This window comes from Schistocerca americana, chromosome 2 (assembly GCF_021461395.2).
Source record: "Schistocerca americana isolate TAMUIC-IGC-003095 chromosome 2, iqSchAmer2.1, whole genome shotgun sequence".
Taxonomy (NCBI): domain Eukaryota; kingdom Metazoa; phylum Arthropoda; class Insecta; order Orthoptera; family Acrididae; genus Schistocerca; species Schistocerca americana.
In genome coordinates, this window is record NC_060120.1 from 372382547 (window position 1) to 372454635 (window position 72089).

The 72089-nt window shown below is 44.2% G+C and overlaps 1 pseudogene; it reads right to left on the reverse strand.

Moving 5' to 3' along the window:
- Positions 1-13448: 13448 nt before the first annotated feature.
- LOC124597695 lies at positions 13449-13566 on the reverse strand (annotated as a pseudogene).
- Between the last annotated feature and the right edge of the window lie 58523 nt (positions 13567-72089).

Sequence of the window (72089 nt, forward strand, 5' to 3'; positions counted from 1 at the left end):
TTAACAAAAAGACATATGGATGAAAAAGAAAAAAAAAACGTTTTTTCGTGTTATGTAATTACAGATTAAGAATTTTCGGATGTCTACGTTTACTTTTACTGTGAAACCTTACTTCTTGGTAAATTTCGTTATTGTAGGTCCATGAGAAGTACCGTATAGGTTTTGATGAGTGAGTTTTCGATTATCAAAATATGTGTCATAAATGACCGAATCTTTCGACTGAATTGCCTTAGAAGCTTAAACGTTTTACTGTAAGAGGATGCTATGCCTTAATATATGACATATATTTGAACTGGATACGTCCACTCGTTCTTGAGAAAAAGGGGTCTTAACAGTCGTGACAGACAGACAAGCACACACACACACACACACACACACACACACACACACACACACACACACACACACGGACAGACGGACAACAAAGCGATCTTAAAAGGGTTCTGTTATTACATATTGAAGCACGGAACCCTTATAAAAATTACGTTCTGCTCAGACCTGTACGCGTTGGTACATTAGAGGTAACTCCTATTCTTTATGTTTAAATTAAGTGCTTCTTTGAACAGTGGGTTTACACCTTTCCTATACAGACTGCATAATTTTAGTTTTAGATCTCTTCACGATCATTTACCATGGTAGCTAAGGCAATCTCTTGTTATTTCTCTTTTCCTTTTTATGTTTAACTTTGATACATAAGTGTGTATCACAAGATGCTGTCTTGGATGAAAATGTCATGATTAAGCACGGTTTAACTTTTTTCTTTGAAAAATCTAGTTATTAACCCATTTTATTTTCCCTGACGTTCTTACAACTATCCCGAGATTAAGTGCTCAAAACATTTGAAAAAAATTGCTGATAACCTTTTGTTTCAGAACAATCATTGGATTAATTTGTATTGATTACAAAGTTGTTATTCGACAGTAAGCATTATATTACTTACTTCTAACGTGAATACCATGTTGCTTAATTCCTGCGATTTATTTGAAGTATTAATATGAATAACTAAATAACTCGCGGATAATTTGCTACGTATAATGCTGTTTAAATTATTGGTAAAGATCTAGGCAAAGTGAAAGTATCCACTCGGATGTAGATTTTTATTTATTATTTATATTTTAGCATTTTTATGTCCATATGTTTCAAGTTCTACACAATTGGGGTTTGTGTTTGTGTCGGCGTATTACATTCACCGATAATAGTATCCTTTAGACGACCACGTTAATCGAACTATACATTTGTAGTACGCTTGTGTTACTGTTGATTTGGCAAGTGGTGTTTTATTATTTCTTAGTTTCGACTACCGCGTAGTCCTATACTTACGACAATTCTCGGCATCATGACCTCACCTGAATAAACGAAATATTTCGCTTATCAAGTTGCCACTTTTTTGTAATTTCTCTCTGACGGCACAAATTTGCTCAGAAACTCTAGCTGTTTAGTTGACGAGATATTTGTTAATTCCATCTCAAAATCTTGGAAAAGAACAGGATAGATACTAATCTGAATAGCATTCCAAGCACACAGACAAACCATTTTTGTGCTATAGAAGCAAAGAAGTAGGACAATGTAATCTAGTCCTTCAGGTCTATTGGCCGAAGAGGAACACTAATTTTCTGTGACTTCGGTAACTGCTACATCTGTAACCAGCTGGTGAATGCTTGAATGCTGCCATAATGTACGTGCTTGCTGTCGTAGAAGTCGAGTGTGATGCGAACCACAACTTGATGGAAAGACATAATGCGGAAGGTGGTACGTGAATAGTGCACGTTTTATGGTACTTTAGCACCGGACTGTGCCATTACGGTTTAGTTTTCTATGAATGTAATATGTACCAGAGTCACCATAAATTATCTCCCCTGTTTTACCCAACAGAGACGAGTAATCCTTATACGTTATTTTAGAAGTTTATTTCTGAGCTGCAAGAAGAATTCTACTCCAGACATATTTATCTATTTATGTAAGTGACTACCCGATATTTTCTTTGTACTAGAGGGAAGCTATAAAACGATGGTACCACTCAGCCACTATCTTGTAAAGATACTACACTGAGGTAACAAAAGTCATGGGATAGCGATATGCACATATATAGATGACGGTAGTATCACGAACATGAGGTATAAAAGGACGGTGCATTGGCAGAGCTGTAATTGGTGCTCAGGTGGTTCATGTGAAGAGATTTCCGACGTGGTTGTGGCCGCACGGTGGAAATTAACAGCCTCTAAACGCGCAATGCTAGTTGGAGCTAGACGCATGGAACATTTCGTTTCGGAAATCGTTAGGGAATTCAATATTTCAACATCCACTCTATCAATAGTGTGCCGACAATACAAATTTCAGACATTACCTCTCACCGCGGACAACCCAGTGTCTGATGGTTTTCACTTAACGACCGAGAGCAGCGATGTCTACATAAAGTTGTCAGTGCTAACAGACAAGCAGTACTGACTGAAACAACAGCAGTAATCAGTGTGGGACGTAAGAACGAACGTATCTCTTAGGACAGTGCGGCGAAATTTGGCGTTTATGGGTTACGGTAGCAGACGACGGACGCAAGTGGTTTTTCTAACAGCGTGGCATCGCCCGATGCACCTCTTCTGAGGTCGTGACCATATCGGTTGGACCCTAGACAACTGGAAACCCGTGGCCTGTTCGGATGAGTCCCGATTCCATTTGGTAAAAGCTTATGGTAGGGTTCGAGTTTGGCGCAGACCCCATGAAGTCATGAACTCAGGTTGTCGACAAGGCACTGTGCAAGTTGTTGGTGGCTCCACAACAGAGTGGACAGTGTTGACAGGAAATGGTCTGGCTCGTGCTCCTCAACAACGACGGTGTTTTTATAAATGACAATGCGCCATGTCACCGGGCCACAATTATTCGCTACTGCTTTGAAGAACAAATGGCTCTGAGCACTATGCGACTTAACTTCTGAGGTCATCAGTCGTCTAGAACTTAGAACTAATTAAACCTAACTAACCTAAGGACAGTACACACATCCATGCCCGAGGCAGGATTCGAACCTGCGACCGTAGCGGGCGCTCGACTCCAGACTGCAGCGCCCAGAACCGCACGGCCACTCCGGCCGGCTTTGAAGAACATTCTGGAATATTAGAAGGTATACCAAGACTTTTGTTACCCCAGTATATAATGAAGAAAAATAGCTTTATATCAGTTTAAAAAGTCAGTAAATTTGACAACGGAAATTAAGTGCCACAGGGCGACGGATAGTAATTAAATAAGGGAATATCATGAGTAAAAGTAGAGGATGTTTTTATGTTAAAAAGAATGATTGTTTTTGCACTCGTACGCAACAAACTATTTCGTAATGGTTAAACTGAAAATTTTCTGTTTGCGTGTCAAATTCCTTTATTTATGACGTAATTACGAAAAAAGTAACGTTACTGAAACTTTTGGAAATAACTGATATAAAATTGTCACGTTATTTAGATACACAACTGAGGGCTATGCTGAGCTGAAGAACCTGGACAGGTGAGGAATTGGTTGGGTCCACATCAACACAATCGGGTGACTTGTGACGCCAAGAGAACAACAGTTTCCCTTGTTATAAAGATGTGATAAAATATGTGAACTGAAATTTCCCAGCAATTTAAGCGCATGCCACTTGCTTCTTAGGAAAATTTGATTGTGCGGCGGTAGGTCTTGGGACTATACCGCTTTTGCTGCTCGATTCGTACAAATTAATTAAGAAACTGTCACCTGTCGAAAGTGAAGAGGCTGTAGTAGGAGATTTGTATCTTACTTGATATGAAGTCACTCTTCGGCTATTTTTTAAGATAGCAAGTAGGGTAATGCGTTCACTAATGATATTCGGAAGTTAGAGTGCTTGGTATAGTGCGTTACACGGTCTTCAGGAGGCGCAGTGCTGTCAGTGACGTAAATTAGAGGTGTAGGAACGTGGTAATACAGTAGAGAACAGACACAGACCTCAAAGAAGCGGTGCTAGCCGTCGCAAACTCTGTTACCAGAGGAGAAAGAGAAATAAAAAGGCAGAGTGGAAATTCCCCGGGGGAAAGGTGAGTGAGAAGGGGAACAGCATCAAGTACGGGAAGAATGTTAGCACAGAGGGAGGCCCAGGAAAAGAAATGCAGACGAGGGGGCGGCGGCCGGCGCAAAGGAATCCGCCGAAGTGCCATCCCTGCCCCGCGCCGGCCGCGCTGAAGCCCCTGCGAAGGAGCCAGCCCAACTGGCATTACCGCTGCGCTCGTCGGCCTAACTCGGCGCGAGGGCGGCTGCAGTCGCTGCTGTGGGTAAATACAGCAAGTGGCGCCAGCAAGCTCGGGGCGTTCTCAATTCCCTCACATCTCCATTAACTCAATTGCATCAAATGACGAGGTGTACACGTACGAGGTCGCTAAGGCGTTTAAATTGTACGACGAGCTCAGCTCGAAAATGTGCCCTTCGGCACAAAAATGCGGGTAGTTCACTTTCTAGCTAATCCAGAGATTTAAGTCCAGGTATTTAACCCATCCACGTCTGCTCGATAAATTGAATTAGGCGTGACACAGTGCAATTACTAGGCAATAATTCGACAGGAAACATAACGAAACATCCATTTATTACTTAAGCACAATTGTTTGTATTAATACTTAAGCATTATGTGTTGACGTTACTCCAAGACAAAAAAGGAGTCCAGCTACTGTACGTGCACTACTGTAGTGAAGCATTACAACAGCGGCTGGATGTGGCCGCCACCTATTTTTTACAGAAACTGTATCTACGAAGCATGTTCTGGTACACACTCTCCATCCCACCGGATGTCTCTTCACTTTCTAGTGCAGCGGCCAGAACTCGAGCCAGCAGATCTTCCTCTGTCTCTATAGCAGTCTCGTAAATTAAACGGTACATACAACCCCACACGAAGTAGTACGTAGGAGATAAATCCGGCGATCACTGCAGCCATGCGGTAGGACAGTATCGGCCTATCCATGTTTCACCATTTCGTCTGTTGAGATTTCTGCGAACCGCACGTGAGAAGTAAGGTAGTGCACTATCAAGCTGAAACCACATTCTCTGACTAAAATTCAATGTCACAGCTTCCAAGAACTGACCAAATATATTTTGTAGTAAGATAAAGTATGCTGGGTCAATTAGCTCGAGTGGGAGGAGGTGTGGTCCAATCACACGACGGTCCAGAGTACGTGAACACACGGTAATACCAAACCAGTGTTGAACTCCCTTGTGGCAGCGGGTTTTCATTTGCCCAGACGAGGCTGTTTCGCGAATTCAGAACACAGTCCCTAGTGAACGTAAGTTCATCTGTGAAGAGAACTGGACGTGGTAACAGGGGTGTGCCGACTCACTGATGCAGGAACCACGTGAATGCACTGTGAAAAATCGGCTGGGCCCATAATGTGTGCCCTTTTTAGGTGGTACGGATGTAATTGCTGCTCATGTAGAACGTCCCAAACGATACTGTGACTAACACACACTGCATGCGCAATTGTTAGAGTACTCGTTGACAGGTTCTCTTCATCACGATGCAGTACATCTTCAGATTCGGGCGTGCGGCATTGCCGTGGAGCACCACAGTCCTGCCTCCTCAACGGTGAAGGTACCTGTTTCTCGGGGCGGCTGCAGAATTTGAGCAAAAGGTCTGTGCAATGGAGTGCTGTGTTGTGGAATACGTTCGTGATTCAGCAGACTAGCAGCTCTTCTGTTACCTCGAGCTTCGCCAAGCACAAGGAGCATGTCTGTGTATTCTGAAAACGTATACTGAACCATGTTTACTGTATCGGAGACGCACAGGCATTGAATAGGCCTCGCAGCAAGGCAGACGTTAAGTGACATCACTTGACCACCTGACGTAGTACACGTCATCCTACCTACCCCATTGCTTAGCAGGATTAGCAAGTCTGAGACTTTTCACCTTCCGTCAGTAGACGTGGACGCGTTGCACTCTTAACTGAAACGGTAGGTTCTCCAACATGAGTCCCTATGCGAAATATTATGTACTCAACCAACTCTACAAGTCCTAGAACTCTATAAGGGGAATTTTCGAACACCTTATAATGGCTCTTATTTCTAAAACGTCCGCAGCTCGTGGTCGTGCGGTAGCGTTCTCGCTTCCCGCGCCCGGGTTCGATTCCCGGCAGGGTCAGGGATTTTCTCTGCCTCGTGATGACTTGGTGTTGTGTGATGTCCTTAGGTTAGTTAGGTTTAAGTAGTTCTAAGTTCTAGGGGACTGATCACCATAGCTGTTAAGTCCCATAGTGCTCAGAGCCATATGAACCATTTAAGCCATTTCTAAAACGAAACGCAGGCCATTTATGTCACTTGGTAGATGTCATTAGTAAACAAAGTGAAAAAGAAGACGGGCGGCGTAGACTTTCAAGACCAGATGGCACCTCTCTTCCCAACCGTGCGACTCACAGTGAAAGAATATAAAAATGTTACGGCACGTAATAGTAGGGGGTAGAAATTAGAAAAGAATTATTAAAACTCATTCAGACTGCTATAGGGAAATTCAAGTTATGCCAGAGACAGAGGCGGAATCGGAAAACGAGCTAATATGTCGAAAGAGCGTCAGGTCGACTGCACAGTCTGCCGAGTAAGCATATGCATTCAGCAGGAAACCGACTGCAACAGGAAAGTGAAGGAACCGAGACATGGGTAACAGTTAGCTACTGAGCATGTTCAAAATGGCTCTGAGCACTATCGGACTCAACATCTGAGGTCATCAGTCCCCTAGAACTTAGAACTACTTAAACCTAACTAACCTAAGCCCGAGGCAGGAATCGAACCTGCGACCGTGGCAGCAGCGCGGTTCCGGTCTGAGGCGCCTAGAACCGCCCGGCCACAGCGGCCGGCATTCTCAGCCTCGCACTAGCGCCCTTTAAATACTCTAGATCTCCAGCTCTCACAGTGAGTTGATTATTGGGATCGACAGCATTCACAGTAATAGAACCTACGTCCTAGACGCTCCAGCATGGTCTATGAGCTAGCCGAGGATCTACTCAAGATAATGGTCTTCAGCTGATGGAACATAATGCTGCTCGCCGCCTACCATCTACTGATGGAGGATCTCTCTGTCTTCCAACAACGACACATCGTAGAGTGCTGCCAGTACTGGACTTCCACAGTGAAGCCAGCAACACGACCTCTTGGGGCCACGTTGCTTTCCAACATTCAGGCGCCTTCGGGTGCTGACTCCTTCCAAGGCTAGGGAGGAGATCAACAGACCACATGACTGCCGATACCAGGTACATTGTGGATGGGTCATAAAGGGTTATGTAGAATTCAGAGTGGGACGAAGTACACTCCAGCTACCAGCCGAAATGGCCGCACATGCTTGCAGGGTGTTTGCCGCGGCGCATAGGCCGCTGACATCTCCTGGGCGCGCAACCGCTGTGCTGATTCGATGAACGTCACCAGAAGGCCAACAAGTGGCTGAATGAGCAACATTCGAGGCTGGTACAAAAGAACGACGACTTACGTACATTGTGAATAAGTAACTGATCTCTAATAATATTTTACTAGTGTCGTAGACAATTCACAGGTTCCCAGCAGCTATCCTGACTTCGCGCTCAGGTGTCTGCACTTGGCCTTCTGTAGAATTTTTTTTTTATTTTACTGGCACACGTATTTTCAATTTCTTGACTGTGTATCACAACATCAGACGAAATAAAAAAAAAAATTGCTACACTGACGTTACGTAACAACCGGTAGCACGCGCACAGCCACGTGTGTTCTCTGTTCTCGTGCGACCACCGGCGAGTACGAACATTGTGAGAGTTCAGGAAAGCCGTGCGGGGTAGTTGCGCGTTCTAAGGCGCCTTGTCGAGGTCCGTGCATCTTCCCCCGTCGGAGGTTCGAGTCCTCCCTCGGGCATGGGTGTATGTGTTGTCCTTAGCGTAAGTTAGTTTAAGTTAGATTTATGTAGTGTGTAATCTTAGCAACCGATGGCCTTAGCAGTTTGGTCCTATAAGACCTTACCACAAATTTCCAAATTTCCTATTTCAAGCAAAGGCATGCGCTCTTTTCCTGATGTACATATCATCAAGTGAGAAAAAAGTATCATAAATAGGTGTGTTGTGCACTGCTGAAGAGTGAAAAGAGATAAAAGTGCATGCAGAATAAAAAGTGCGCTGTTGTTATGCGCTTAGAAGACTGTTTTGAGGCCCACCATACTCAACATCGTACTAGCTGACACGCAAAATAATTAAATTAGCCGATATGTATTAAATTTGACTTCACGGCAATCAGTACGCTATTGAAATACTGTCTCATTGGGTTAAAGGGGTCAATGGTGTTCGCAGAATCAGCTGTAGAGCTGTAACGTATATCAGATGGCTATGAATTACACTATTGTGGCCGTGCGGTTCTAGGCGCTGCAGTCTGAAACCGCGAGACCGCTACGGTAGCAGGTTCGAATCCTGCCGCGGGCATGGATGTGTGTGATGTCCTTAGGTTAGTTAGGTTTAACTAGTTCTAAGTTCTAGGGGACTAATGACCTCAGAAGTTGAGCCCCATAATGCTCAGAGCTATTTGAACCAACACTGTTGTTGCTGTTGTGACCTTACGTTCGACGCCTTTACTTTCTATGCATCATTAGGCCATACTACTTCGAGTGCAGCTGCGTACACAATGTGAGTAGCTCCCAGGTGCCACTACCTGTCTCTAAACTGTATGAATTCTTGACTGAAACCGATAAGCGAAATCGTGTCTGAGAGAAGTTACCATTGTCGAAGTGTCGTCTGGAGAAACGTCCACAACCCTCATCTACAGTAAGATTAGAGTGGTTCCTCGTTGTAAAATTCCGACAAACGACGAACTGAGCAAAATTAATGTGTACCTCACATCAGTACGCGAGATTTGTAAGCCGGTGGGTAGTCTCATTAACATACCTCGAGAAGGTTCGATATCCGCCATCAATCAAGCAACATGGATTACAGGATACGCACTGACTTACGTAATACGGATGTGCTAAGCCAGCTACAAGGTCTGTTGGTGTTACGAACATCACAATGTAAGAACCGAGTCAAAATGTCAAGAAACATACGGTAGCCTACTACAAATTATTATTAACTTGTAATGATGCCACTATACTAAACAAAAGGAAGTTTTCAGAAGGCGCATCGAGGGGGGAGCACTTTAACGCTGTTCAGACTATGGCCGACACACTCCGTAAGCTGCGGATGGTAACTGACCCATCATCGTGATTCACTCGAGAAGCACCAACTGAATATGCGACTAATTCGTTCTCCAGGGACTACTGCCCATCTCTGCCTACAGACTGCAGGCTCTCAATGAATCCAAACCTTCTCTAGTCAGTGGTGTGTAGTGCAGAAGTAGCTCTTACAACACACCTGCGCACATTTGACGAATAATTCTTGTGCAGCTAAAAAAGGAAATCAGATTTCCCTCATACAATAAATGTTGATTATCTGGCAAAAATAAAAGGAATAAAAAGCGCATTGATGCAGCTTTTTCCACATGCCGTGCAAATCTCTTCATCTCTATCTAACTACAGAAGCCCACATTTACTTGACTCTAATTAACTTATACAGGTACAACGTACGTGCCATTGAAACTGTTTGCCATATTAGTGGCTTGATCTCTCTCTACAATTTTTGACGCCGACATTTCCCTCCCTCCCCCCTCCCCTTATATCTCTCTGCCCTAGCGTTTAGCCGGCCGTTGTGGACGAGCTGTTCTAGGCGTTTCAGTCTGGAACCGCGTGACCGCAACGGTCGCAGGTTCGAATCCTGCCTCGGGCATGGTTGTATGTGATGTCCTTAGGTTAGTTAGGTTTAAGTAGTTCTAAGTTCTAGGGGCCTGATAACCTCAGTTGTTAAGTCCCATAGTGCTCAGAGCCATTTGAACCTAACGTTTATCCTGTCATACGGCGTCCTATGTTTCTCATGATTTGGCAAACTGGTTTTTGTTTTAACTTGGCCCCCACTTACCTTAAGCGAGGGAAGTTGCTTGCCCCCACCTGTCTGCGAATCGTGTAAAACTTGTTCTGTCAGTTATCGTACTTTGTTTGTGCATCATATTTTATGAAGCGGGAAATACGGATCTGAATTTGCCTCTACGAGCGTGGAAAACTGCCTAAAATCATACTGAGCCTTGTTGGCGTACCAGACCTGCGGTCGTTATCTTGCCTGCATTACAGATCTATGTATTCCTTCAAGCTTCGGGGGATGTCCTACTAACCCATCCTTTCTATTAGAGAAATTGTGCCATAAATATCATCTCTTCCCGAATCGATTCCAGCATTTTTCTCTTCTTTTCTTTATAGATACAGTTACATATTAGGTTAGACTCCAGACTGATACTTCATAGACGAGTTTCTAATATTTAATTTATGGTCGATTTTTAGAAACGCTTCTCTTGCTATTTCATTTTGCATCCTGCTGCATCAGCCATCGTCAGTTACTTTGATGCTCAAATAATAAGACTCTCCTAACACATTTCGTGTTTAATTTTTTAACCCAAATCCCAGAGAATTAAGTGATTTAATACTCCACACCATTAAGTCTGTTTTACTTTTGTTGATGTTCGATCATATTTGGAGGACATTATCCAGTACGTTGAACTTACGTTCCAAAATCCCTTGTGTCCCTGACATGATCTGAAGCTCACTATAAAACGTTAAATTTTTAATTTTCTTTCATCTAACAATAATTCCTTTCCCAAATTTCTTCATGATTTCCCTTATTGATTTCTCTGTGCAGATTCGCTCACAGTTTAGCTTTCATGTGCTTCTATTGTTAGAACCGCTTCCTGGTTTCTGTAGACGTTTTAGATAACATTTCGGTCCCTACACTTTATTCCTGATAACGTAGGAACACAGAGTACTGTACTCCAGTGTATTCCAGGCTAAACTGTCAATTTATTTTTCTGAATCTTCAAATGCTACTTAGGTTTGTAAAGTAATTCGTGCGGTCAGTACGACTTTGAGTGCACCAACATGACTCCAGTCGTTTAGTTCTTTTCGAGATAATTTATCTTAATATTTTGCAAGCTTGGCTTATTAAATTGATGCTTCCCATATACTCACACCCGTCAGCACATATCTACTTTGGTACTGGGATTATTGCACTAGCCGACAAAATTTAACCTTTTCTTTGCATCATTGGCAAAATAACTAATTAGATGCGAGGTAGCCCTCTTTTTTGTTGTTGAACAGATGTTCCAATCCTTCCAAGCGGCTTTGACAACGTATGACTATCATTTAAATAAGTATATATATTTAATTTTCCTAATACGTTTACATTACCGGAATACGTAGATCATGAAACAATGCTCTAGCTCGTGGACATTATTTCTGTACTTGGAATACATTTATGATATCACAAGAGTTTTAAAACTCACGTAAGAGTTTGGTATCACGGAAAGGTTTAATGTGTTTGCCTGTTTCTTACATGACAAGTAAGTCATAGTGTACTCGTATATTGATCTATTTAAAGAAAATAAAATTAAACTCCCAAACTCCCAAAGTAATTTGTGCTTCTTTCCTATTATGCTTTCAAATTCCGAATTTTTAATCCAGATTTTTATGTCAATAAATAGCTCAAATTAAGTTTTTCTGCATCTTAATCCAAGGCGAACAAGAGCAAACAGGGTTTTCCGATGTACACTCCTGGAAATTGAAATAAGAACACCGTGAATTCATTGTCCCAGGAAGGGGAAACTTTATTGACACATTCCTGGGGTCAGATACATCACATGATCACACTGGCAGAACCACAGGCACATAGACACAGGCAACAGAGCATGCACAATGTCGGCACTAGTACAGTGTATATCCACCTTTCGCAGCAATGCAGGCTGCTATTCTCCCATGGAGACGATCGTAGAGATGCTGGATGTAGTCCTGTGGAACGGCTTGCCATGCCATTTCCACCTGGCGCCTCAGTTGGACCAGCGTTCGTGCTGGACGTGCAGACCGCGTGAGACGACGCTTCATCCAGTCCCAAACATGCTCAATGGGGGACAGATCCGGAGATCTTGCTGGCCAGGGTAGTTGACTTACACCTTCTAGAGCACGTTGGGTGGCACGGGATACATGCGGACGTGCATTGTCCTGTTGGAACAGCAAGTTCCCTTGCCGGTCTAGGAATGGTAGAACGATGGGTTCGATGACGGTTTGGATGTACCGTGCACTATTCAGTGTCCCCTCGACGATCACCAGTGGTGTACGGCCAGTGTAGGAGATCGCTCCTCACACCATGATGCCGGGTGTTGGCCCTGTGTGCCTCGGTCGTATGCAGTCCTGATTGTGGCGCTCACCTGCACGGCGCCAAACACGCTTACGACCATCATTGGCACCAAGGCAGAAGCGACTCTCATCGCTGAAGACGACACGTCTCCATTCGTCCCTCCATTCACACCTGTCGCGACACCACTGGAGGCGGGCTGCACGATGTTGGGGCGTGAGCGGAAGACTGCCTAACGGTGTGCGGGACCGTAGCCCAGCTTCATGGAGACGGTTGCGAATGGTCCTCGCCGATACCCCAGGAGCAACAGTGTCCATAATTTGCTGGGAAGTGGCGGTGCGGTCCCCTACGGCACTGCGTAGGATCCTACGGTCTTGGCGTGCATCCGTGCGTCGCTGCTGTCCGGTCCCAGGTCGACGGGCACGTGCACCTTCCGCCGACCACTGGCGACAACATCGATGTACTGTGGAGACCTGACGCCCCACGTGTTGAGCAATTCGGCGGTACGTCCACCCGGCCTCCCGCATGCCCACTATACGCCCTCGCTCAAAGTCCGTCAACTGCACATACGGTTCACGTCCACGCTGTCGCGGCATGCTACCAGTGTTAAAGACTGCGATGGAGCTCCGTATGCCACGGCAAACTGGCTGACACTGACGGCGGCGGTGCACAAATGCTGCGCAGCTAGCGCCATTCGACGGCCAACACCGCGGTTCCTGGTGTGTCCGCTGTGCCGTGCGTGTGATCATTGCTTGTACAGCCCTCTCGCAGTGTTCGGAGCAAGTATGGTGGGTCTGACACACCGGTGTCAATGTGTTCTTTTTTCCATTTCCAGGAGTGTATTTGAATCTGATGGCCAAATTTTAAGGTGAACATGAGCTATCTTACGAATACTACAATACGGACTCATATTCAGTGTGTTTCAAGTCAGCAGCTGACATACAGTAGGATCATTTTGTTTTCCTATTATAAACGGCTATACCTAAAAATCAGAAATCTTCTGCGGCACACTAACCATAATGCTGCTGCATTTCAGCTCGTTTCTAGCTTTGTTAAAATAGATGCCCTGAATAGTCATCTTGTTTAAGGGATGATAGTCCTCCTCCTCCTCCTCCTGTCCTCCCGAACAGGCCATGAAAGCCCAAAGGTACCGACCGGCCGCCATGTCATCCTCAGACCACAGGCATCACTGCATGCGGATATGGAGGGGCATGTGGTCAGTACACCGCTCTCCCGGCCGTATGCCACAAGAGCTGAGTACACCCCACTTGCCAACAGCTCCCGGCAGACCGGATGGTCACCCATCTAAGTGCTAGTCCAGCCCGACAGCGCTTAACTTCGGTGATCCGACGGGAACCGGTGATACCACTGCGGCAAGGCCGTTGGCAAGGGATGGTATTAGATTCCGTGTTATTTAATTTATACATGAAATAAGATACAGGAAATGAGGCAATGTCAGAATTCTGACACGACTTTGTTTCAAATAAAGAGACAGAGACTCCTGTCTTTTTTCACGTCATCCATCCTTGCTAGGAGGAAGGATAGGACGATAGCTGTTTTATGTATATATACAGCAATAAATAAACCAACAGCTGCAGTTTCATCTTTGATTTACTGCAGGGCAACCGGTTTCGGCACTCCATTGAGCCATCATCAGGCCCTCTATGTTAACATGGTGGCTGAGGTTATATTGCCAGACAAAATTTCATTCAAAAGCGAACCAATATCCGATCCAGGGTATGTAATACACCTCCAACTGTTTGCGAGCGTACAGTCGTGTTACGTACGCTGGTGTGGATATTGGTTCGTTTTCGCATAGTATTTTGTCTCGGAGTATAAGTTCAGCAACCATGTTACCATACAGGGCCTGATGATGGCATAATGGAATGTGGAAACGGGTTGTCTCTGGAATAAATGAGAGATGAAAATACAATTCCCGGGTTATTTACACTCCTGGAAATTGAAATAAGAACACCGTGAATGCATTGTCCCAGGAAGGGGAAACTTTATTGACACATTCCTGGGGTCAGATACATCACATGATCACACTGACAGAACCACAGGCACATAGACACAGGCAACAGAGCATGCACAATGTCGGCACTAGTACAGTGTATATCCACCTTTCGCAGCAATGCAGGCTGCTATTCTCCCATGGAGACGATCGTAGAGATGCTGGATGTAGTCCTGTGGAACGGTTTGCCATGCCATTTCCACCTGGCGCCTCAGTTGGACCAGCGTTCGTGCTGGACGTGCAGACCGCGTGAGACGACGCTTCATCCAGTCCCAAACATGCTCAATGGGGGACAGATCCGGAGATCTTGCTGGACAGGGTAGTTGACGTACACCTTCCAGAGCACGTTGGGTGGCACGGGATACATGCGGACGTGCATTGTCCTGTTGGAACAGCAAGTTCCCTGCCGGTCTAGGAATGGTAGAACGATGGGTTCGATGACGGTTTGGATGTACCGTGCACTATTCAGTGTCCCCTCGACGATCACCAGTGGTGTACGGCCAGTGTAGGAGATCGCTCCCCACACCATGATGCCGGGTGTTGGCCCTGTGTGCCTCGCTCGTATGCAGTCCTGATTGTGGCGCTCACCTGCACGGCGCCAAACACGCATACGACCATCATTGGCACCAAGGCAGAAGCGACTCTCATCGCTGAAGACGACACGTCTCCATTCGTCCCTCCATTCACGCCTGTCGCGACACCACTGGAGGCGGGCTGCACGATGTTGGGGCGTGAGCGGATGACTGCCTAACGGTGTGCGGGACCGTAGCCCAGCTTCATGGAGACGGTTGCGAATGGTCCTCGCCAATACCCCAGGAGCAACAGTGTCCCTAATTTGCTGGGAAGTGGCGGTGCGGTCCCCTACGGCACTGCGTAGGATCCTAGGGTCTTGGCGTGCATCCGTGCGTCGCTGCGGTCCGGTCCCAGGTCGACGGGCACGTGCACCTTCCGCCGACCACTGGCGACAACATCGATGTACTGTGGAGACCTCACGCCCCACGTGTTGAGCAATTCGGCGGTACGTCCACCCGGCCTCCCGCATGCCCACTATACGCCCTCGCTCAAAGTCCGTCAACTGCACATACGGTTCACGTCCACGCTGTCGCGGCATGCTACCAGTGTTAAAGACTGCGATGGAGCTCCGTATGCCACGGCAAACTGGCTGACACTGACGGCGGCGGTGCACAAATGCTGCGCAGCTAGCGCCATTCGACGGCCAACACCGCGGTTCCTGGTGTGTCCGCTGTGCCGTGCGTGTGATCATTGCTTGTACAGCCCTCTCGCAGTGTCCGGAGCAAGTATGGTGGGTCTGACACACCGGTGTCAATGTGTTCTTTTTTCCATTTCCAGGAGTGTATTTCTGGTTATGCTACTGTCTTTGGCTAAAAGATGGAGAAGACGTAGAAGGTGGGTGGAGGGATTGTAGGAAGTGCCAAAGGTCAGTGAATATAACTCCGGAGCTCCATGTCTCACGCGTATTACTGATCAGTGATTTACGATGTAGTCAGACCGAAGTGTGTCGAGAACTCTACGTAGAGAGATGGACAGGAGCCGAGAGGAGGAGGTTCTGCGAGAGCAGTGCGGCGGATACCGTCGCGGGAGCCGAGGTGCCGGTGACTTTTACGCGGCAGCGCAGCCGTCATATCCCGGGACTACTCGGCACCTCGTAAAGGCCCGCCCCTGGCGGAGATTTATGGCAACCCGCCCGCCTCCCGGCAGCAGTAACTCGCCGAGGCGGACGCAGGGAGCGAGCTTCTCATCCGGTACGTCTTCCACTTGTCCTCAGTATTGCCTCAGCAAGAGCCCAGTTCACGAGACAACTGGTTTCGTTAATTGGCGGCTGAAAGACTGCTACTATATGACACAGTAGTAATTGTGAATCAAGGAATTGTTTGTCATAATACAGTGAATGGGAACCTAGACATAGCAACCGACAAACAGAACATCGTGCCATTTAGATGTTATACCGTGACGTCCGTTGTGTTGTTGTATTGTAAGGCGCCACGTATACCGTTTCTATACGTATACGTGTATGTCGTCGTTGTTGTCTCTTTTTTCCCTCGTCGATATCAGACCATGAGAAATGTTTATGTTTGTGTTTACCCATTTGTTGTCGACAATACACAACCACACGGCCACGGTATCACCTAATAGCTAGCTTAATATAGTATAAAGATAGTGGGTTTCGATGCAGCGTTATTTAAGTGTGATATTATTCTTCACTTAACCTTTGAGACTTTAAGAACCATCTACTATTAATCAGGTCCAAAACTCGACTTGCAACTAGAGCACAGACGATCAGTCTGTCACAATATTAATAATACGTAAGGCTCTATAGCACTATAAGACACCGAGCGAGGTGGCGTAGTGGTTAAACACTGGACTCGCATTCGGGAGGACGACGGTTCAATCCCGCGTCCGGCCATCCTGATTTAGGTTTTCCGTGATTTCCCTAAATCGCTCCAGGCAAATGCCGGGAAGGTTCCTTTGAAAGGGCACGGCCGACTTCCTTCCTAGTCCTTCTCTTATCCGATGAGACCGATGACCTCGCTGTCTGGTCTCCTTCCCAAAACAACCCAACTCCCACTATAAGAAAATATCACTGTTCATGAACTAACAAAATATACGAATAAACTTCTTTATATTTTTCCTTTCCTTTAATCAAATGCTCTCAAATGTTTATTTCACGCCCACAAATCATACACTCTTCGATGTAGAGTGTAAACGCGTGTATGAAAAATGATACACTGTTTCTGCTGATAACCACGTATGAACTTTTGGGTTGCCAAGCTACTTCGATCAACAGGATTTATATTGGATTTTGAAAATGATCTTTCTATCCAAACTTACGTCCTCCACAATGGCTCATCAAATATTCTGCCCTTTTGCTATAATTAAGAATTCGCGTAAATTGTATTTTTGCGAGTTTAAAGCAAACCATCGGCGGTGCTAAAGCAGTCTTGATACCGCGACACACTCGCGACACTTATTAGCCTGTCACGAAATTGACCTGCATACATTTACAACCAATTTCAAGGTCATAATTCGCCCTACACGATTGTGTGCAATTGAACTTCGTCCAAACAATTATTTCTGGAATCGCTATCACTGATCGCGACACTGAACGTCCATAAACGCACAATTAACACACTCTTTTTTTTCTGAGAGTAAACGAATGATGTCACGTCATCTATATAGTTATTATTCCAAAAGATGGTTCAAATGGCTCTGAGCATTATGGGACTTAACATATGAGGTCATCAGTCCCCTAGAACTTAGAACTACTTAAACCTAACTAATCTAAGGACATCACACATATCCATGCCTTAGTCAGGATTCGAACCTGCGACCGTAGCGGTCACGCGGTTGCAGATTGAAGTGCCTAGAACCGCACGGCCACACCGGCCGGCCCAAAACGATGTCAAACATTTATCGTCATTATGTTTTAACGGTAATCAGAAAAAAAAGATTTATTATCGGAAAGTAACACGTAACAGATCGCAAATCGCACTAACTAAATGACAGGTTTGCATAGCGTCGAGACTTAATCACGCAAAACTGTATAAAGAAATCCCCCAAATCTCAATTTCTCCATACCAATTGACAGATACAAGTAAGATATTCAAGACCTCATTCATCAATCCCGACCTGTAATGTTATAGCGTTACCGGTTGAAAGCATCCCAATAGGTCTGAAAACCTTTCAGTCATTCTTTTTCCTGTCACATAACGTCTTTGACTGTAACATTACATCTGCATCTGTGAACGCAGAATGATCTACAGCTGAGATGTCTCCTTCTGAGCTTTGGTTGTCTGTTTATGGTCCATCATAGCCTGCGCAGCTCATCTTAGGCTATTTTCTGTGGGTTTACACGCAAAGACGCACCGGATCTCACACGACGATGTCTGCCCAATCAAACTGCTGATATATGCAGAAGTTTGTGACGTCAGTGCCGCCAAGCGGAAGACTGGTTTTTCCGTGCGTGAGTGAAGACAGCTGGAGGAATATAGATGCGTTTGTTGGTCTGGAAATCTCTCCGGATATGGCGAATGGAGCCACTGTTTCAGGAAATAAAAAATTAAATAATTCTTTTCCGTGGTTTGCATTATATGACGGTTCAGTCCTCTTAACTGAGGGCTCAGCGCATGTGACTGCCACGCAGCGGAGCCGTTTTCTATTTCCATCCGAGTCGGAGATTTTCTCGGCTCGAGGACAAGGTGTTGTGTTGTCCTCATCACCATTTGGTCATCATCAACATGCAAGCCACCCTATGTGGCGTCAACTGAAAAGACTTGCAACTCGACGGCGGCCATCATTGTCATATGGCCGTTTCTTTTCATTTATCACAGCTTTCTCCACGTGGGTGTCGATAATATTCCCGGGTACATTACCTGTTCCTGTCTCTCGACATATGAGGACACGTCTAGAATTGTCGAACATGATGGTTTTGGTTGTCCAGGTTTTATGGCTTCTGCGTAATGACCTCCAAATCTTTGAACACGGCACACTCACTCTCTCCGACTTACACATTTGTACAAACTTTCCAGTACCCTCGCCACAAAAGCTGACGCCTGTGCTTTCCACCAATTATTTATGCTGGTTTACCTTTCGTTGTTTGTGCCAAATTATTGTATTCATAGCCAGGGTTCATTTGAGCAGAGATGAACAACGGAGGGAGCCAATTAAGAGCTGTATTTTGGGTGATGAAACACTTCCCATCGAAAACGCTGCAGGAGCGTCTTCATTGCACCCTGCAGAATGCGGCTGAAAATTATCTTGAAGCAAGAAATGCACGACATATATGTTATGTGGGCTGCATAGCTGTAGGCGAAGTCTCTCACCAGATCCACATACTTGGCGGGGGAACTGTTGTTTTAGGCACTTCTACGTGATTTCGCTCTGAACTGCAAAGAGCGACGTGAAGCGAACGACAGACACATCAAAGACACTGCTCAATACATCTGTGCACAGTTCCATACGATTTTCACAGTAGTGTCCATTTCGTACCTAATCGAACCTTATTTTCCGAATACGCCTCTTACAATATCTGTCTGTGCTAGTGCTAGTTTGAAAGATGCTTAGGTCGGAAATAAACAAGTAAGATGTCTGAATTTGAGCCTGGCAACGATGACCCGAGGGAGCTGTTTGCCGAGACCAGGGAAAGTCGACACGTGCCCATTCTGTCGGAATACACGCGAAACTCTCCTTCCCCTTCTACGTCCCTACGTCGGAGACATCATTAGAGGCGGAGTACACAAAGCGAGCGGTGCTGGCTGGGTTCGTGCAGTGGCCTGGCTGCCTCATTAACCGCTTGTTTTCCACGCGGTTTGCCTTTCGGCCAGCAGGAACAACTCGTCTCTGCGTCGCAATTCGAATTTCTCGTTTCAACGGCTTCTGAATATCAACGTAGAATATACGTACGTGTTTTGGATCGTCCGGTTGGTTTGATTTTTAGCAGGAGACTGAATTCTCTTTTTTTACCGTGAGGGGCTGTGTGACTCAACTTCCACTGTATCAAGTATGAAATTTCGAGAAGATTTCTGATAAAGGATCCAAAATTATACTAATGAAGTTTATGAAAAAATCTGGTTCCCCACTTCGTTGCTCACTTTTGTAAATAACCTACAGTACCTGCAGGATTCCGTTTCATTCTTAGAAACTATTTGTAAACCATTTCTCTCGTATCTGGGACATTATTGTAAAGGCATCAGGAATACACTACTCTATTTATGAAATGGAAAAAAATAATGCCGAATGAAATAGTGGCATACTGACGAAGGCAGGCTGCCTCCTTTGTGACAACGCTATTCCACAGCCCACTCGAGAAACGCAAGAATTGTTGGCCTCATTTCTTTGGCATCTTGTAAACGACTCCTCTCACAGTACCGATGTCGCACCTAGCGACTATTATTTATTTCCTAAGTTAAAGGAATGTGTGGCTGAAGAAACAGTTTTCCGACGATGAGGAGGTGATAATCGAAGTGGAGAAGTGTTTTAAAGAGTTGGCGGGAGAGTTCTACGACGCAAGTATTAAAAACACGTCCCACGGTTGACAAAATGCAATGAGGTAAATGGCGATTATGTGGAAAAATTATGTAATACCTATGCTATTTGTTCTGGTATATTTCACTGAAATTTATCCATTTGTGTTTGCGTAAGAGAATCTTGTAGTCTTACTTTCCTGATATACTTCATACCTAGGAACCGCATTACTGATGTCCCTAGTTTTGTAAACTGTAATCAAGAATACTTGTTTTTCATGGGCGAGAACGTCTTAAATTTCGATATTTTCCATTACATTATTTTTTATATGCACATTGTTACAACTGGGGAGAAGAAGTAGAAACCTGCAATGTCTACAGATAATGAGATGACCTTAATTTTACGGTGTTACAATCGTAAATATTATAAAGTAGAAAACTGGCTAAAACAGAGCCGCTGTAACGCTCCAAAACGCGACGTGTCCTGGGGCATTCAGGAGAGCGGCTTGTCTTGTGTGAATAGTGAATAGCAGACGCTGCCATTCTGACCAGCCGTAATTCACGATATTTCTCATCCTTATCTAGATAAACATTGACAGAATCGTAGTTCTACGACTTTACTTATTGTTCAAAACATTTCGATGAACAATCTTAACCGACGATTTACGTTACACACGATAATGGTGCTACGTTATAGCAGTTCTTGTAGATACACTGAAGATATAAGTGTAACATTATTGTTACTCATTTATCACTGACCAAACTGAAAAGTGATCAGCGATGTAGATTACGGCAGGAAAGTCTTATAACTCCGAATTCGACGAATAACTCGATATTAGACCTGTTCACGTTGGCATTTACAGGAATCCGATAGGCATTTGGAGTGTTCTTCAGTTTCGCGTTTCTAGTTAGAGCGAATTTCTGAATCTGAGTGATTTATCCGTCAGACTGGAGGCATCTGATCACTCCAATAACAATGGTTTGCCTACTTTTCGTAGATGTACGTGTCAATAACAATTCTAATTACGTATCATCTGTTTTACAAATGGATCTTAAACTAAACCTGTTTCAAAGAAGAGTCGGAAAAAATACACGAATTTTTCAGCTTCCAGTTTTTCGATTATTCATAAACGCTGCAAGATTTATTACCAGTAGCTTCTATCAACGCGATAGTATTACGGGAATGATTCATGAACTTAAATGGAAATGCCTGGAGGGAAGAAGGTGTTCTTTTCGTGACACAATATTTAGAAAGTTTAGAGAACCAGCATTTGTGATAGACTGAAGAACCATTTTACTTCCAACAAAGTAAGGATCAAATGTCTAGGTGACGCAGGGCTCGTTCGCCAGTATGAAGACAGTCGTTTTTTCCTCATTCCATTTGCGAGAGAAGCAGGAAAGGGAAAGACTAGAAATGGTGCGAACTTTCCGCCGTACACCTTGTGATTTCTTGCGGAGCATGTAAGTATATTAGATAAACATGACACACGGATTGAGAGATATACTCACTGACCTCACTCACTGCCGACATAATAGGGGCTGGAATCATAAGAATGGTTATCAAGATAAGGAGATTGGAACAGAAACTGTTTATTTAAGAGCCGAAGATTGCACCTTAGGCGATACAAATAAAATCAAGATTCTTGAAAAAGTTTATTAGCAAAACCCAAGAAACAGTATGCGTCTACTCCGACGAATAATACTACATATTTGCTTGTGAACGTCAGTGGCTGAAGGCTATAGTTTAGAAACTAACAAGTTTTTCACACAAAACGGAAAAACCAAGGTCTCGTTGAGACTACCTTGAAGCAAGTTATAACTACACCTTCGGTTTTCCCATCTAGACACGAAGTTCCCTTGGAAAATTCTACAATTAGTGTATTACTAAAATAATCTGAGCCAATTTCTACTACATCCACAACCAAGAACACAAATCTATCAGCGACGTCGCGGCGACCCAGACCGTTGTTCGTAGCGGCGGCGGTGGCTAGTTGGCGGTGGAGACGTTGGCGTCGGGGTGGGCTGGTGTCCGAACTGAAGTCCTTGCTCGGAATAAGTTGCCGATGGATGGCTGTGCGCCAGCCTGAGTACTGCCTGGCGGTAGAATATCTTGAGATCCATTTTCAGTCACGTGTCTTACGGAAACAGCTAGGCCCCACTGATCCGCGACCTCTGGCGGCGATGCTAGGGCCGCCTAATAGAAAAACAGGCAGTACGTCGTTGCCTGGAATGCAGGCAACCCCTGACACTGCGATGTATAACGTGTTATCTACCTTGCAGGCGTAATTTCTCGATATACCCACCTAAAAAGTTTTGAATCATCTCAGTTCCAAGAACTCCTGAAGACAGACGTTGATTGTGATATTGTATCACAGACACAGTCCCTTTGACTGTTCAGAGATGTCACTAAACCCGCCCAAAGGTGTAAACAACCATGCATGAGCAGGGCCTATTAGACGGAAGCGGTCCGACAGCCCGTCAGTTCCAGTCATCCCATCAAGAAGGAGGTACGCGGCTCGAGAGTCTGTAGTTCAACCATGCCTAGACCGTCAAAACCGCGGTTCGATCGCGTCCGCATTGTTACTTTGTGCCAGGAAGGGCTCTCAACAAGGGAAGTGTCCAGGCGTCTCGGAGTGAACAAAAGCAATGTTGTTCGGACATGGAGGAGGTACAGAGAGACAGGAACTGTCGATGCAATGTCTCGCTCAGACCGCTCAAGGGCTACTACTGCAGTGGATGACCGCTACCTACGGATTATGACTCGGAGGAACCCTGACAGCAACGTCCCGATGTTGAATAATGCCTTTCGTGCAGCCACAGGACGTCGTGTTCCGGTTCAAACTATGCGCAATAGGCTGCTTGATGCGCAACTTCACTCCTGACGTCCATGGCGACGTCCGTCTTCGCATCCACGACACCATGCAGCGCGGTACAGACGGGTCCAACAATATGCCGAATGGACCGCTCAGGATTGGCATCACGTTCTCTTCACCGATGAGTGTCGCATATGCCTTCAACCAGACAATCGTCGGACACGTGTTTGGAGGCAACCCGATCAGGCAGGGCGCCTTAGACACACAGTCCATCGAGTGCAGCAAGGTGGAGGTTCACTTCTGTTTTGGTGTGGCTTTATGTGGTGCCGATGTACGCCACTGGTGGTCAGGGAAGGCGCCGTAACGGCTGTAAGTGAACCCCATCCTCCGACCGATAGTGCAACCATATCGGCAGCATATTGGCGAGGCATTCATCTTCATGGACGACAATTCGCGCCCCCATCGTGCACACCTTGTGAATGACTTCCTTCAGGATAACGATGTCGCTCGACTAGAGTGTCCAGCATGTTTTCCAGACATAAACCCTATCGAACACGCCTCGGATAGATTGAAAAGGGCTGTTTATGAATGACGTGACCCACCAACCACTCAGATGGATCTACGCCGAATTGCCGTTGAGGAGTGGGACAATCTGGGCCAACAGTGCCTTCATGAACTTGTGGATAGTATGCCACGACGAATACAGGCATGCATCAATGCAACAGGACGTGCTACTGGGTATTAGATGTACAGATGTGTACAGCAGTCTGGTCCACCACCTCTGAAGGTCTTGCTGTATGGTGGTACAACATGCAATATGTGGTTTTCATGAGCAATAAAGAGGTCGGAAATGATGTTTATGTTGATCTCTATTCCAGTTTCCTGTACAGGTTCCAGAACTCTCGGAACCGAGGTGATGGAAAACATTTTTTAACGTGGATATCTAAAGCGTTTGGTGAAAATCGCTTAGTGATCTTAGTTATCGATCTCGAGATATTTCCATTTTAATTAAATGCTGAAATGAGAATTTGTTGCAGTACATGGAGACGACATTCATTGTCACGAGGTGGGGCTACAGGGCGTCCAATGACGCTAACTCATCATGATTGGGATGGGGGGGGGGGGGGGGGGGGGAGTTACTGTGTGCGGCTTTGGGACGTTTTCAGGAGTTCGTGTAAGAATACGAAGGAATTAGACGCAATTTATGGGAGCGGACGCCTCTCGGCAACAAGCAGGTGGACGAGTCCAGTGAATGGACGGCTAGGGAAAGAAAAACAGTCCATAAAAAGAACTCATTTTATAAGTTTAAGAATTAAGGGAGGATTGTTTCAGCTAGTGTTTCGGTACACTTTCCTCTGGAGGAAACGATGTAGGACACTACAATTTTTGTAGGAAAACTGTTAGTAAAGTGGCTTGTCTCACGTCAAAGAAGTCCGAAAAATCATAGGTAAGCGTAACAGACAATTGTGTAGAGGCACGACCTGTGTCAGATGACTGTTACCTTAGTTACATTATAAGCTTTGTATAAATTCACTTGACGTTGACTAAGTCTGAATGCCTACAGTCACATAGGTAGCGCTCCAAATAGAAATATATTTTGGTCCTGACAATATAGACAGACTTAGAAGGAGATAGGTTAATTGAGCAAATCTTATGGAGCGTCATACATGACTGAATCAAATGTTGGTACGTTGGATGATGTTGATTATCTAGTTATGTACTGTCTCAGTGTCGCGACAGAGTGACACTGAAAAGCATATGGTCTCGACTGTGGCATCTGTTTTGCCTTGAAGAAACCGTGTGATACTGCTCGCAGATCCAAAGTTGTTCTAGCGTTTCGAGTCTAAATCCCACTCGGCAAAGGAACAAAGTGATTGTAACGCTACGAACAAGTAGCAAATCCATTTGGGCAGAATTGTTTTCTCAGTCGGAATTAAAACAGTCGCTCAATCTCCTTGAATTCAGATGACTACTATGGTCATTCTTGGATAAATGTCGTAACGTATTTACTTGAACTTAAGTGGAGGACGAAAGACCTCAGTAACATATTTTACGTTACTAGACTAGTTTATTCTTTCTTTAATGGTGTACTCCTCTCGAGTGTTGTTTTATTCATGCGAAGTTAACTCAGGTCTCACATAAGGAAGGTCACCGTAAAAACAACGACGTCACAGGTAAAGGAAGGTAGGTTAAGAAGTGGAGTATGTGCTGTTGAAATTCAAGTACGCAGTATCAGAAGGCAGGTCTGTACTATAATAAAGTCACTCACCTTTGTTTGTCCTGCACTTACTACGCCAGGTAGCTTGTTCTACATTACACTGCAGAAGTGAGTTTTGGCCTGGTTCTTTCTCTTGGTATAAAAGATGTATGTACAGGCTGAATAATTTATCTGTGCAGATTTGTGTATGGTAAGTTTTATTCTAATTAACATCAAATTGTTAAACCGTTATCTTTTCATAACTGAGGGGAAGAAAGCCATGTTCCCAACGAATTCTCCCGGAACTTCAATAAAACAATTTCTCCATGTAGCTTCTGCCGCTTGAACTTGTTGAGTATAATGCTCTCTCCCAACTAATCGATCCCATGAGGTAACGGGCAGCTCTTCGTTGGATCGTATCTCTTCTATTAATCCAACTGAGTAATGGTTCCGGTATGATGAGCAGTAATAAAGAATCGACCGAGCAATGTTTTCTAAGACACGCCCTTCGTGGATGAATTACATTTCCCTAAGCTCCTTCCAGCGATCATAAATTATGAATTCTTCTAGCGAATCTCAGTCATTTTGTATATGTGTATCGCACTTTAGGGTCGCTCCTGATATATTTTATGGTAGCAAATGTTTATAGTGGTTTTTCTACCAACAATATAAATGGACTGTAGTGATTTTGTGATGATAGTTATTGCTTTAGAACGCCTATTCACCACTGAATAAAACAATTTTTTCTGGCCATAATCCTTTCGCCTTTATTTTTTGCAAGGCATCTTCAGTAGCCTGAATACATACATATTTGTGTTAAAACTAATTTGCTTTACATTTTGGACAGGTTATTCTGAGGTAAAAAACAGTTCTGACACTTCCTGCTTACCTATGATGAGGCAATAGTATAAATTTCTACATACAAATTTCGTAGGTGATGTCCACATTTGTTCTACGAAATTTGTAAATAGAAATTTATACTATCGCTATATCATAGATAAGTAGAAAGTGTCACGTATGTTTGTAACCTCAGTATATGAGGAGCAGTCAAGAAGTAAGTAAAATGTTTGTTATTTCAAAAGCAGCCGACATAACCATTAATATATTAGTCCACTGTGATCTCAGATGGCCCGTGCCTACAGGGAAAAATGTTTTCAGTAACCTGCGGGACCATGATTCCACCCAGCCATGCATTTCTTCATCAGAAGCAAATCGACGGCCACCTATGTCTTTCTTCAGGAATCCAAAAATACAGAAACAGCATGAGAACAGATCGGGCATCAGGGTGTGTGTGTAAGGGCTTCTCAGCAAAACTTTAGCGGCGTACTCGAAACAACCCTCGCAACATGTGGGTGGGCCCCCATTTTTCCATGAAGGCACTGGTCGTCTTGTCTCACAGCGGGATAAATGTATCAACAGTAAAGGCAAAAAATTTTTTAAATAATAAACAGTTTACTTCCTGTGCATCTTCATATTTTCGTGGCACTATGATTTTTCCATAAAATTTCGGCCGTGCAGCTGCATAAATTTCACTTCTTCGAATATTTTGTCTGTATACCGTCCAGTCATCTTCAGAGTGAGCCGAGGTGACTGACGCTACAGTACTTGCTCCGTCCTTTGAAACCCGCGGACTGCGTCACTGCGCATGCGACCATAGATAAACAAGGCATCAGAGCGTTGATCGGTGACAAAGAGGTGTAACGTACGCATGAGATTAGATTTATGGCTGCGCAATCGATCGACGCGGTGATATCGATGTACCACTATGAGCTGCACCGTCGCGACGTCTTTGTGAGTTTATTGCAGAAAGTTCCGGATTAAGTGATTTGTCCAAACTGAAGCCGCTCTCTCTGTTAACTAAATTCGTCGCCAACCGAATTTCAATAGCTTCTTTCACTACTGAGGCCCAGAAAGATGAAGTCGAGGCTAAAATTTAGATGTTATCGTACAACGTAGAGTCCTGAGTGTCAATATAGTGCTCTGCCACCGCCGATGTTTCTAAGAGCCGGGTGTACCTGTGGCGCTCTGTGAGTCTCTCATGCACGTGAGATATGTGCACAAACACATTATAAACATATGCATGTATATATGTTCAACATCTCCTTCTGAACCACTAGACCGACTTCAGCCAAACTTAGCACACATATCGCTTCCCGTAGGGAAAGAATCGCTGTGCTTGTAAGAACTGAAACTTCTTTGTTTAATAGTTTTTTATTTTTTATTTATTTTTTATTCATTTCAGAGCAAACAATGTATTTTGCAGATTTTACCTTAATCATGTGACAACCAGTTCGAAAAATTATATAATCGTCAGTAATTCCATTATCATTTTACACTCCATTTCCATGACGGACACACGTCCAGAGCGTCCGCTCGCGCTAATACTGCAAACCTCCAACAATGCTAACCGTTAACTTCCAACGTCCATCACTGTTGACTATTAACTTCTAACTTCCATCACTGCTGGCTGTTAACTTCCAACTGCGAGTCCGACCAACCACAGAGTCTCTTAGAGAGGGCGCATAGCGCTGTCAGAGATTTTAATATAGTCTATAGCGCTGCAAACACATAAACAGGCTACTTACAGAACGATCAATCTATAAAAGGGATGGGGGTGGGGAGGAGAAAGAAGTGTCGCTAATGGCGTATGCATGCCTAGACTTCATTCATACAGTATTTCAGTATGAGAACATTTAGTGTCCTCCAACAGACATTGCACGTAATTTCGAATCTTTACAAAATTGTTTGTCGCTGACAATCCTCACAATGTGAGGCATGGCGTTCGAAATTATTACTTCTTTAGTGCTAACAGTATTTGCGGCACATTTTACACACAGTATTCCCATACACCACTGAATGTGGCAACAAAATTATACCGTTGTACATCACATAGCTCACGAGATATGATGCCATACGCACTGAAATGCGTGGAAAACTGTCACAACATGCATGACATTTTAATTTGTTACTTCTTAAGTACTGACAAAATTCGCAATACATTTTGCAAACAATATACAAATATGCCACTGGATGTACCTGCAAAGTTATATCATTCTACAACACGTACTTCAGGAGATATGAGCTGCTTGAAAGTGAGACTGCAGGGTGAAATTCGGTAGAGATAAAAGTGGAAAATATGTGCAAATACGTATGAAATATATGTGATGTGCGTGTGTGTGGGAAAAACCGAGGGACAAACGCTCCTCCTAAACATGTGGATCGATTTCAACAAAATTTGGTACACATATTACTTACTATCTGGAAAGAAAGAATCGGCAGTCTCCTATTAAGGTGGGAGTAATAATGTGGAGAGAGGAAGGTGAAGAAGAGATAGACGGGCAGAGAGGGGGAAGGACGAATCCGAACAGATAGTGAGAAGGAGGAGTTGGGCAAATCGAGTGAGAGGGGAAATGGAGAGAGAAAGGGTGGGGGGGGGGGGGGAGATGGACAGAGAGAGGGTAGAGGAGGAGATGGACGGAGAAAGGAAAGAGGAGGAGACAGGTAGGAGGAAGGAAGAGATGGGAAGAGTGAGGGGGTAGGAGGAGATGAAGAGGTGGGCTGGAGGAGACGAAGAGAGAGGGGGCAGGAGGAGATGGATAGAGAGAGTTTGTTGGACGAGATGGACAGAGAGAAGGAGGAGGTAGAGGTGGACACAGAGGATGTAGGGAAGCAGCCTACTCACGCCATATACAATTCATATGCATTCCATTGTGTTCCAGCCTAGTCCGCTGTAACTAGGTATGACATCACGAATGTTGCACAATACCTTAAAAATAAAGTAAATAATCTGAAAAGTTGATAGGATGTCAGGAATGATGTTAAAATGATAACGTGTTAAGTTTCAGTTTGGTAACTTAAACAGTTTTAGAAATTTGGACATTTTACATAAAAATCATCGGCACAACAGGAAGGAGCTAGAAACTTCAAAAATCATATTCGGATTCCTTTTTCATTGTAATTTAATGAAAACAGCATGCTGGATCTCACAAAGTAATATTTTGGTTGAAATTCATGATTTTCTGTTTTTGTGTCCTAAAAGTTCGGAAGCAAGATAGATTAAGTATGTGATTAAATAAAGCTAGGATGTTTAGATTTAGGTAGAATGGAGATACGCTATAATAACAAAGATGTGAGAAGTTTCAAAAAGGTAGCTATAAAACTATAGCTGTAGCGTCTCTCCAAAGGACAAGTTCAGAGATCATTTATTGCGTGCAGTACAACTAAAATAATTGCCTCGCCAAAAGTATTTAACCTAGCCACATTAGAATTTTATTATAGATACTTACCTGTGTGCTGATAGCACAATTAAATTGCGAGCTTCATTGGCCTTCAGCGAATGAAGCAATTCATTATTTAGTAAATTAAAGTGGTGTTTTGCTAGCCCAGCAGCTAGTCAGTAAGCAAATGTTGTCAGCTGCGTCTTCGGCGGTCCGCGCCGCGGATATATAAATAAGAGCGTGCGAGCTAGAGTAAGGCCCCAGTTCTCTTCCAGATTCGTGTCAGCGTGCACTCCGTGTTGGAAGCCGCGTCTCATTTGTGCAGTTGCCAGGAGCAGCCTTGGATATGCACTTAACAATGAGTTCGCATTGTGGTAAAGAGTTAATTGCAGAACGACTTCAGTGATTTATTCTCAGCTTGCGTATGTCGTATTTTCACATGTCGCCGCAGGACAGACCTTCTACTATTACTAGAGTGGCGTTTGTTGAGAATTAACATCAAATTTTTGCGAGCATTCACTTTGAACATTTACATCGATAACGATTATTGAACAGTTTCGTTATCTAGGGGTAATAGGATCCACGCAATAGACTCTGAACAGCTCTGATAGTACAATAGCTGATATGGGTAATAATTTGTCTCGAAATTTATGCCTTATCGTTTCCAGAATATAGTGCAAAATTGTTATAGTAACTTAATTTTATCCATTGTTTTCCACTGTTCCGTCCGCGACTGTTTTACTTTCGTAAAATGAAGAACAAACCGCCTTCAGTCACAAGTTGTGCGAAAAACTGTGTGACTATGTATGTACTACAAAATTAAAGATATGTATTGTGTATACCAACTGCACAACAGAAGCAGACATCATACAATGTTAAACTGCAAACAACTAAAACAAAAAAAACATGATGTAAATCACTAAAAAGCACCTGAAGATGAGCCTCCAGGGCTCGAAATGCATAGTGCAGTAAATAAACACAACTTGTGACTGAATGCGGTTTGTTATAGTAAGCTGCATTTTCTATGAATCCCAGACATCATCCTAAATCCTCAGAGTAATGAACTTCAATAATCAATAACTTTCTTTCTCCATCAGAGTGGGCACGGTGAACTTTAATTGCAGGCATCACGTTTTGCTAATCACTTTCTGGTTGCCAACATTGTAGTTAGAGAGCCTGTGTTGAGAACGGCAATAAAAATAGAAAATATAATAATTTTTAAAATTTTCCACCCACCGCCCCACAAAGGGTGATGGAGGAGGTGGACAGAGAGTGGGTGGTGGAGGAGGTGGACAGAGAGAGATAGGAGGAGGAGGTGGATAGAGAGAGGTGATGAAGGACGTGGACAGAGAGTAGGTCGTGGAGGAGGGGGATAGAAAGAGAGGGGGGAAGAAGAGATGGACAGAAGGGAGTTGGGGCACTTGTGAGGAGCGACAGTTGTGAGGAGCGACAGTTGTGAGGAGGCCCGGCCGAGGAGATAGCGGGCGGTCTGCAGGGACACCAAACAAGTAGCACACCGCAGAACAGTACTGCTGTGGACATCAGACAGGTAGCGCACCACAGCTCAGTACTGCTGTTGTAAAGATGGAATTCACCACAACAACGAAAGGGAAGCCTCCAGTGATGACGGTTACCAGTATATAGTGGAATGTACCAACAATGAAGGTATAAGTTATTGGTGATGCGCAGGAAGGCGGAGGATAAATACATTAATTTCGAAGGTCATCCAAATTTTTACTCTTTAGTAAAAATTCGCAGAGAGGACGCAGAATATCATGGGCACCATTTGACCTACTAGTTTTAAATCTAGGTAGGAAAAGAAGAAAGAAGTCCGAAATTAAGACAGATGAGAAAGTTTCTAAGGCCCTTACAAGACTCCTAGTTGACGCTAATATAATACAATTTCTTACTTGCATGGCCTGAGCACAGACATTACAATGAAAAGGAAATGGCTGAAGGTACAGCACACTAGTACATATTGAAAAGGGTTTCAGCTCACGCCGATCGTTCTACTGTAAAAATTGTAAATAAATAATCGTCCTGTAAATATTGTAAATAAGTATAATGGTGGACGAAGAGAAACTCCCTACTCGTGGTGTTCCCTGGAAACGACACGAAGTCGGCCAAATGTCTCTTGCAAATTGTAAAAAATTCACTAATGAAGTCCGAAAAGTCATAGCTTTTCTAACAATCACAATCAGCATTTCTGTGTAGAGAATTTTAGAAACGATGTCTGTTTGAGTGGATGATGAATACATATTTTTTCGATACATTGAAACGTCCCCTTAGAAAACTTAATGAATTACTGTGCTGATAAACCTCTTACATTATTTGATTTTCAAACAACTGAGCATAAGTGAACGTACTCAGACATTACTCTCTTCACTTATTCTGATCAACATTAAACTGACACACAATATTTTTAGCTCAACGCAATCAGATTTTCAATAATCCCTACAAGAGAATTGCCCTGACTAAATTAACCTATGCGTTTCACAAATCACTTACCTCACAAAAATCTTCGTTACTCGAACTACTGCAATGCAGCGAGCCCCACTATTGCCAGCTAAATAAAAGATTCAAACTACTGAAGGCACTAACTACTGATAGGCACAGTTAGCAAATGAAAGATTTTAATAGAGAACAAACAATGTATTTACCTTAATAGTGTTCAAAGGTCATAGTATATACAGCAGTTCATGACATCCAATAATACAAATTTACTCTTTCTGATGGACACACGTCCAGATCGTCCGCTCTCAAAATTCTGCCATCTCTCTCCCCACATCCACCACTGCTGGCGGCTCACCTCCAACTGCGCAACGCTACGCGCTGTTCACATGTAGCTGCCCAACACTACAATGGCAGACAACAATGCAAACTAGCCACAGACTGCACACAGCACAGCCAGTGATTTTCATACAGAGCGCTACGTGGCCTTACCAATAAGAAAACCTAAACAGCCAACTTACAACATAAATTGCATTCCTTAACGCTAATCGCTAGCAGGACTCACATTAGACCTCAGTAAGCTTCCCTGCGTGGTACGGGAAAGTTGATATTTATTTCGAAATAATTGAAGATAAAAGTTTCTACCGAGAAACAAATTCTTTAGCTGGCTCCTCTTAATATATGGTAAAAGGTTGCCACTCCTATCGTATCAAATTTTGTGTGAGGGGTTGAAAGATGGAAAACATTTTCGGTTTCTATAGTTTCTGTAAAATACATCATTAAGTATTGGGTTGAGCGAAAATTATGCCCAGTGTAAGATTATCCAGAACAAAAATTCCAATGAAAAAGGTCTTAAGCATAACTGTGCTGCAACTAATGGTTGACATGACATCGTGGGGGCAAAATCAGCTCCGATTTCTAATTTGACCAAGGCCACTCTTCCTTGTCCAAAAAAATTCTGCAGTAATGTAACCTGGCTGCACTGGAGGAGTGCCAATGTCCCTCGGCAGCTGCCCGTGCCGGCACAAGCCGAGCGCTCAGTCACACCAAGCGGCAGCAGGTAGTCGCCGAGCAGGTAGTGGCGCAGCATTTGCGACACACCCTGTGCCGGTCCCTAAGCATGCCGGATTTCTCACAAGTGTCCCCACATTCAAGTTTCTCACAAGTATCGCTTCTCACAAGTGTCTACAACTCGGACAGAACTTGGTGGCGGAGGAGGTGGACAGAGAGGGTTGTGGAGAAGATGGGTAGTTAGGGGGGAAGAAAGGGATAGTGAGAAGGAAGGATGAGATGAACTAACAGAAGATTGAAATGAATACATACAATGGCAACGCCAGCTACTCAGATAGTTTACGTTCATAAAGTGTTGGCACTAACCGTACAGTATAGTGTGTACAAAATGGACACTAAAGTTGCAAAGTAAAACCTTCTGACAATCATTTCCATTTCATAGCAGTATTGGTGTGCAGGGTAGGGCCAGGGCTGAGAGAGCACCGGCAGCAGAGCTCGGCCAGCGGCTCAGCACCCCGCCACTCGCTGCAATTACCGCTGTAATTGGCCGGTGGCGCCATTGTGGTGGCAGCTAATCCCGGCGGCGGGCCCCGCGTGCTGCCGCGCCGCTATCGCTCAGAGCAGCAACAATGGCGGCCACACGCGACACCGGGTGCAAGTTTACCGTCCTGGCCAGAGCCGCAACGACAACAAAGTGCCGGGCTATGAAGTCACAACACCGGCACTGTTCCCCTAGCGCTTCGTGTACCAACAGAGATAGTGTAGCGGCTACCGTATAGGTAAGAACGCAGCTAATGACGTTTAAATTTTTTGTAACAATGGCATGAGTGCGCAGAAGGAACGTACACCATTGGCTATTGTAACTGCAAGGTGTAAGGGGTCCGTAGGCCCTTACTATAACTTTGCACTCGGCACAGGTCGATAGGGCGAACAATCGATTGTGACGTGTTGCGAGAGCGAGTGTCCAGATGTGCCAGAGTGGTTGGTGGGAATGATGTGTGTGTGGAGGCCATTATTGGAATACAGGGTTTTTAACCGAGAAGAGTGTCACCATCGCCGTGGTTAGACCCCTAAATAATAAATAAATACCGGGAAAGTGATGAAGTATCTTTATAAAAGTGATCAGTGACGTTACTAGTGCCGATATTCAGTTTCGCGTCTACCGCGCCGGCCTAACCTAGGATTGCAGTGTTGGATGCAGTGATGGATTAGCGTGTGACGATAATGGCAACTGAAGAAAGCCTGTGCTAAGGTTAGCCGTAATTATATATGTATGACGAAGGCAGTGGCTGTATCCTTTTTGTGTTTTGAGAAGAATATAAGTTCGTAATTAGTAAAGCTGTTTTGGTGTTCCTTATTACCATACATTCAGTATTATAGTATTGGACAGGACGAACTGGAAAGTAACAACTTCCGTAGCAGTCAATTCCGATTACCAGCCCGATTAGGTTCACGGTCATGTTAATAATAAATATTGGGCTGCTATTCGATCAGATCAGGTTGGGATAAAAAACGGAGGTGTTACAAAGGCCAGAAAGGATAGAAATTAACGAAATATTACTGTGTGTTTAGAATATGGCAGCCCTAGAACAAGATTAAATTTGTAAGTGATTTGAGGTCATAGAGAGTACGAAATTAACTAAACACATTTTGCCACTTCTGGCAGCCCCACTGGCTCTAAATTGGTTGAACACCGAGTCGAATTGAGCTTGGATTAATTTGATGGTGCTTCAACACCATGCTAAGTGTTCACTAGTCGTAGTGCTCGTGAGTGAAGGTGTGGTGTTCTCTTGGAAAAACACGACCAGACGTTTGCAGTGAATGAGAGATCTGGAGATCGTGCTTCCAAACACCGCCTGTATGGAGATAGGTAAAGAGGTGGATGCTGATAGCAAGGGCAACGTGCTGTCTTGCGTTGTCTTGTTGAAAGCTAACATCACGTAAACCTCGTACATATTGCTCAGCCACCGGCCCTAAAGCACCATAAATGCTTGCTGTTAAAATTACGGGCTGTGGGAGGCTGATGTGACTTTGTTTTGTAGCGTTGGCACACATGTCAGGTGATGTGCCCGTACGAAGAATACACTTCTTGAACCGAGGTATGTTCTTGGATGTACACTCCTCACTGTTGTGAGAAGACTATGTGTGTCCTCTCGGGCCACTGAGATCCAGCATGTCTTTGACTATGGTCCTTCTGGATTAAATAGTTCAAATGGCTCTGAGCACTATGGGACTCAACTTCTGAGGTCATCAGTCCCCTAGAAATTAGAACTACTTAAACCAAACTAACCTAAGGAGATCACACACATCCATACCCGAGGCAGGATTCGAACCTACGACCGTAGCGGTCCCGCGGTTCCAGACTGTAGCGCCTAGAACCGCACGGCCACTCCGGCTGGCATGGCCCTCCTGAACGCATCGATTCAATATACGCAAGTAAGCCGTAGGATCCTGACCAAAGCGAGCAACAATGTCACTGGACACAAACTTCAGTCTCGATAATCGAATGGCGATACTTCACCTACATCTTTCTGGTAGATATTTCTCAACACAGTCTTCTCCAAACAAGCAACACTGAAACGCTATTTCTCAACGAGAATCGTACTGCGTAATCGTTCCTTATACACAAAATGTAGATGGCGTTGCTCGTATCTACCTTGCGTGGTTGAGGTGAAATGCTAATCATTTGCATGTCAAACTATGTCAATTAGACATATAGGTGTTTGGCGCACTGCCTTCATTATGCTGCAGTTTTAATAGACATCAGTGTAGATAGCAACTGGAAAGTCTAGGCCACTTCCGATTGTGCTGAAAAACTGAAATTCTATCTGCACAAACTTCGACTCGCAAGAAGTGTCTTTCAGACTGTCGTATTTAGTATCGGATATCCAGAAAATTTTCTGATGCCACAGTCTGAACAAATTTTGTTGGGAGCTCGATTCGTTAATGCTCTAGCTGAAAACGTTGGAAGAAAGAAGAAAAAATGAGGAAAGACTAACATTTAAAGTCTCGTTAAAGACAACATCTACATCTACATGACTACTTTGCAAATCATACTTAAGTGACTGGTAGAGATTTCATCGAACAACCTTCACAACAATTCTTTATTTTTCTGCACTCCGTGCGAGCTCTGATTTCATATCTTTTATTATGATGATCGTTTTTCCGTATGTAGGTCGGCGTCAACAATTATTTTTTCGCGTTCGGAGGAGAAAGTTGTTGACCGAAATTTCGTGAGAATATCCCGTCGCAACGAAAAACAAGGTCGTTAGAGACGAACTAGAATCTCGAATTGGACCAGAAGGAGAGGGGGAATCGGCCGTGTCCTATTGCGAGTATTCAAACTGACAAATGCCTTATCGTTTTAAGCTGCATTTACACCGAAGCGAATGGGAGGCAACAGGGCGAACGAACATACATCAAGCGATTCGCTAGTAATCACTCCCATCCGCTTGCACTTGCGAACAAGTTTTATAAACTCTAGGGAACAGTTTTTTTGTGTAAAGTGATAGGAATTTCAATCGATACAACGGTAGTAATACGTTGTCATGCAAGACTAAGATATTCAAACAGGACTATTTAGTATGGTGACCGTGCTTGCTGTTGATAAAACAAGTAAATCGGCGTTGGGAAAGATAAATGTAGACTCTGCAAATTTACACAAGCGTGAAACATTTGGTGGTGGAGCTGGTTGTATACTTACCAATGAGTTACGCCTCCAGCCCTCCTGACACACTTACCAAAACCATACCTGTATTTTTCTGGATGAATTTTGCCACCTGCTCGCTGTAACTGGGAAGAAAATTGCACCGCCTTCAATGTCACTTGAAGAGAAAATCGGTCACGGTGATAGAACATACTCGTTTCCCATTTAATCCATTGCCGAGCTTGTGCACTGTTTACTCAACCCTTGCTAGAAGGGAGAAAATACTGTATTCATATTTCTCATAACTTTCGGAGTTGGAAAGTTGAGTGCTTCGCCAGTTTTCTGCCAAGCATCATCGTTCATTTCTTCTGTTCTGCATTTTGTGCTGTAACATCAATATTATTAGCAACGCAGCTCCTTCTCTGAGTTTCTCTTCGTTCACACGATGGACGCCATTTAGCAGATGAAATTTGAGTTCGAAAATAAACAGACTTCGAAAGCGATTGCTCTCCGTATCTTTGCACGAGGCATCTTTTGTAATCGTCAGTCTGACGAGGAATGTCGACTGCAATCACCGGAATGCCTGTCGTTATTTTACTATACGTATCACGCGAACGTTGATGAAGACCGCATGCGATAGCAACCAAAACGTTGAGCGTTAATATCTAGAAGACTCATTTTGAGGCACGATATAAGCTTGCCGAACGAAATAATACTGACTCCCTTAAAAGAGCACACTTCTCGGTTTAGGGCAATTAATATGGTGTAAAATTCGTAGCGGGCGGTGAGTGTTCGTCCACCGCTGACGTAAGCCATGGAACTGATGTGGTGCGTATGTGCCAGTAGGTCGTTGTAAAACAGAGTGGTGGATATCGAAACAAGGCCATGGAGTAGACAACATTCCATTAGAACTACTGACGGTCTTGGGAGAGCCAGTTTTGAGAAAACTCTACCATCTGATGAGACAGGCGAATTACCCTCAGACTTCAAGAAGAATATAATAATTCCAATCCCAAAGAAAGCAGGTGTTGACAGATGTGAAAATTACCGAACTATCAGTTTAATAAGCCACAGCCACAAAATACTAACACGAATTCTTTACAGACGAATGGAAAAACTGGTAGAAGCCGACCTCGGGGAAGATCAGTTTGAATTCCGTAGAAATATTGGAACACGTGAGGCAATAATGACCTTACGACTTATCTTAGAAGAAAGATTAAGGAAAGTCAAACCTATGTTTCTAGCATTTGTAGACTTAGAGAAAGCTTTTGACAATGTTGACTGGAATATTCTCTTTCAAATTCTAAAGGCGGCAGAGATAAAATACAGGGAGCGAAAGGCTATTTACAATTTGTACAGAAACCAGATGGCAGTTATAAGAGTCGAGGGCCATGAAAGGGAAGCAGTGGTTGGGAAGGGAGTGAGACAGGGTTGTAGCCTCTCCCCGATGTTATTCAATCTGTATATTGAGCAAGCAGTAAAGGAAACAAAAGAAAAATTCACATTACGCATTAAAATCCATGGAGAAGAAATAAAAACTTTGAGGTTCGCCGATGACATTGTAATTCTGTCAGAGACAGTAAAGGACTTGGAAGAGAAGTTAAACGGAATGGACAGTGTCTTGAAAGGAGGATATAAGATGAACATCAACAAAAGCAAAACGAGGATAATGGAATGTAGTCGAATTAAGTCGGGTGATGATGAGGGAATTAGATTAGGAAATGAGTCACTTTAAGTAGTAAAGGAGTTTTGCTATTTGTGGAGCAAAATAACTGATGATATAAAATATGATATAAAATAAGATATAAAATATAGACTGGCAATAGCAAGGAAAGCGTTTCTGAAGAAGAGAAATTTGTTAATATCGAGTATAGATTTAAGTGTCAGGAAGTTGTTTCTGAAAGTATTTGTATGGATTGTAGCCATGTATGGAAGTGAAACATGGACGATAAATAGTTTAGACAAGAAGAGAATAGAAGCTTTCGAAATGTGGTGCTACAGAAGAATGCTGAAGATTAGGTGGGTAGATCACATAACTAATGACGTAGTATTGAATAGAATGGGGGAGAAGAGGAGTTTGTGGCACAACTTGACAAAAAGAAGGAACCGGTTAGTAGGACATGTTCTGAGGCATCAAGACATCACAAATTAGGCATTGGAGGGCAGCGTGGAGGGTAAAAATCGTAGAGGGAGACCAAGAGACGAATACACTAAGCACATTCAGAAGGATGTAGGTTGCAGTAAGTACTGGGAGATGAAGAAGCTTGCACACAATAGGGTAGCACGGAGAGATGCATCAAACCAGTCTCAGGACTGAAGACCACAACAACAGATGTGGAAGTGCGACGGAATCCAGAGAGGAGCTATGTGTTTCGACATTCCCATGGCCCCACTATCTATGGAGTTGGTCGATTTGTTGGTTTACCAATGTGGACTGTTCAACTTCTCTACAAAGAAAGGGTCCGCAGCTCGTGGTCTCGCGGTAGCGTTCTCGCTTCCCGAGCACGGGGTCCCGGGTTCGATTCCCGGCGGGGTCAGGGATTTTCTCTGCCTCGTGATGACTGGGTGTTGTGTGACGTCCCTAGGTTAGTTAGGTTTAGGTAGTTCTAAGTTCTAGGGGACTGATGACCATAGATGTTAAGTCCCATAGTGCTCAGAGCCATTTGAACCATTTTTTACAAAGAAAGGTGTGGCGCTAGCAGTAACGTAACACGGCGTGAGAACTGCAGTCATGCTGCTGCTGCTGATTACGGGTTACAGGACACTAAAATCATCTTGCATTAGCCCCCTCCTCATGATGTAATGAGTGTACCCTGACTGTCTGTGTCTAGAGAACTTCTGTGTAGAACTATCAGAAAATTTTGTAAACGTTCGATCAGCGTCTTTCTGAGGCAGGGCGTGGATGTCAACCCGGTGTTCACCTAGCGGGATGTGGAAAACCGCCTAAAAACCACGACCAGGCTGTTCGGCACACCAGGCCTCGCCATCAGCCCGCCGGACGGACTTGATCCGAGACCGGCGCGCCTCCCTGCCTTGGAAAAGGCCGCTTTAACGTGACCGGCTTTCTTTTTTTTAAGATAAACTTTTATTATAATCTTATGAACCTACATAATTAATTCAACACTGTAAACTGGAAATAAGTTGACACTTGGCACAGTTCATTGTGACTGCTGTTACTGGGAGGCCGACTCCCGTGCAAAGCAGGGCCGCCACGGTGTGCCAAATGGCGAGCGACACCGACGTCCGTGCTGTGTGCGGGCCACGGCTCAACCTGTCTTAGCTTTCGCGGACACCTGTCGAAAGTGCCTAGTGCAGCACGACAATTCCATTGGCATTGTGGTGTGGCATTTTTCGGCCGGCACAGCTCTCTCCAGTTCCACTGACACGTGGTATCAGCGCTTTTTACGCTACGCTGTTTGTTCGTTGTATGAATGAAGTTCGCAGGTGCAGTGGCTGTTTACAGGAGTAGACGCTATATAGTGATCTGTCTTCGCAAGCGTTTAAAACTGAATGAGAATGACAGAAGAGCGATAAGAATTCTCAGTGTCTAACAAACAGTCGCATAGTCGATAGATCCTGCAGCTTTGCCCCTTACGAGGCAGGTCCGGCCGCCTTGGTGCAGGTCTTATTACATTCGACACCACATTGGGCGACCTGCGCGCCGGATGGGGATGAAATGATGATGAAGACAACACAACATCCATTCCCTGAGTGGAGAAAATCCTCGACCCAGCCGGGAGTCGAACCCGGGCCCCTTAGGACGACAGTCCATCGCACTTACCCTTTTTTTAACTTTATTGGTCATAACATTCCATGGTAGTACATAATTTTCAATTGACATTTAAAAGTAATAAAGCAAACTAAAATTAATTACAGGTTCCTTGACATTTTAGAAGAAATCCAAGTCTAAACCAGAGAGTGATGTACGTCACTTGATCATATTTGTTTTTCAAAGATCAAACTGTCTCTTGTTTCTTCATGTTCGGAATCGAAAATGGAGTTCACATGACAGTTCTTCTGAGGAAGTTGGCGTATGTATCATAGTAATTTTGCATGCGTAGTAGCCTGTGATGCTGGTCGGACATGTACGTCCAAAAATCTCCTTCGCTCCTTTCCTTACTGGACAGTAGGTAAAATACCGCGTGTCCCTTCAACCAATCAGTTGGCGGCATTTTTCTTCGAGGTGGGGCGTTATTCTTCTTCCGGGTATAAAAGGCACGTTGGCGTTATCAAATATGGCGGTTTTCTCTGCATAGTTGCTAATTTTTTTCTGACTGACAACCATATATTATTTGCATTTCCACAGACAAATTGATGCTCATCTGTGTCAATCAGGTTGCAAGTGGTACACAACAGCTATCAGGGCGGACAGCTTTGCTATGAAACGACATTACAATACCATGCAGAGGGAATTTAAAGATTTAGTTGACAATTAAAGAACAAAAAATTACAACGATCGACAGATGGATTCGTTGTTCTCTACATCTAGAAGTACTTTGTGCTAATCTGGCCTCCGTGGAACATGTGAAGAAATTGGGGGTATGAATGGTAAAATTTCTGAAGTTGCTTGTCTCATTCCACTGTCAGTTGCAACAGTCTGCGATCGAACTGAACGAAGAGTATGGAAACCTTGCATATTACTACAAAATAAGTTGGTTAACTCAAGGAGGCTTTCCTGGAATGGTTTTTAGATTTTAAACCAGGTATTGTTGAAGCTATGAAGGAGAAAGGAGTGCTAGAACACAATTAGATCATCCATAAAGGATGGCAGACTTCGTATTTTAAGTGGCCTCGAACGCACACTGGCCACATAAACATATCGCAAGGTCGGGAGAAACTTATTTCTGATTTGATGGGGATACATTTAAAAAGAAGACTGTGTTGTAGAAGTAACAACCACAGAGTAATTCTCTAAGATTACTGGCGTTAAAGAAAACGCGAAGTTTGGAGAACTGATTGTGGCCTTGAAAGAATTACAAGGATACTTTTCTAAACATTTTGTGGACATACGAGTCCCACATCTATTTTGGTGCTGTGTTCGAGACCTCTTACCATTTTAATCGAAAGCGGCTCCATGCATGTGCAAGTGTAACTGAGTAATCTGCAATGTAATTCCCATTTCAAAGATAATCTCTTTTACGTCAACACTATCTAGGCCTTGTTCAGTGTTTTTCTCAGGTAGAGTTTCCACGTCTCCATAATGAGACTCCAAAAGCGCTACAATACTTTGTTCAACATATGTGTGTGAAAGACCTTTTTTAGATTATGAAAAATGGCTCTAAGCACTATGGGACTTAACATCTGAGGTCATCAGTCCCCTAGAATTTAGAACTACTTAAACCTAACTAATCTAAGGACATCACACACATACATGCCCGAGGCAGGATTCGAACCTGCAACCGTAGCGGTCGCGCGGTTCCAGATTGTAGTCCCTAGAACCGCTCGGCTCGATTATGAAACAAAATATTCCACGATTACGTGGCAACTTGAGGGAAATTGTCTGCGTCCGTCCGTGAGCTGACAGTCGGTACCGGAAAAGAAGTATATTATGTCTAAAGCGCGCCAGAAACAAATAACACTGTAAATTTGTTTTGTTTGTGATCTGTGTTGTTGAGAAATGTGAAGTATAAAACCGAGACGTGGGCAGTGCAACTGCACCGCCTTTTGAATTATGTGCGTTCATAGTTTCTGCCCGTCCCACCTCTTCACGCCCAGACAGTGTATCGTGATGGTGGGGACAATATACAACCAGGCTGAGCGCTATGGCACTAGTGCCAGGCCACGACTTGTGAGCCGAATCCTTCGCCACCCATGCTGTAGAAAACGGGTGGGCAACTGGCGGCAGATTGATTTCAAACCGGCCCGTGGACGATATCTGCGGGAGAGGACAAGGCGTTCACACTGTACGCCTGGGACGCATCTTCGGGTATTCCTGCCAACGCTCTGCTAGGCTCAGCACAGGTGTGCAGCTCGCGAAGCAGATCAGTGAAAGTCTTGCTTAAAAATTTGGCCAGGCAGAACGCAGCCTGGTGACACATTTCATGTCGTGGAGGACGGCCGGTGTTTACAAGGCAAGGGACGCCACATAGGCAAGAGCTGACCTCAGCGACTGGCTGTTGCTGTGTCAGCTGTCGCCGTGGGAGCACCAGATACCTCACTAGTACCCTGTCTAAAGCGGTACAGAGCTGCCTCCCGTCGCTGATGCAGCATGGCAGTCAAATGCGCACGGTATTTACGGTCTAAGTCTATGGTATACATTGATATAGCGCAAACGCTTGTAGTAGGTAACAATGCCTAGCAGACAGTGTCGGAAGTTCCATGCGGCTTTTCGCGGTTGATACTGTAGTACACAGAGAAGTTGCAGCATTAGAAAATTGCAGCGAAATGCAGGAAGATCTGCAGCGGATAGGCACGGTACAGGGAGTGGCAACTGACCCTTAACATAGACAAATGTAATGTATTGCGAATACATAGAAAGAAGGGTCCTTTATTGTATGATTATATGATAGCGGAACAAACACTGGTAGTAGTTACTTCTGTAAAATATGTGGGAGTATGGGTACGGAACGATTTGAAGTGAAATGATCACATAAAATTAATTGTTGGTAAGGCGGGTGCCAGGTTGAGATTCATTGGGAGAGTCCTTAGAAAATGTGGTCCATCAACAAAGGAGGTGGCTTACAAAACACTCGTTCGACCTACACTGGAGTATTGCTCATCAGTGTGGGATCCGTACCAGGCCCGGTTAACGGAGGACATAGAGAAGATCCATAGAAGAGTGGCGCGTTTCGTCACATGGTTATTTGGTAAGCGTGATAACGTTACGGAGATGTTTAGCAAACTCAAGTGGCAAACTCTGCAAGAGAGGCGCTCTGCATCGCGGTGTAGCTTGCTGTCCAGGTTTCGAGAGCGTGCGTCTCTGGATGAGGTATCGAATATATTGCTTCCCCCTACTTAACCTCCCGAGGAGATCACGAATGTAAAATTAGAGAGATTCGAGAGCGCACGGAGGCTTTCCGGCAGTCGTTCTTCCCGCGAACCATACGCGACTGGAACAGGAAAGGGAGGTACTGACAGTGGTACGTAAAGTGCCCTCCGCCACACACCGTTGGTTGGCTTGCTGAGTGGAAATGTAGATGTAGATGTAGATGTAGATGTAGACTGCCGAAATGTGCCGACTTCAACAACGGCAGCAGATGCCCCTAAACAAACTAGTTCTCTGCTGTCAGTTAGCGCGTGAAGTTTTGTGCTAGTTGTTTCTTAATTTTGTGCAAGTGTCTCTGTACATCGAGTTTATTCGCAAAACGTTTGGCGTTAAAAATAGGAAAGTAGATGCTGAATGTCGTCAATTCCAGGATAAATGGACTGAGAATTAGTTCTTCACGATGTACAACAGAAACTTGTTGCTGTGTAGTGAAGCATTATCTGTTGTGGAAGAATGTAACGAAACACATTGCTCAACAACAGCTTACAAGGCAACTGCTGGTAGACAAAATTTAGTTATTAATTTACAATTTGGAGAAGCAATAGCAAATGTTTGCCAAACCGAGGACGCAGTGCGACAATTTGGTTAAAGCTAGTTTTATAGAGAGCAGAAATATTTCCAAGTCATTGAAGCTTTTTTCTGAAGACGAATTCGTGAAGGAGTGCCTCTTGCACATTGGAGATGTAACTACTTCGTGATTAAAAAAAGTGTTTGAACTAATACGTTTGTAGCGACAAACGGTGGTTCGACAAACTGAGATGATGACTGGCGACGTTAAAAAAAGTTTGCGTGGCCGTGCTGTCACGTTCAAAGCATTTTCCACGCTTTGAACGGGAACACTGATTTGTCAGACACACAGACACAGCTCAGTCGGCGATTTTTGTTCGTGGTGTAGACGTGAACTTCAAAACAATGGAAGAATTATTAGCATTACAGCCATTGAAAGGAACCACTAATGGTGACGATGCTTTTCACGAAGTTGAAAAAACTCATCGAAACCGTCAATCTGCAATGGAGTCAACTTGCTGGAGTATGTTCTGATGGAGCACCTGCGATGGTCGGTTCACGTAAAGATTTCATTGGTATATTAAATGAAAAGTCTTTTGAACTAAATACTGACAAAGAAAGTTTAACAATTCTTCACTGCATTTAAATTTTGTGTTGTAAATCAGTTAAAATGAAACATGTCATGGATGTCGTTATCCAGTGAATCAATTTCATTAAGTCCTGTGCACTAAATCACAGCCAATTCAAACAGTATTTGGACGACCAGTGGTCCGAACTTGAAAATTTAACGTACGATTGCGAAGTGTGATGGCTCACTAAGGGAAAATGCTAAAACGTTTTTATCATCTTCAACAACAAACAGTAGATTTTACGGCTATCAAAGGGAAATCACTGGCTGCAACAAAAGATCCCAAATGGATTTGTGATTTAGTATTTCTAGTTGACGTCACTGCTCATTTAAATGACTTAATAACAAACTAAAGGAAAGAAACAGTTAATTTACGAATTATGTAGCCATCTGAAAGCTTCTCAGACAAAGATGTGCTTATGGGAAATTCGGGTGAGAGCTGGAAACTTTTACCACTTTCCTACAGTGTCAACTCATGAAAATGTTGATTATGTTTCTTATGCTGATGAGCTGAAATCATTATTAGTGCAATTTAGCACATGGTTTTCTGATTTCAGGAATGCAAACAGCATGTTTGTTGTATCTGCTAACTCAATAACTTGTGATGTAGAAAAGGCACTAGAAAACCTTCAAATGGAATTTACTGAACTTCAGGAAGATTTGTCTTTAAAATCTAAATTTGAAGAAGTAAACCTGGTCCAATTTTATAAAACGTATTTGACCGAAGAGAAATTGTCTTTTTGGAAGTACATAGAAGTGTGAACAACTATTTTCTCTTATGAAAACAAATGAATGCAACACACATGCAGGATTAACAGACAACAACCTGGAAAATACCTTAAGACTCAGTATCAGTGACATAAATCCAGATATCAACAATTTTGTGTTAAAAATTGAAACTCAGAGCTCACATTAATCTGCTGCTGAATATTTTTTAAAATCAATAATCCTCTGTAAATATTTTTATTTAGTGTTTCTTTTCAGATTCTCTAATGGATGATGACAAAATCTGTGTGTTCAGCGTACTGGATTTAGAAAAAGTCGCCATGTTTGTCATGGGTTTCTGTGCTATCACATAACCCTGAAAAGTTTTATTTTTGGGTTGGGTTGGTTGGCTTCTTTGTGGGAAGAGACCAAACTGCGAGGTCATCGGTCTCGTCGTATCAGGGAAGGGCGGGGAAGGAAGTCGGCCGTGCCCTTTCAAAGGAACCATCCCGGCATTTCCGTGGAGCGATTTAGAAAATACCTAAATCAGGATGGCCGGACGCAGGATTGAACCGTCGTCCTCCCGAATGTGAGTCCAGTGTGCTAACCACTGTGCCACCTCACTCGGTTTTATTTTAGGGTATGAGTTATTATGATGAACTGCAACGAACCAAGACGCCGAGTTAAAGTACGTCGCGAAAATAAATATTAACATCTGAATATGGGGTGTCATGTATTGTCGCAGTCACCTTATTCGCTGGGAAAGCTCCCTTCAAACCAGGTGGTTTTCCTTTCGGTTGTATGGCCGAGTTTTTGTATTTCATTATGTATGATAATATTCAAGTTCTCTTGAAAAACTTATGGGTGAGTCCAAATATATTATCTGCAAACCTGCTTGTCACAGATGTCTACGAACGTATGCATTACAGGCGCTGCTATCGCATCACATGAGTACTGTCTTCTCATTGTATATTATATCCGCCCCCGGTAGCTGAATGGTTAGCGTGACGGATTGTCAGTCCTCTGGGCCCGGGTTCGATTCCCGGCTGGGTCGGGGAATTTTCTCCGCCCAGAGACTGGGTGTTGTGCTATCATCATCCTCATCGACTGCAGGTCGTCGAAGTGGCGTCAAATTGAAAGAGCGGCACCCGGCGAACAGTCTGCCAGACGGGGGCCCCTAGCCATACGATTAAATAAAAAAATAAATTGTCTATAATGTCTGTAAAGCCTCTGCTGTAATTGGTCTGATCCGTTTCGGCCTTTTCGTTCAGAATAAACAATATACGATTTGTGCGGACCATTAGCAATGATACAAATATCACACGGAAATCAGGAGGCCCTCACACATTCAATACTACTGCCAATATGTCAGTATAATGACCGTCTGAGGGTGAGTGTTATGTTGTTGTTAATACTAGAAATATAAAGGAACGGTAATGATACCATCCAAAATATTCTCAGTATTACCAACACGTACTGAGCGTGTGAGGACGATTATTATTAGTTTGACGAACTGCCATTCTGTTCACATGTTTTCAGTTCTTCTCGTATACACGTTAGCAACTAATTCTTGTCTGTTGTTGACGTGTTAGAACACTGAAACTGTGGAAATTGTTGGTAATTTATAATGAATTACCTGCAAACAGTTACTTTTACAGGAATTTATTTCCCATGATGCCACTGCAAGATGCCTGGCGTCCCATCTTCACATAATTTCATTTATTTACATGACACGAGCATAATTTCTTTACTAATGGTGTTTTAAGCCAGCTATTGCAAAATGTCTTAGATAGAGAAACTTTGTTTACAAAATAAAAGAAAACGTGAAGATTGGGTCGATATAAACTTACATTCAACAAAGCTATTTTCGAGTCATAATTTGTTGGCATGGCTTGTTGGGAAAGGGGTGTCATTCATATCGGTCCGTTACCAATTACACATTAACGTCACGGACACATTAGTTATGTCTTTGTGTGTTGGGAGCGCTGCTCTCACGTCATGTCACAATGCGGCCCTGGAACTGAAATATGTATGTGACTCCGGCTCACGGGTCAGCAAAGGTTGCCCAAGCCTGCTGTAGAGGGATGCCTCGTTTGCTCAGCTACTGCACGTTCTGCCTTCCCAAATCTTGACGCGCTACGTTGCTGAGTCTTAATGTATTAACGATAAACTTGCTGTAGAAATCGCTTTACCTAGTTGTAATTAATGAAGTAAAACAAAATTAATTGGTTTCCTAACATTATACAGTTCTTATTATAATTAGCATCTAAACCTACGCACTTCTCACATTATTATGAACTGTTTACGGCACAAGAGTTAGCGTTCGCGACCGACGGAGACGAAATCGTGCGGGACAACGGCTACGGGACATCTTTAGATGACGTGAGATAAGTAGATTGTCTCCAGGAATTGTGCTAGGGAAAGTGATGGCAGACATGTCTTGCTAAAATCCACCGTGTTTATAATTCCGGCACGTCTTTAAAGTGTCAAGTTGCATTTACTGTAACTCATATGGGGCCAAATATGCGTTTACTGGGAAGTTACGTACATTTTACCACAGACCCTAATATTCGTTACACCGTGATTACGCCTGCCGCTCAACGCGAAATACTACTTGAAGAAGGAAATGCATTCAATTGACTGTATTAGTTGGGTGGAATAATTAAAGACTTTCTCATGTTCATGTAGGACTCAGATTGAATTATTGAATGAAAGACTATTCTTATATACGCCGCTGAACTGTTTGCCGCTTCACGACACGTTTCACTGGTTCCCGCCTTATGCGAACCTTACCATGCCCACAGGAAGACTCGAACTCATCCCGACAATCAAGAACTGCTCACGTTTCAGTCTGGTTTGTCCGCAGCTATTCCCGGTCCACTACATTTTGTGCCTAAGGGGGTGATTCCGCATTCAATTTCTACAGGGTGACAATTATTTAAACCGACAAACTCTGGGAGGTTGCACGGGGCACCGAAGCAAATATTTCTCTAATGTCATATTTTCTGTGAGGATTTTTTAAATCGGTAGAGGGAGTTTTCTCTTGAGGCTACATGGCGCAATGGAAACACTTTTTCTAATGTTTTCTACTGTGAGGACAAAAATAACTCACGTTTTAATTGTAACAGACAACAACATTAACATAATACAGTTACTTCAGTTACAGTAGAGGTTCAAAATGCCTCCATTGACTTGTAAGCAGGGATTACACCGATGGGTTCTGCACTGTCTCACACGCTTAAAAACTGCAAGAGTGTCCTCAGTTCGCGCTGATAATGTTACTATCCGAGCAACTAGATCCTCTTCTGATACAGTAGGGGTTGTCTAAACAAGGCTGCATATCTCACGTCACACAAATAGGACAAGAGCGCTCTAATCAGGAAATCGAGTAGGCCATGATACAGGACACCCATTACCAATTCAGTTTTCTGGAAACTGCCGGTACAAGAATCAACGTACAGGATGATTGAAATGTGGCGCAGCATCGTCATTCAGGAACCAAATGCGCTGTCTTGTAGCGGGTGGCAAATAATCCAGCAACTGTGACAATCTATGAAGAGGAAATTCTAGTAATGTCTGTCATTTAAGGCCTAAGTAGGGGATATGGCCCAGTTAAGCAGTCACCAACAACATCTGCCAAAACATTCTAGTAGAACCGCAACTGAGGAGCGCGAGGAAAGGTGGCATGGGGATCAAACTCACTTAAAACATGCGGGTTGTAGATGTTGAAGATCCAGTCGCGCCCAAAAGTTGCTTCATCTGTAAACGGCACAGAGAACGGAAATGTAGGATGCATTCGACACTGTTCCAGGCACCACTGCGAAAACTGTGGTCTGGATGGATAATCACCTGGTTCCAGGTTGTGTACACGCTGTAAGTGAAATGGATAAACAAATTGCTCTCGAAGGACGTTTCCTACAGCTACATCTACATGGATACTCTGAAAATTGCATTTAAGTGCCTGGCAGAAGTTTCATCGAATAACCTTCACAAAAATTCTCTATTATTCCAATCTCGAATATCGCGCGGAAAATATGAACACCTATATCTTTCCGTGCGAGCTCTGATTTCTCTTATTTTATCATGATTATCGTTTCTCCCTATGTAGGTCGGCATCATCAAAATATTTTTGCATTCCGAGGAGAAAGTTGGCGATTGAAATTTCGTGAGAAGTTGTCACCGCAATGAAAAACGTCTCTGTTTTAATGGTGTCCATTCCAAATCCTTTATCATGACCGTGACACTCTCTTCCCTATTTCGCGATAGTACAAAACGTGCTGCTCTTCTTTGAACTATATCGTCGATATACTCCGTTAATACTATCCTAAGGACCCCAGACGGTGCAGAGGTACTCCAAAAGAAGATGGACAAGCGTAGTGGGTAGTGGAAGACGGGAGAGCCCACAGCATACTCGTCATCTTTAGTAGATATGTTAAATTTTTTTAGGGTTCTTTCAATAAAATGCAGCCTTTGGATTGCCTTCCCCACAATGTTTTCTATGTGTCCTTTCCAATTTGACATTGTTAGTAACTGCAATTCATAGGTATTTTGTTGAATTTATGGCATTGAGATTTGACTGATTTATCGTGTAACCAAAGTTTAGCGGATTTCTTTTACCACTCATGTGGATGTCCTCACACTTTTCGTTATTTGACGCCAATTTCCAGCTTTCGTACCATGCAGCTATCATTTCTAAATCGTTTTACAATTTGTTTTGACCTTCTTATGAGGTTAAAACTAAAACTAAACTCCTCCCGAACAGGCCATGAAGGATCAACGGTACCGACCGGCCGCCGTGTCACCCTCAGCCGACAGGCGTCACTTGATGCGGATATGGAGGGGCGTGTGGTCAGCACACCGCTCTCCCGGCCGTATGTCAGTTTCCGAGACTGGAGCCGCTACTTCTCAATCAAGTAGTTCCTCTGTTTCCCTCACAAGGGCTGAGTGCACCCCGCTTGCCAACAGCGCTCGGCAGACCGGATGGTCACCCATCCAAGTGCTAGCCCAGCCCGACAGCGCTTAAGGAAGGTAATCTGACGGGAACCGGTGTTACCACTGCGGCAAGGCCGTTGGCCTCTGATGAGGTTACTAGACGATAAATGACAGCATTACCTGCAAACAATCCAAGACGGCTTCTCACATTGTCTCCTAAATCCTTTATATAGATAAGGAACAGCAGACGGCCTATAACACTACCTTGTGGAACTCGGGAAATCACTTCTGTTTTATTCGATGATTTTCTGTCAGTTACTATGAACTTTAACCTCTCTGACAGGAAATCGCGAATCCAGTTGCATAACTGACACGATATATCACAAGCACGCAATTTGATGACGAGCCGCTTGTGAGGTACGGTGAGAAAATACTTATGGAAATCTAGAAATATGGGATCAGTTTGAAATCTCTTGTCGATAGCACTCAACACTTCGTGAGATTAAACTGTTAGTTGTGTTTCACAAGAACGATGTTTTCTAATTCAGTGGTGACTGAGTGTCAATAGACCGTTCCCTTCGAGGTAATTCATAATATTCGAATACAATATATGTTGCAAAATCGTGTTGCATATCGACGTTAATGATATGAGCCTATAATTTCGTGGAGTACTCCTACCACCTTTCTTGAATATTGATGTGAACTATGCAATTCTGCAGTCGTTGCATACGGATATTTCGTCGAGCGAACGGTTGTATATGGAGCTATTGCATCAGCATACTCTGAAAGGAACCTGACTGGTTTACACGCTGGACCAGAAGACTTGATTTTACTAACTGATTTCAGTTGCTTCACTACCGCGAGGATATCTGCTTCTAAGTTACTCATATTAGCAGCTGGTCTTGATTCGAATTCAGGAATATTTACTTCGTTTTGTTTGGTAAAGAAATTTTGAAATGCTGTGTTTAGCAAAACTGCTTTCGCGGCACTGTCATCTGTAGCATTTCTATTCTTGTCGCGCAGAGATGGCATTGACTGTGTCTTGCCGCTAACATGAATTTCATACTGTTGCATGAGTGCTGAGAGCGATTACGCCCTCTACTGGATTAAAAAGTGCACGCTGGTAATTATGACAGTAGAGATGGTTCAAATGGCTCTAAGCACTATGGGACTTAACATCTGAAGTCATTAGTCCCCTAGACTTAGAATTACTTAAACCTAATTAATTTAAAGACATCACACACCTCCATGCCCGAGGCAGGATTGCCAGCCGCGGTGGCCCCGAGCGGTTCTAGGCGCTACAGTCTGGAACCGCGGGACCGCTACGGTCGCAGGTTCGAATCCTGCCTCGGGCATGGATGTGTGTGATGTCCTTAGGTTAGTTAGGTTTAAGTAGTTCTATGTTCTCAGGGACTGATGACGTTAGAAGTTAAGTCCCGTAGTGCTCAGAGCCATTTGAACCATTTTTGAACGGAGGCAGAATTGGAACCTGCGACAGTAGCAGCAGCGCGGTTCCGGACTGAATCGCCTAGAACCGTTCGGCCACAGCGGCTGGCGACAATAGAGCCAATTGTATGTTTTGATGTCTTATGCAACCTGCCAGAGTCTGTCGATTTAAATAATTTTCACTCTGTAAGTAGCTGAAGAAAGTTGTGGCCTCTCTTCCGATCTGATTCGAGGCCATTATCAAGGCTAGTGTGATGTCTCCTTCGGGGGATTGAGTAAATTCTGTCCGATGTGCTTAATTGGGCGCTAGACATCCAGGGTCGTAAGATGTGGAAAAGATTGGAAGATATCTTTGTCCACCAGTGGATAAAAACTGGTTGGTAGTTATAACGGTCTCCCTCTACGATTTTTACCCTCCACGCTGCCCTCCAACGCTAAATTTGTGATCCCTTGATGCCTCAGAACATTTCCTACCAACCGGTCCCTTCTTCTTGTCACGTTCTGCCAGAAACTCCTCTTCTCCCCAATTCTATTCAATACCTCCTCATTAGGTATGTGATCTACCCATCTAATCTTCAGCATTCTTCTGTAGCACCACATTTCGAAAGCTTCTATTCTCTTCTTGTCTAAACTATTTATCGTCCATGTTTCACTTCCATGCATGGCTACACTCCAAACAAATACTTTCAGAAACGACTTCCTGACACTTAAATCTATACTCAATGTTAACAAATTTCTCTTCTTCAGAAACGCTTTCCTTGCCATTGCCAGTCTACATTTTATATCCGATCTACTTCGACTATCATCAGTTATTTTGCTCCCCAAATAGCAAAACTCCTTTACTAAAATCGTAGAGAGAGACCAAGAGATGAGTGCACTAAGCAGATTCAGAAGGATATGTAAGTACTGGAGATGAAGAAGCTTGCACAGGATAGAGTAGCATGGAGAGCTGCATCAAACCAGTCTCAGGACTGAAGACAACAACAACAACAACAACAACAGTTATAAAGGAATGAAAAAGTTGTGGTGGTTGTGAGATAGCATTGAGGGAAGTGTTGTCATTTGTAGCCAGTGCCCTGGCGTGCCTCCGTAGTCCAGTGGGTCGTGCAGTGTCGGATGACGGAGAGAGCGGCGCTGCTTTGGTGCGACGTGCCGCTGGCGTGACGTGGGCGGACAGGTCCCGGCCGATGGGGCGGAAGCGAGTGGCGCCGCCGCTATATTGGATTTGGCCGGACATTTCGGGCTCAAGCGGCTCCCTCTCACTGTATCCGACTGCGGGCGACCCGCGCCAAATTACATTACGGCAAATCCCGCCGCTCGAAGGGCCGCGGAATCTGAAAGGAGGCGCGGCGATCCCGCGGCTTTGTTGACGTCATTACCAGCCGCCCGCGGCCGCGCCGGCCTCTCTGCGATTCCGACACCGTCGACCACGGCTCTCTCCCTCTGCCGTCCGCTGTTTGCCGTCAGAGCAGCCGCGACCACTCTGGTGGGGCTGCGACACACTCCCGTCCTCACAGTCTCGAGAGTCTCTTTCAATATTAGCCGTGTCCACATGTTTGCTCGCAGACAGGCACGAGGCAGAGACGTCGGCCGTTTGGATTGAGCTCCTTCTGAACAACCCTTCCCGGAGGTGTCTTTCTCCCTGATACTTGTATTCCGATAGGAGATTAGAAACAATGTAAAAGATGTTTTGGTGTCAGGCCGCGTCATTCACAGCATCGTTTTTATCTTAGCATTACGGACTGGCTACTTTCATCTACTTCAAGAGCGCCCTTGCAGAGGCGGCTGAAGAACACGGAAATAATACGATTTTTATTGCGATTTATAGTAGCTTGATGGTGATCCCACAGTTTGTTAATGAAGGTGTTCCTGAAGTACATCGCAGCAGCCAAAATGAGGAAGATAACGTGGAGAATAACTTATCCAAAATGTGAGAAAATCTTAGTCTGAAGATGGTGAATGCCTGCACACTTATCCTCAGTTGTTTTACTTACTCTTATAAAGTTGAATTTGACAAGGCTAAAAGAGGTGATATCACGGAACACGCAAGGTATAAATATTTATCTGGGGGTTTCACTTGTTACGATAAAAAATGTAAATCATCAACGTGTTAGATACCTTTGGAAGGGGCATCTATTATCAAATATGGGTTAAAAAGTTGGAAGTAAAACACAGTGGGAATAGGATGAGCAACTATTTCTTTTACAAACCACTAAAAATGTTCACGAACCTTCTATTATACAACTCTATACCTTGCTTTTTGTTTCATTGTGTGAAAATCAAAAGTTTCTGAATTTATTAATTAACCTTCACTTTGATAACCTGAGTAGTTAAGTTACTCTTAGTGCCGTTAACACAGTGCCCTTAAGTGCAAAAATGTGTGCGGACTGTTCACTAGTTATTATCACTTAGATTGATATGGCCTCGGTATCTAGTGTTAATTTTCTTCCTAGTCTATGCGCTTAATTCGCAAACACCCGAGTGCACACTCTTTGTCACCGTTATCTATTTTATGTAATACTCCCGTACCCATGGAATTATTCGTAAGAAACTACATCTACATGAAGACTCCTAGGGCTTGTAGAGGGGAGTGAGTACATCGTATTTTGAATAGGAAGCCATGTCCGGAAACGTCTTCCAACGAGACTACAGAGCGTCAAAGTTATAGGCACGGGCGTCTGTCAATGTACGTATACAGGGGGCGATTCCGTGATGATGTTACAGAGTTGCTAGGATGATGGAGAACGATAAATGTATTAATTTGAAGTAAGGATCCCTGTACCGGAAACGAAAGAGTCGAAAGTTATAAACGAAAACCGTTCTGATACCTCTGACAATTGAATACATGTACCGGTTCTTGTGTTGCGAAGAGTGTAGGGCTGGTAACTTTCAGTGGTGGTGGTGTGGACAAAAATGAGAAGAAATGTCCAATAAACGTGGGCTCTAAAGTGCGTACCTTAACAGCTATGAACACTTGCCCAGTAGAGGAGATGTGTTTCACATTAGCGAAGTTGGACGAATGGTCATAACTCCTCAGGTATGCAATTTAGAGCCCACGTTTATTGGACATTTCTTCTCGTTTTTGTCCACACTACCACCACTGAAAGTTACCAGCCCTACACTCTACGCAACACAAGAACCGGTACATTTATTCAACTGAGGTATCAAAATGGCTTTCGTTTATAACTTTCAACTCGTTCGTTTCCGCTACAGGGATCCTTACTTCAAATTAATGCATTTATCGTTCTCCATCATCATAGAAAGTCTGTGACATCATCACGGAATCGCCCCGTGTATACGTACATTTACAGACGCCCGTACCTATAACTTTGACGCTCCGTAGTCTCCTTGGATGACGTTTCCGGACATCGGTTCCTATTCAAAATACGATGTACTCACTCCCCTGCTCAAGTCCTAAAAGTCTGTAACGGGAATTTCCGACCACCCTGAATTTTATTCTATTACGAATATATAATTGACGACTTAGTAGCAGACGCTATGGAAACAGCGTCTTCGTCACCAGACGGCATTCTCGTTTACAGTTAAACCTATCACGTTGGCTTGTTATTTAATATTTTGTTGTTTAATCTTCATAACACTGGTTTTAACGTATACGACATCCATAGGGTAGTGAAATTTCTGTTTTTAGCCGATCACAGTTAAATTTATGTACATTTTTAAATGGACGTTTAAAACTTAACATAGGACATGTTAATCGTTTCCCGTTGCCTGACACTAACGACATGCGGCTCATGCGTGGCCTCTTCCACTCAGTTTAACCCCTGGCTGTTCAGCCAGTTTTGTGACTGGGGTCAGTATAGCTGTTCCAGACCTGGCAATTGCCAGCCTGTTGGGTAACGATACATTTTTTAACATATATTCTTTTTAATGTTTGTTACTTCCCTATGTAAATCAGCACTTGAAAATTTCATCTTCACAGTGTATTATATGAAGATGGCGTGCTACTAAATTTAGACCCCGGGGAATCTTACCGAAAGTGCACTGCCGCGCTCATTATCAGTGACCAAGGCGAAAGCGAAGCGATGTCGGCTGGAGCGCACTCTGTCTGGAGTTTGCCTAGGAACGAACAAGGGAACACTCGGTTATCTGGAGTGCCTCAGGTAGCAGCCAGCCTGTGTATTGGCGCTGTGGCCGCGACCGCTGAGATACCAGCACAGTCTTGGACTGTGCGCATTGAGGGCAGGCTGTTTGTTTGTACGCTGCTTCTTGGTGCCGTGCACGGAGTACGGCGCCCGTGTGGAGTAAACGGCACCGAGTGCATGTTGTCCGCCCGTCATTACCTCGGCGCCTTCAACCGGATATAAAGCCTGGATGGACGCTCTGCAGTTGCCAAAAACGAGTACAGGCTGTTCGCCTCCCATATTCTCGCTGCTATGCGTGGCCGGTTGGTGTGGATACGAAATTGGAGGTATCACATTAGCTGGCCGCTCAGCTGAGGCGGCAGCAGCTCGATATTTGTGTGAGTGGCGTTGTTTTGCCGCTCATATTGATTTGTACGGCGTTGTGTGTTTTTCTCTCGCGACTTTTACGTCTTGACTGTGTCGTTCCTTGAGTTACGTTAGTGTTCCCTCCGTGCGTAAGTCACTGTCCTTATTAAATTGTGTACGTGAGTTCTTTACTCACTGGTACAAGTGAGGAGACAGTTTTGCAATGTTCATTGCAATCTTCATTCTCTTTCATCCTTGTTTTTAGACGTTTAGCATTAAGTTTGGCTCGTCGTTTGTCTACTTCTCTCTATAATAATGTGCTTTAAGTGCTGCAAAGGAATGCCATATTTTACTGAGATGTTGAATTGTGAGGTTTTCCGCCATTCTCTTACCTTTAAATATTTATTGCACTTGTAGCACTGAGGTTGTCTATCAAATAGTTCGACATATTTTTTATTGACCTCAGGGTACCACCGTTTGATTCAATGTGCCATTTGCGCCAACGTCATGTAAACACTTCGACGTGTCAAAATAATTGGCGTGCATGTCATATATGTTCAATAATTTTATCTTGGAACTCTTCCATTTGGTCCGTGTTTGCGTACAAAAACAACAATATCAGAAACTGAGTCCGCCTTAATGCAAAACATCTTGTATTTGTTTATTTCTTTCTTTTCCCAAACTAGTTTCGGCGACAAATATCGCCATAATCAGTGGGTTTTTTAATCTATAACATGCAGAAAATAACATGGTTATACAACACAGTGCCTCGTGATGACTGGGTGTTGTGTGATGTCCTTAGGTTAGTTAGGTTTAAGTAGTTCTAAGTTCTAGGGGACTGATGACCATAGATGTTAAGTCCCATAGTGCTCAGAGCCATTCGAACCATACAACACAGTGGCTCAATATTATACTTTTACTATTCGTTTTTTGAAATATAGTTTTCTATGGATACTTTCATACTACCTTATTTATTGTATATTACAGCATGCTTCTGAGACTTATTGTCGCTGTTTGCGACATATGTTGATTTTGTAGAGTTTTCATGTTAACATATACTTTAAAGATTTCGTTGGTTGCATGTAAATGTCTCTCCCGTGTTCACCAGGAAAAGGTAGCACTGTCTGCGAAGTCTAAATTTAAATATTTACCGTAACAATCTGTTTTTAAATGTTGGTCATAAGCACTCAGTGTTGTTACAACCTTTGGTGAATCATTGTGCTTTAATAGTATGCGTACACCTGAATAAATAAATAAATATATATATGAGGATGTTGTGTAATGTTCATGTTTTTGTTTCTATTAATAAATGATGAAATACACCGAGGTAACGGAAGTCCCGGTATACCGAAATGTAGCGACCGATGACCTTTGCAGTCTGGTCCCTTCAACCCCCCACAAACCAACCAACCATACCGACATGTACACGTACAGCTGGCAGTAGCATCGCATAGACAAAGTGTAAAAGAGCAGTGCATTGACAGAGCTGTCATTTCTACTCAGGTGAGTCATGTGAAAAGCTTTCCGACATGATTATGGCTGCACGACTGCAATTAACAGACTGAACGCGGAATGATAGTAGAAGCTAGACACGTGGGACTCTCGTTTTCGGAAATCGTTAGGGAATCCAGTATTCCGATATACACACTTGGTTTAAGAATCATGAAAGAAGTCTGTATACATGGAAGAACCCTGGAGATACTAAAAGGTATCATATAGATTACATAACGGTAAGACAGAGATTTAGGAACCAGGTTTTAAATTGTAAGACATTTCCAGGGGCAGATGTGGACTCTGACCACAATCTATTGGTTATGACCTGTAGATTAAAACTGAAGAAACTGCAAAAAGGTGGGAATTTAAGGAGATGGGACCTGTATAAACTGAAAGAACCTGAGGTTGTACAGAGTTTCAGGGAGAGCATAAGGGAACAATTGACAGGAATGGGGGAAAGAAATACAGTGGAAGAAGAATGGGTAGCTTTGAGGGATGAAGTAGTGAAGGCAGCAGAGGATCGAGTAGGTAAAAGGACGAGGACTAGTAGAAATTCTTGGGTAACAGAAGAAATATTGAATTTAATTGATGAAAGGAGAAAATATAAAAATGAAGTAAATGAAGCAGGCAAAAAGGAATACAAACGTCTCAAAAATGAGATCGACAGGAAGTGCAAAATGGCTAAGCAGGGATGGCTAGAGGACAAATGTAAGGATGTAGAGGCTTATCTCACTAGGGGTAAGATAGATACTACCTACAGGAAAATTAAAGAGACCTTTGGAGAAAAGAGAGTCACTTGTATGAATATCAAGAGCTCAGATGGAAACCCAGTTCTAAGGAAAATAGGGAAAGCAGAAAGGTGGAAGGAGTATATAGAGGGTCTATACAAGGGCGATGTACTTGAGGACAATATTATGGAAATGGAAGAGGATGTAGATGAAGATGAAATGGAAGATATGATACTGCGTGAAGAGTTTGACAGAGCACTGAAAGACCTGAGTCGAAACAAGGCCCCCGGAGTAGACAACATTCCATTGGAACTACTGACGGCCTTGGGAGAGCCAGTCCTGACAAAACTCTACCATCTGGTGAGCAAGATATATGAAACTGGCGAAATACCCTCAGACTTCAAGAAGAATATAATAATTCCAATCCCAAAGAAAGCAGGTGTTTACAGATGTGGAAATTACCGAACAATCAGTTTAATAAGCCACAGCTGCAAAATACTAACACGAATTCTGTGCAGACGAATGGAAAAACTAGCAGAAGCCGACCTCGGGGAAGATCAGTTTGGATTCCGTAGAAACACTGGAACTCGTGAGGCAATACTCACCTTACGACTTATCTTAGAAGAAAGATTAAGGAAAGGCAAACCTACGTTTCTAGCATTTGTAGACTTAGAGAAAGCGTTTGACAATGTTGACTGGAATACTCTCTTTCAAATTCTAAAGGTGGCAGGGGTAAAATACAGGGAGCGAAAGGCTATTTACAATTTGTACAGAAACCAGATGGCAGTTATAAGAGTCGAGGGACATGAAATCGAAGCAGTGGTTGGGAAGGGAGTGAGACAGGGTTGTAGCCTCTCCCCGATGTTATTCAATCTGTATATTGAGCAAGCAGTAAAGGAAACAAAAGAAAAATTCGCAGTAGGTATTAAAATCCATGGAGAAGAAATAAAAACTTTGAGGTTCGCCGATGACATTGTAATTCTGTCAGAGACAGCAAAGGACTTGGAAGAGCAGTTGAATGGAATGGACAGTGTCTTGAAAGGAGGATATAAGATGAACATCAACAAAAGCAAAACGAGGATAATGGAATGTAGTCAAATTAAATCAGGTGATGCTGAGGGAATTAGATTAGGAAATGAGACACTTAAAGTAGTAAAGGAGTTTTGCTATTTGGGGAGCAAAATAACTGATGATGGTCGAAGTAGAGAGGATATAAAATGTAGACTGGCAATGGCAAGGAAAGCGTTTCTGTAGAAGAGAAATTTGTTAACATCGAGTATAGACTTAAGTGCAAGGAAGTCATTTCTGAAAGTATTTGTATGGAGTGTAGCCATGTATGGAAGTGAAACATGGATGATAAATAGTTTATACAAGAAGAGAATAGAAGCTTTCGAAATGTGGTGCTACAGAAGAATGCTGAAGATTAGATGGGTAGATCACATAACTAATGAGGAAGTATTGAATAGGATTGGGGAGAAGAGAAGTTTGTGGCACAACTTGACCAGAAGAAGGGATCGGTTGGCAGGACATGTTCTGAGGCATCAAGGGATCACCAATTTAGTATTGGAGGGCAGCGTGGAGGGTAAAAATCGTAGAGGGAGACCAAGAGATGAATACACTAAGCAGATTCAGAAGGATGAAGGTTGCAGTAGGTACTGGGAGATGAAGAGGCTTGCACAGGATAGAGTAGCATGGAGAGCTGCATCAAACCAGTCTCAGGACTGAAGAACACAACAACAACAACAACAACAATGTCAAGAGTGTGCCGAGACATTACCTCTACCCACAGACACCGCTGTGGCCGACGGCTTTCACTAAACGATCGAGAGTATCGGTGTTTTCGCAGAGTTGTCAGTGCTATCAGACAAGCAAAATGGCCTGAAATAACCCCAGAAATCAATGTAGGACATACGACGAACTTATCCATTAGGATAGTGGGGCGAAATTTGTTGCTAATGGGTTACGGCAGCAGTCGACCGACGCGAGAGCCTTTGCTAAGAGCACGACATTGCCTGCAGCACCTCTCCTTGGCTCTTGACCATGTCGGTTGGACTCTAGATGACTGAAAAAAAAATTACTACTGAAATTTAGAGAGAGCACTTTCCGGGAAGAGTTGGACAACATACTACTTACCCCAACATACGCCTCGTGTAATCACCATGAGGAGAAAATGAGAGAAATTAGAGCCAATACAGAGGCTTACCGACAACCATTCTTCCAACGCGCTATTAGCTAGTGGAACAGGGTTGGAGGGCTCAGTGATACAAAAGTTGCCCTTCGCCACACATCGTTAAGGGGCTTGCAGAGTATGATGTAGATGTAGATGTAGAAAAACCGTGACCTGGTCGAATGAGTCCCGATATCGGTTGCTAAGACTTGCTTGCAGGGTTCGTGTGTGAGACAGACCCCACGATATTGTGGACCTGAGTTGTTAACAAAACACTGTGCGAGGTGGTGGTGGCTCCATATTGCTGTGGGCTGTGTTTACACTTAATGGACTGGGTCCTCTGGTCCAACTGAACGGATCTCTGACTGGAAATGGTTACGTGCGGCTGCCTGTAGATAATTTGCAGCCACTCATGGAGTTCACGTTTCCAAACAACGATGCAAATTTTTATGGGTGACAGTGCGTCAAGTCACCGGGCCATAATTGTACACGATTTGGCCGGTCGGAGTGGTCGAGCGGTTCTAGGCGTTACAGTCTGGAACCGCGCGACCGCTACGGTCGAAGGTTCGAATCTTGCCTCGGGCATGGATGTGTGTGATGTCCTTAGGTTAAATGGTTCAAATGGCTCTGAGCACTATGGGACTTAACATCTGTGGTCATCAGTCCCCTAGAACTTAGAACTACTTAAACCTAACCAACCTAAGGACATCACACACATCCATTCCCGAGGCAGGATTCGAACCTGCGACCGTAGCAGTCGCGCGGTTCAGGACTGAGCGCCTAGAACCGCTAGACCACCGCGGCCGGCTGTCCTTAGGTTAGTTAGGTTTAAGTAGCTCTAAGTTCTAGGGGACTGATGACCTCAGAAGTTAACCCATAGTGCTCAGAGCCATTTGAACCATATACACGATTGGTTTGAAGAACATTCTGGACAGTTCAAGCGAATGATTTGGCCACCAGATCGCCTGGCACGAACCCCATCGAACATTTATGGGACACAATCGAGAGGTCAGTTCGTGGAGAAAATCCTGCACTAGTATCGCTTTCGCACATATGGACGGTTATGGGGTCAACATGGCACAGTATTTCTGCAGCGTATTTCCAAAGACTTGTTGAGTCCATGTCACGTCTAACTGCTGCATTACCCCGGGAAGAGGAGGTATCGCATGACTTTTGTCTCCACAGTTTATCAGTTGTCCAGTAAAATCACCTGCACCTTCTACTCCCCACTCCCAAGCTCCCCGACCATTTCAGATTTGTGTATCCAGTCACGTAATACATTTCTTGCCAATTTGACATCTGTTGCACGCCATCATCATGGTGATTCATTTTTACTGCCAGCTGTGTGTTTCCCAATTTGGTAATAGCTGTCGGCGGAATGCGTTTGGAGCCCAGTGAAGGGGTTTGGCAGCTGATGATTTGTATATTGCTGTCCCCTTATAACTGACTCAGTGGGAAAATGTTGGACAACATGGACTAACCACAAAGGAGAATGTGTCGAAGTAGGAGGGAATTTACAATCTAAAATGACAAATCCCGGACAACAGAGCGGGAACTACTGGCTTTGTCGTCATTCGTCATCCTAATCCTAACCTCCTCCTTCTCTTCCTCTTCTTGCGTTACGGACTCTGTAGGACCACAAGTAGCCCCTTCGTGGACTGCATTTTCCTCTTCTCCCAGAACCTCTTCATTCTTTCTGTTCTTCTCTCCCGCTCTTCTTCCGAGATCTTAAGTGTCCGTTTCTCCTGTCAGCTCCACTGGTGACACACTAATCTTTTCCTGTATTCTTTTCCGTCATTGACCTCCGGCATATTGGTCGGTGTATATTTGTTCCTACAATTTTCCTTTCCTTCGACCTTGATCCCCAATTCCAACCAGTCCTTCCGAAGTTCAACAATCCACTTGGCTCCTGTCTTTCCTCTTGTTCTTCCTGTTGTTTCCCACACTCTCTTCGTCATTCTGTCCATACTCATACTAACTACATGCTACATGTCCAGCAAACCTTGCCCTTTTGCGTCTGATTTCCCCGGATATTGTTCTCATGTTCCGGTACAATTCTTCCCTAGGTCTTCGTATCCACCTCCCTCCACCTCTTCTGGGACCTGGTATTTTTCTCAGTATTTTTCTCTCTTGTGTCTCTAGTTGTTCTGCCCCATTTCTTTCTAGTCTCATCGCCTCAGCAGCATTCCTCACCGTTGCCTTGTAGTGGCTTATCTTTGCCTCTGTGGATATGTTCTTTTTATTGTACATCTCTCCCGTCATGCAGAAGGCCTGTTAGTGAGTATTGTGTCTGAGGCGAAACGAAGCGTATTTGTCGGCGCTTAAGACGTGACAAAGACGGATGGCTCCTATGCTCTTACCGCCACTTCAATTGTTAGGCTCAGTGCAAGGTCACGGAGCATTTTTAGAACTTGACACACAGCACTGGAAGCGGACGTTGAAGAGACAATGGCGATAACGTGAGCGTGAGAAATCTGGCGGGCAGGGAGGAAAAATCTAATTTGGGAATGGAGACGGGCCTGGCCAGCGGCGGGGCGACACGCGCGTCTCGTGCCGGAGGGGGAGGGGGAGAGGGATGGCCGCTACAGATAGGGGGAGCCTACGGCGCTATTTCGGCCGAGTGATGCGGCGCCCGATTAGCCAGCACGTTAGGCAGCACGCGTTATCAGGGGGCGGCCAGCACGCAACACGCCACACCAGCATAGCGCAGCAGAGCAGAACGCCGCACTGGACGGGCGCTGACCGCGCGCACACAGGCTGCCTTACTTGCCGCTCCGACGCCGCTACCGCTCCAGCTAAGGCAAAGTAGCCTTGCCAGGGACCGGGGGCCGACTGTGGTTACCCTACGGGGAGTCTCACCGGCTCTCCTCATCCAGGCACGCATCTGTGCACGACTTTGCACACAACGGTAAGAAGAGGTGGGCTACAGAGTAAAGTGGTCTGACAAATTGTTGTAGGAAAGCTGGGCAGGAGCAGAAATGACTAGAGAATGAGTTAACGAACAGAAGATCTGCTTAACTTGCATTTCTCCAAGCTTACGAAGGCAGGTGGCAGGGGTAAAATACAGGGAGCGAAAGGTTGGGAAGCGAGTGAGACAGGGTTGTAGCCTCTCCCCGATGTTATTCAATAGGCATACTGAGCAAGCAGTGAAGGAAACAAAAGAAAAATTCGGAGTAGGTATTAAAAACCATGGAGAAGAAAAAAAACTTTGAGGTTTTTCGATGACATTATAATTCTGTCAGAGACAGCAAAGGACTTGGAAGAGAAGTCGAACGGAATGGATAGTGTCTTGAAAGGAGGATATAAGATGAACATCAACAAAAGCAAAACGAGGATAATGGAATGTAGTCGAATTAAGTCGGGTGATGCTGAGGGAATTAGATTAGGAAATGAGACACTTAAAGCAGTAAAGGAGTTTTGCTATTTGGGGAGCAAAATAACTGATGATGGTCGAAGTAGAGTGGATATAAAAGGTGGACTGGCAATGGCAACGAAAGCGTTTCTGAAGAAGAGAAATTTGTTAACATCGAGTATAGAGTTAAGAGTCAGGAAGTCATTTCTGAAAGTATTTGTATGGAGTGTAGCCATGTATGGAAGTGAAACATGTACGACAAACAGTTTGGACAAAAAGAGAATAGAAGCTATCGAAATGTGGTGCTACAGAATAATGCTGGAGATTAGGTGGGTAGATCACATAACTAATGAGGAGGTATTGAATAGGATTGGGGAGAAGAGAAGTTTGTGGCACAACTTGACTATAAGTAGGGATCGGTTGGTAGGACACGTTCTGAGGCATCAAGGGATCACCAATTTAGTATTGGAGGGCAGCGTGGAGGGTAAAAATCGTAGAGGGAGACGAAGAGATGAATAAACTAAGCAATTTCAAAAGGATGTAGGTTGCAGTAGGTACCGGGAGATGAAGAAGCTTGCACAGGATAGAGTAGCATGGAGAGCTGCATCAAACCAGTTTCAGGACTGAAGACCACAACAACAACAACGAAGGCTCATTACAAATAATGCAGCAAGAAATGAAGTGAAGCACTCAATGTCTGCACGGATGATGCTCCGTAAAGGAAGATGAATGGCGGTGTTGTAGCGAAGGGGCTCAAAGCGCATTTGGGCTTAGTGACTGCCGCCGGCCATCCTATACTTCGATGGAAGAGGTCGCTCGTAATCCTGAGCAGCTGGAGGCGTGGCCTTGCGGGTGAGCACCACTGAGTCCTCCAGATCCTGCGCGACTGCTACAGCGTCTGACCGAGACTTACAGCTCCGTTGCCAACTTTGCGACGCCCATAGGGTGATACCACAGCATCAGCGTCTACATATCAGGATTGTGCGAAGTTCGTAAGGAAAAGCTAGATACAAAATTGCCATTATCTACAAGGAATGGTAATCATGAAATGCGAAACTGCGTGTTTGCATTACACTAAAGTTACCACATAATTTAGCAGCTCACACTTCGCAAACGTCAAGCCTAAAAAGTCGTGGTACACGAGAACTGCTCTTTGTAGGGAATCAAGCACTTATTGAAATGTCTAGTATGGTGAGCGAAGCCCGCCCTGTTGGCCGTGCGGTATAACGCACGGCTTTCCGGGCAGGAAGGAGCGTTTGGACCCCGGCACGAATCCGCCCGGCGGATTTGTGTCCAGGTCCGGTGAACCGCCCGGTCTGTGGATGGCTTTTAGGCTGTTTTCCATCTGCCTCGCCGAATGCGGGCTGGTTCCCCTTATTCCGCTTCAGTTACACTGTGTCGGCGATTGCTGTGCAAACAAGTTCTCCACGTATCCGTACACCACCATTACTCTACCACGCAAACATAGGGGTAACACTCGTCTGGTGTGAGACGTTCCCTGGCGGGTCCACCGGGGGCCGAACCGCACAATAACCCTGGATTCGGTGTGGGGCGGCGGAGGGGTGAAGTGGACTGCGGTAGTTGTGTTGGGGTTGTGGACCACTACGGCTGCGGCGGGGACGGAGCCTCTCCGTCGTTTCTAGGTCCCCGGTTAACATACAATACAATACAATACAATGGTGAGCGAAATACACTGAAGCGCCAAACAAACTGATACAGGCACGCATATTCAAGTACAGAGACATGTAAACAGGCAGAATACGGTGCTGCGGTCGGCAACACCTATATAACACAACAAGTGTCCGGCGCAGTTGTCACATCGGTTAGTGCTGCTACAATGGCAATTTGAACGTGGTGTTATAGACACAGCATCTCCGAGGTAGCGATGAAGTGTAGATTTTCCCGTATGACAATTTCACGAGTTAGCCCCGAATATCAGGAATCCGGTAAAAAAACCAAATCTCCGACATCACTGCGGCCGGAAAATGGTCCTGCAAAAATGAGACCAAAACGACTCAAGAGAATCGTTCAGCGTGACAGAAGTGCAACCCTTCCTCAAATTGATGCAGATTTCAATGCTGGGCCAACAACAAGTGTCATCGTGCGAACCATTCATGGAAACATCATCGATTTGGGCTTTCGGAGCCGAAGGCCACTCGTATACCACTGATGACTGCACGACACAAAGCTTTACGCCTCGCTTGAGCCCGTTGACGCCGAATGGTTCAAATGGCTCTGAGCACTATGGGACTTAACATCTTAGGTCATCAGTCCCCTAGAACTTAGAACTACTGAAACCTAACTAACCTAAGGACAGCACACAACACCCAGCCATCACGAGGCAGAGAAAATCCCTGACCCCGCCGGGAATCGAACCCGGGAACCCGGGCGTGGGAAGCGAGAACGCTACCGCACGACCACGAGATGCGTTGACGCCGACAATGGACTGTTGATGACTGGAAACATGTTGCCTGGACGGACGAGTCTCGTTTGAAATTGTATGGAGTGCATGGACGTGTACTGCTATGGAGACAACCTCATGAATACATGGACCCTGCATGACAGCAGGGGCAGTTAAAGTTGGTAAAGGGTTTGTATGGTGCGGGGCGTGTGCAGTTGAAGTGATATGGGGCCCCTGATACGTCTAGATACGACTCTGACAGGTGACACTTACGTAAGCATCCTGTCTGATCAACTACATCCAGTCATGCCCATTGTGCATTCCGACGGAATTGGGCAGTTCCAGCAGGACAGTGCGACAACGGACACGTCCAGAATTGCTACAGAGTGGCTGCAGGAACGCTCTTCTGAGTTTAAAACTTCCGCTGGCCACCAAACTCCCAGACGTGTACATTATTGCATTATTGAGCATATCTGGGATGCCTTGGAACGTTTTGTTCAGAAGGGAACTCCACTCCGTCGTACTCTTACGGATCGATGGATAGCCCTGCAGGATTCATGGTGTAAATTCCCTCCAGAATTACTTCAGACATTAGTTGAGTCACTGCCACGTCGTGTTGCGGCACTTCTGCGTGCTCGGCGGGGGGGGGGGGGGGGGGGGAGGGGAGGTGATAGGAGCTACACGATATTAGGCAGGTGTACCAGTTTCTTTGGCTCTTCAATATACTTATTTTTCTTCATCGCTTGCCCAAGGTCAAAAGGGCAGCGACCAATGCATGTTGCGAACAGAACGAACGAAGAAATTACTTGAAAATGTTATGTAAAATCAACACAACTTGGCCATCACGTCTTCAGACGCGTCGTCCTCCAGACAAAAGCCCTCAATGCACTCTTTCCACCTATCCGCTCTCTCCTCTGTATTGAACAGTAGAATTCTTGAATGAGATTTTCACTCTGCAGCGGAGTGTGCGCTGATATGAAACTTCCTGGCAGATTAAAACTGTGTGCCGGACCGAGACTCGAACTCGGGACCGTTGCCTTTCGCGGGCAAGTGCACCACCAGTGAGCTACCCAAGCACGACTCCCGCCCCGTACTCACAGCTTTACTTCTTCCAGTACCTCGTCTCCTACCTTCCAAACGGGGCGTGAGTCGTGCTTGGGTAGCTCAGTTGGTAGAGCACTCGCCCGCGAAAGGCGAAGGTCCCGAGTTCGAGTCTCGGTCCGGCACACAGTTTTAATCTGCAAGGAAGTTTCAGTAGAATTCTTATTGCACCTCTTATTGTAACCGCCCTTGCTTTTTTTTTTAATTTCACCAAAGGTTGTTTTGACTTTCCTGTATGCTGACTCAGTCTACCTGAGAATCGTATCTTTTTCGATTTCTTCACATTTTTCATGCAGCCATTTCGTCTTAGCTTCCCCGCACTTCGTATTTGTTTCATTCCTAAGCGGTTTGTATTTCTGTATACCTGTATGTTCCTGAACATTTTTGTTCTTCCTTCTTTCATCGATCAACTGAAGTACTTCTTCCCTTACCCATGGTTTCTTCGCAATTACTTTGCTTGTACTTCCGTTTCCTTTCCAGCTTCTGTGATCACCCTTTTTAGAGACGTCCATTCCCCTCCAACTGAACTGCCTACTGAGCTATTCATTACCGTAGTTTCTATGGACTCAGAGTGATTCAAGTGTATCTCTCCATTCCTTAGTACCTTCGTACCCCACTTTTCTCCGCGTCGATTCTTCCTCTCTTAAGCGTCAGTCTTCTCTTCATCGTTACTAAATCGTGATCTGAGTCTACATCTGCGCTGGGTATGTCTTACAAACCAACATCTGGTTTCCGAATCTCTACCTGACCGTGATGTAATCTAACTGGAATCTTCCAGTATCTCCAGGCCTTTTCTTAATTTACCTCCTCCTCTTGTGATTCTAGAACAGAATATTCGCCATTACTAGTTGAAATTCACTGCTGAACTCAATTAGTCGTTCTTCCCTCTCATTCGTAACACCAAGCCCATATTCTCCCATGTTGGTTATTCTACTGCCTCCCTTACAACAGTATTCCAATCTTCCATGACTATTCGATTTTAATCTCGCTTTACGTACTGTATTTCCCTTTGGTACCCTTATATACATTATGTGATCAAAAGTATCCGGACACCTGGCTGAAAATGACTTACAAGTTCGTGGCGCCCTGTATCGGTAATTCTGGAATTCAGTATGGTGTGGGTCGACCCTTAGCCTTGACAGCTTCCACTCTCGCAGGCATACGCTCAGTCAGGTGCTGGAAGGTTTCTTGGGGAATTGCAGCCCATTCTTCAAGGAGTGTTGCACTGAGGAGAGGTATCGACTTCGTTCGGTGAGACCTGGCACGAAGTCGGTGTTCCAAAACATCCTAAAGGTGTTCTACAGGATTTTAGGTCAGGGCTCTGTGCAGGCCAGTCCATTACAGGGATGTTATTGTCGTGTAACCACTCCGCCACAGGCGGTACCGTGAACAGGTGCTAGGTCGTGTTGAAAAATGCAATCGCCATCCCCGAATTGCTCTTCAACAGTGGGAAACAAGAAAGTACGTAAAACATCAATGTAGGCCTGTGCTGTGATAGTGCGACTCAAAACAACAAGGGGTGCAGACCCCCTCCATGAAAAACACGACCACACCATAACACCATCGCCTCCGAATTTTACTGTTGGCACTACACACGCTGGCAGATTATGTTCACCGGGCATTCGCCATACTCACACCCTGCCATTGGATCGCCACATTGTGTACCGTGATTGGTCACTTCACACAACGTTTTTCCACTGTTCAATCGTCCAATGTTTACGCTCCTATCACCAAGTGAGGTGTCGTTTGGCATTTACCGGCGTGATGTGTGGCTTATGAGCAGCTGATCGACCACGAAGTCCCAGTTTTCTCACTTCCGCCTAACTGTCATAGTACTTGCAATGGATCCTGATGCAGTTTGGAATTCCTGTGTGATGGTCTGGATAGATGTCTGCTTATTACAGATTACGACCCTCTTAAACTGTCGGCGGTCTCTGTCAGTCAACAGGCGAGTTCGGCCTGTACGCTCTTGTACTGTTCGTGTCCCTTCACGTTTCCACTTCACTATCACATCGGAAACAGTGGACATAGGGATGTTTAGGAGTGTTTAGGAGTGTCGGAATCTCACGTACAGACGTATGACACAAGTGGCACCCAATCACCTGACGACATTCGAAGTCTGTGAGTTCCGCAGAGTGGCCCATTCTGCTCTCTCAAGAGGTCTAATGACTACTGAGGTCTCTGGTTTTGAGTAACATTCAAAAAAATTGTAATTCCGTCTAAAAAATAACGACCTACTTAACCACGATATTTATGGAATGACAATGCCCGCGAAGGCATCGTATTTATGGAATGCAAAAGGCAACACTTTTCATCAGAAATTTAACTAGTAGACACAAGGAATCTAGAAGGAGATGGAAAAAATTCGTCTAAAACTGACAGCCAGTGAAGAAAACGCTTTCCCAAGTCTGATAGATTAGGAAAGTGATTCACTTAGAGATAGATGGGTAGAGATAGTGATAGAGAGAGAGGGAGAAGGAGAGGGAGGGAGGGAGGGAGAGAGAGAGAGAGAGAGCGAGAAGGGGGGTGCAGAGTACGATAGAAATTTTCTGTGATAAGACCTAGAACCCTGAATGTGACACCGAACTACGTGTTGCAGTTGGATGTAGCAACGACGCTGGACTCAGTTACATCAGGTGAATTAAGCTAAGGTTCAGTCTATTGCCATGTCCAATAACATGATGAAATATACCACACTTCTCCATTTTTTTGTGCAGTTCAACTAAACTCTGTTAGTAATGACCTCAGAATCGATGGAACGGTAAAGCACAGCCTTACCTCTGAGCGTCATTTGGATCTGGTTTACTGATATAAGAATAACGAAAATACTGTAATTTCACATTGTTACGCCGTGAATAAATGCTAAATAGGCCACTTACTGAATATTTCTAAGTACACATTTAGTTCTGCTAGTACTCGATTTTCAGTTTATGTTTTGTAATAATGCAGCACTATTGTTTAGCCGAGCAGTTTCCACAAAAAAAGAAAACAGCACTAGCAAGGATCAAAAACGGTATTGACATTTGTCTCTATCACAGACATTATTTTCTGTTTCATCTACGATGTTTCCGAAGGTGCTATCAAAGGTCTGGCTTCGCTCAGGTGTCGATGCGCGGGAATCGCTCGTCGTGTGTGCCGAAATATGACGAACGAAATGTTTTGTTTGTCTTTTACTTTTCTATGATAATTTTTGTTTCCAGCTTTATAGTATTCGGGCCTTATACAGTAAATTCTATTGTGTCGAGAACCGCACAGAATTGAAATAAAAACCCTTGCAATGCACTCAGAGGGAAACACGTGGTAATATATCGCGGCAGCAATGTCCATCGAATTGTGTCGCTGTTTACAACACCCAGCTGGTTACACTGACAGCAATAAATATTTACCTGTCGTTCATGCGGAATAATGCCCTGAAGACCATCAGAAACATTAACGTAAATGTATTCAGGCGTGCCCTTCATATTTAATGGCTTCGTGCCAAAAAAAACCTTATGATGTCACGGTTAACGCTTCAATTTTAGGTGGCAGGGGCATGTTGAACAGTAATAAATTAAACGGTGGGCAGGTGCTAAAATATTCACGGGGAAGAATTTTCATGAGTTATGCGCATTACAACTATATTTCACACAATCTCTGAAACGTTAAAATAGTTTTTATTTCCAGGGACAATCATGTTTATCTACTAAAATTTAGTTGTTTTCTGTCTTTTGTAATATTAATTTACTTATTCACTGTTAAAGAAATCTCTTCAAAATTTCACGACGGTTCTTTGAAGATTATTCTCTTCTTGTGGCAGACGCATAACAGCATTTTGTTAGTTATTATCATTCCGACGGCGCAAGTAGTTACAAGAAAGAAGAATTAGAAAGAGACAACTGCAAAAACCAGTTATGAACTTATATCGTCGAAGAATGGAAGGTCATTAGTGTACAGTATCTCTCTAGTCATTAGCTTCTTCAGAATAGAAATCATTCGATTTCATTTTGTAAGTATACAAGGACATACAGCCAACGTGTCGACTAGTTTAAAACTGTCTTCCTCCAGAAGTAGCATTAACGGTTTCAGGACATGGGATTCTGTTTGCGTAGCGTCGTGTAATATTTCTGACTTATTCAGCCATCATATTAGGCTCTAGGAAGCTATCCCCATGGCAGTGGAGATGCAAGAAGCATAGAGATGACGCAATGTGGGATGAGGTACCGGTGACAGATGTTAGATTCGGTACCATTCCCGTGTGAAAGACCGCCTGCATGATACTGCTGCTCTGTGATTGCCTGCTGTGTTCGGCGGTAGGGCGCCAAAACGTTAAACTTTAGTTGCTATTATTAATTAAAACTGTCATCCAAATTACTTCATTTTTTTAAATAAACATCTCTCAACAGCCAGCTATCAATCGTTCGTTTCAAAATTATTAAAATCAAAGTATTACTCAAACAAAAGACAGACGATATTACTGCCGATGCACTTCGGTGGCGTTCGGGTCAGGCCTTTCTGGCTTGGCGCGCGAAGTGTCTCGGGCAGTCCGGCTCTCCAGTTCTGACCGTTCCAGTAGAAAGACATGTTGTCTGTGGCAGGATGTATTTCATGTTATTTTAGCCAGATATAATGACTGTGGAAAGATCAATACGTTGTGGTCAAGCATAGTTTCTCGTGTCTATATCAATAAAAACGCGAGTGGCATCCCAA